This window comes from Aplidium turbinatum, chromosome 12, assembly GCF_918807975.1.
Source record: "Aplidium turbinatum chromosome 12, kaAplTurb1.1, whole genome shotgun sequence".
In the NCBI taxonomy this organism is placed as follows: domain Eukaryota; kingdom Metazoa; phylum Chordata; class Ascidiacea; order Aplousobranchia; family Polyclinidae; genus Aplidium; species Aplidium turbinatum.
The window spans coordinates 12,220,632-12,292,720 of record NC_137483.1 but is presented as its reverse complement, the minus strand read 5'-3'; the positions used below and the strand labels follow the sequence as shown (position 1 = coordinate 12,292,720).

Genomic DNA, 72,089 nt, shown 5'->3' with positions numbered 1-72,089 from the left:
AGCGAATAGTTTGGTATAGCTTGAAGGATTGCTGAGCGAATTTAGGTTACTTTGTTTTGATTACTTTTGGGTAGTCTATTTTGTGACCTAATGGTGTTGTTTTTGCTTGAGACGTGGGCTAGCTAGGCTACACTTACACTGTGTACACCAAAGCCATCGTACTTCAAAGTCATCAAATTAAAACTAAGATATAGGTTTTGCCAACGTTGGATTAAACAAATCTTGACTGAAATAAAATTAGAGTTAGGCTTCACATGTAAATCTACTTGTAGGCCACTAGTAAAGAGCTGTCTCCTTCTATATGACCTGATTATAGCAACGCAGACCAGCTACGTAGCTAAAGAGAAAATTTTAGGGGCAATGCAATTATTGGGGGGGGGGGCAAACGTCATAATCGTATTAACACGTTATAATAGTATTAAAACTTATTTTTGAAGAGCAAGATAAAATGTTGGGCATGATTGCCCCCCAAGCCCTTCTCGTGACTACATCCCTGACACAGACTCAATGGTGGACTGAGGTTAGGCAGACCAGGTTTGGTAGTTTTTGACATTGAAATTGGTAACTAAAGTGAAGGTGGCAGAATATCAAAAGAAGCTAGCAGCAATGTTTCATTTCTCAGTCTTCAGGATACAATAAACATCAATTGCTTTTGCTTTGGAAACTGCAAAGCTAATGTCCGCTGACATTGCAAAGCTAATATCTGCTCTGCTATTCCTCTAAAAGAAAACAATTTTTTGTTATCTATAGAAAGCAAACAAGACTTACGTTCGTAGTCTGCGCAAGCAGGGCCTGGGACTTTTTCATCGTATGGAACAGCTCGTGTGACCATGGTCTTCATAATTTATATAAAAATACGGTAGTTATTCTTGTTGTTTGCTTGATACGGAAAAACGTGTTAACGTTTTATTAACTGTGGTCTGTAGCCTGTGATGCTTGTTAAAAATTTTTTATTCAATAACATATTATTCAACAACGATGACTACGTATTAATATCACTTACCATGAAAAAGTGCTCAATGCCAAGCGAAAAAAGCCAAGTAGAGTGAATTGCATCAAATGTAGCTACTATAGTCTCTCTAAAAACCTTTAAAGGTTGTTTCACCCTCAGCTGGGATCATTCAACGATTTCATTCCAGTAGTATTATTCAAATAAAATTTCTATTTGAATGAAAACCTTCTGATGAATCCATTTTAGGGTGAAACAACTTATAAAAGTTCTTATCAAATAGTTACTACACTTGATGCAATATCATATTCATATACTTTTTTACCACAGTAGCTGATTGATTTGCATTTCCAGAGAACATTCAAATTGATGCAGATGGTTCACTTTAAAATTGTTTGGCTCAAAATTTATTTTTAAACTTTCACACGTTGGCAAACAGTATATTCAAAGTTATGAAAACTGTGTAGTGTGCTTACTCCGCATGGTGGTGCAACGTTGTATGTCCAATCACAATAGCCTTCGTCATTGTTCCAAATAAGGCCTGGTGGGCAAGGCTAAAAAACAAGATTTTTTGCATGATTGTATCATATATCCATGTTAGTTTACCATCGTAAATGTTCAAAATGTTTTTGTTGCTTCATTTTTGCACCAACAAATGTAGCTCATCTTTATTATCTGGCATTTACGTCAAGTCAGCGCAAACCAAGCGAAAATGGTGGAGATTGTTGGACAAGTAAAGTTGAAACTAAGTTACCATCGCGATAATAATTTAACATGCTAAATTGCTTACAACTACTTTGGGGGAAGTCCCTGGAAGAACGTCAGCATTGCAGATGTAGAATGAGTCGCAAGCCTCGGGATTTGAATAGTAGCCATCTTCCTTATCGTCACACATGAAAGCTGCAGAAAGCCAAAAATCGTCAAACTTTCAATATCTAAGCGTCTACCAAATATTCAGTTTTAAACAAAGCATTGCAGAAATATTTCATGTTTCTTTTTATTCTACGGGAAAGCATTGAAGAATAAAATTAGTCTAGAAGAAGTTTCTAAGGGCAACAAACAAACCGTTTGGGTCACTGGTGGGTGGATTTCCTGTGGGTCCGGTACCTGGGGTGGTGGATTGCTTGGTCTAAAAAGAAATGCAATGCTTTATAAGAACGTGATAAACTTCATTAATATGTTTTTACACTGAAACTAATAAACATAAAAAGTACAAGACTTTGAAGGTTATGAGCGATGTTATGCAACAAGTATAGAATTAGTCTTCAAAATTATTTCTAATAAAATGAATAAATAAATCCAACATTAATTTTTGTTTGTGCCTTGCACCAAAGCTTATACACATCCTGATACACATCGCTGTTAAATAATAACACAATCAAAAAATTAACCTTTGGATAGTGTAATTTTTTTATTGAATGAAAAGCAGTAGCCTATAGGCTAGGTCTACCAAGTTTAGCCTACATCATCGTTTTCCTGGTTTTATAAATACCATTGATTACATTAACGTTTTTTCAATGTAGAAATAAACTTATTATTCTACAGTGCAGTAGCCTACACATCAAACTTATATCAGTCATTAATTTTCAGTGGACCTACAAAATAAAGATGACTCACCCCGCATGGTGGATATGTGTCCCATAGGTTGACACACATTTGTAGAGTGTCATCAAACACTTCCTCCTCAGCATTACACGTGTACAGATAGGCTAGCGACGAGACAGATGGAACGCATCTGAATGTAAAAAGTTACAATCTGTTATATGAACACATACAACTTAATAAATAAAGGCAACACTAAATCATGCCGCGATGCTTGAAACCTGCTCAAGTAAGCTGAAAATTTGAAAATGCGTTCTTGATTTGAGGTCCTATTTTTTTTGCATTTGAATGAGCTTTATTTCTTTTTCTTCTCTCATGTTGTCGCTATACATCAGGGCACCCATCCATGGCCGTGTTAACCGCCCTCGTACCCCTTCGGCCGGGGGGCTCACGGATGATTAGGGGCCCACTCATTTTTGTCTAATGTGTTTAAAAAATAAAAAATACTACAGAAGCTCGATAATTTATAGCTAATTAAATCATGCAAGGCAGTTTTTGCTGCTTTCCAAAACCCTAACTGGGAGCCTATCTCTAACCAGGGGCCCACTCATATTTATTTCGTGTAGCGTTTTTCTACTTGCAATTTTTAAGTTTGCAAAAAAAGACTTTCAAAACCAAGTAGGTTATATAAGTTAACATGAAAATACAATGGGTGAAGAATAAGAGTTTGTTAGCATAAATGTGTGATGATGATAATGTTTGTTTTGCTTTGTTTAGAGACAGTTTTAAAAGCCTGTTTTTTTCAAACCTAAGAAACTAATAAAATAAACCAACCTGTAGAATTCGTTGCAGTTGTTAGGGTTTGGGTAGAACTTATCCAAAGTGGGGTCAGCGACAGCGCTACAATCGAACTCTGAAAAAGGGCGATGTCATTATGTTGGTGAAAGCACGGTCTTAAAATTGTCTTACGTCACTTAAGTTCAGAAACAATAATTTTAATTTATTTTTCTTTTGAGAAACATCAACGTAATAACTTGCTTTGGCAGGCTTGATAAGTTCAGTCACTAAAGGCATCAATGATAGGCCTATACATCAAGACATTTCCTAACTCATCTGAACTAAGCAGTTTGAAAATTAAATTAAATTTAATAATATAGTTGTTAAGCGACTGGTTTTACGAACAAAAAAACTGCAAAACCAAGCAGCGCTAGTTCGACTCTCGGAGTGTACGCTTAAGCAACGCATAAATGACTGCAAAAAGAACACTTCAACAACCGAAAATTTTACTCTGTTAAGCTGGGTGATTCGGCCTGCGTCAGTGGTTCAAAGCCTCTACAACATATCTAGTTCTGAGGCGCAGTGATAACCATTTTGTGCAGTGATAAATCAAAATTGGGCAGTGATAAAATAAGTAACAAATCAGTGATAAAATAAGTGTTCTCCAAATCATAAACAATACATGCAAAACAAAAAAGCAGATTTCTTTTATGTTGTCAGCTTTTTTTTCAAACAACCCATCAGTGGAAAATAATTTTCGCTGATTCGTTCAAGGGATTAGGTGACCCAGTCAGGTTTTCACATAGATAAGGCCCTACTGACCTAATGGAACATTCAGCTCTACTACAACTTAATTGGAAATATGTCATTCAATATGGGCTATTCATGGGCTACCCACGCAAATATGAGTCTTTCACAAAGTCTGCAAAAAATTGCATTTCACAAGATTTCGAGCTGTATTTGCTTTGTCGCACATCAACGTAAGAACCTTGGGTGGAGTTGATCAACTGAGGTCACAGACCTGATTTGGCTTGTTTGTGAGCTTAAACCAAGTAGACTATGAAAAACGGTCATTAAAATAGATTATCCTACTGCGATCATATGGCTTACCTGCCTTTATTAAGATAGCAATTAAAACATGAAAGAAATACCTGTTTGTGGGACAGTGGGGTAGCCTGTAAAACAATATAAGTTTTAGAATCATCATAACTTATGCATCATAATGTTTTTTTCGTGTCACAAAATTGTATTTAGTAGGCGATTGTAGTTTTAAAGTCATGCCGTTTGTCTTTTCGTATCAGATAAGGTTGTGATTTTGTGGCCTATGTTACGGTCTGCTTTCTTATAGTTAAATATAGGGAAAATATACAACTACATTTCTTTGTAGCATTTTTGAAACTTATTTACTTGGCATTGGCAATAACCATGAGACTTGATTCGCCAATTTTTATTGCTTTATGCATTTTTTAAATATAAAAATGTAGGCCAATTTTAAAATATTTAAGTGGCTAACTGAACTGAAATACAAAAAGATTTTAAAAAATTGTTAACAAAAATAATGTTATTTTATTAGAAATTTTAAATGAAACTTTATGGGGACAATCGTCTTGTAAAACTTACCGTCAATGTTGACAGCACTGGCGAAAGAAACTCCTAAAATCAAGACTATTAACGACAACATGGTTATGCTGTTTTCACTTTAGAACTAGTATAAAAATGTGGTTCGCAACATTTAGAGCAAGCTTATATCTACTAATTTCTTGTACCCGATGCTTGGGTAAACATGACCACATGGATTTCGGCTATTTGCATAAGATATGTTGCTGTACCTGGACATTTTGCAGCAGGTGGTTGATTTCACATGAAATTCACAGCTATAGGCCATGTCATTTGCGATTCTCTGAACACACGACTTTTGAGTGACCCAGTTTCGAAGTAATTGAAACTACTCATCTGTTTTATTTCTCTGATAAAGATTTCTTGTTGGAAAAGTCTGACGAAGACAACTCGCCGCGATTGCTTTGTTGGATGAACTTTCCCCTTTTGTGAAAGATAAAAAGGAAGATCAAGCAACAATGGTTCAGTTCTCGGTAGCCACTTTAACAAGTCGAAATTCTGCCACTGAAAATGACTAGAATGAAACCGCCAACCAATCATAAGCTACGGTTTAAGTGACGTAAAAAATGGCGAAAAGAAGATGATAGAAAGCAAATTAAGTGATGGATTTTTTGTCAGCTCGTTGGCTTAGGGGTTAGGGCTAGAAAGTAGTCATTTCATTGACGCGGATTCGATTCCCACTACTGCTATTGCTCTTTTTCTTCTGTAATTACCAAATAAAGTTCAAAACCAGCATTAACTCTCTGGATGAGTGCTAGAAGGGTCACAATTGGACGGTAGCCTCTTATAACATGTTCTGATTGGTTGGCGGTTGCATTGTAGTCATTCGCAGTGGCAGAATTTCGACTTGTTAAAGTGGCTACCTCAGTTCTCGGGGTGTCCTCCTGTTAGTTCAGTTGGTTAAGCGCCTGACTTTATAAACGAAGAAACTTCAACATCAAACGGCGCTGGTTTGGCCATTGGGGTGTACGCTTGAGCAAGGCACTTCAAGGACTTCTCTCCATTCAGCGGCACCTAGTACGTTGAATAACCCACAGATAACAAAAACAGATAGGTTGAATAACAAAAACACTTCAACTATCGAAAACTATCTCAAGACGACGATACGCATAGCCAAAAACCTGCAGTGCAATGTATTCAAAGTAGTGTTGGTAGGCGTAGGCTGGGTTACAACTTACAAGGTAGAGCATACAGTAACGTAGGTCTACAACAGGGCTACTCAACTGGCAGATCGCGGTCCGAATCCGGACCTTCTGGATGTTGATGTTTTGAGCTTTTGGAAGAATAACCTCATTACCACGTTTCAGGGCTTCTTTAAACAGATTTCTACTAGGAGTACCCAATTTTTACTGTGATTATCCCAGTTGTTGGGGGGCTTCTACTCCCAGACTCCATAACACTTTCTCAGAAATCGAGTTAATTTTACCTAAAAAAATTGGTTTGGTACAGATAGTTTAACTGCGTGGTTGCGTGTGAAATAACTTATTTATTGGATTGCTAAAAATATTCAACTTGTCAAACTGGACCTTTCTTAAGATTAGTTGAGTAACCCTGGTCTACAGAATGTCAGTTATTTACAATGTCTTACAGTTTAGTGTAAAGCATGGTTGGCAAACATGGCGTGAGAGTGAACATGTGTAGATCGATGAATATCTATCTGTTTTAGCAAATAGTGTTTAGGAAGAATTACTTCGCCGGAAGTATGTAACGCAACTTCACCATGTCAAAAGTTAAAAACACGACAAATATAGACATTTATTTTGTTGACAGATATTTCGTTAGCTGTAAAATTATAACTTTTTTATTATATTATACTGTATAGTTATTACCTTGTAACAAAAAAAAACTGATTTTAGTAGACATATCACATATCGATGAATATCTATCTGTTATAGGAAATAATGCTTAGGAAGAATTACTTCGTCGAAAGTAAGTAACATAACTTTACTATGTCAAAAGTTAGAAACACGACAAATATGGACACTCATCATGTTGACAGATATTTCATAAGCTGTATAATTATATGTAGCCTGATTTTAGTAGACATGTCATATATCGACTTTTTGTTTCTATGATAGAATTAATTTTTGAAAATACTTGCTTATTGTAGTAGCCTAACTAGTAAGGAAAACCTAATAATGATGGTAGGCAAAGGGCCAGAGGCGTGTGAGCACCATCTCACCCCCTCCCCGAAATCCACTAGTGGGCCCCTATGTTTGGTGATCGCTCGATCGTAATGTGGGGGAAAAAATTACATTCATTATTTCAGCAAAGAGTAGCTTAAACAACTCTAAGATTTTCTAGAAAAAAATAGTTAATAGGCGGATCTAGAAAAAAGTTGAGGAAGGACCAGAGTTTTAACAAAGAAAAATTTATAACATAAATGAACAATGCAAAACTTGATGTCTGAAAAAAGTAAAATTGAAAGGGGGTGTGTGAGGCTTACCCCCAAGACAATTTTGAGAAATACAATCTTGTTTTGATAACTTTTTAGGAGCAACGTGTTTTTTTTATCAAGATGTACATTTTATGTGAAGACCAAGTTCATCAAATTCAAACTGGTTTGGCGTAGAAGCTTTGGTTGAAAATTTAAGTTAGCCTATCATTTCAAAACAATTTCATTCATGGCTACAGAAGGATTTTAATACTTTATTTCTTGCAAGTTTGTATAGCCTAGTCTAGTGTAGTTTTTGAGCAGGTTAGAACTTCGAAATTTATCTGAGAATAGCATTTTCACTTTATAACTTATCTCAATTAACATTGAAATTTATCAATTTAAATGTTAACTAACTAAGTTATTTCAGTGAGCAGTATTTAAATTAAAAAAAAAAAGGGGGGGGGGGGGTTTATGCTTCGCCCTCGTTTAATCAAGCTGTGTCCTTTGTATTCATCATAATTTACAGAGTTTGAAGTGAACAGTGTGTTACTTTATGATGGCTAAAGCAAGAAACAAAAACAAGTAAATAATATTGGAAAGACTTGTAAATCTATCAATTCATTAGTTGATCAAACTTGGAAGTATAGTATGGTGGACAAGAAGATGTATCACGTCGTGAGTTCTATGAATTGACTGTTCAAATCCAAATAATTTTAACGTGTGCTAGTTTGCACTAAAGGTCCTTCTTTAACAGAGACCATAAATAATGTCTCCTTCTCTTCAAATTAACACGTAATTTAAAGGGTAGACGTTTAATATCTTAAAATTGATTCAAATATTTTTTTCACAGCAGTATTTACTTTGAAATATTGCATCATTTTGGTAGATTTTTAGGAGATAAAAAATTTTCTTTCCCTTAATTCCCATCTATGCTTGTTGCCCAATATCGCTAAGGTTAAATGTGGTTGAACAATCGAAGCGAGCGAGAAAATTTTATAGAAATGGAAAAAGTCACACATTAAATTTTACCGGTAGGCCTAGGCTACATGCAAAATTGCAAGCCGAAAAATGCTGCACAAACAAAATATGAGTGGGCCCCTAGGCAGAGGTAGCCCTCCAGTCGGGGGTTTGAAAAGCAGTAAATACAGCCTTGAATGATTTAAGCTATTGAATATCGAGCTTTTGTAATATTTTCTTTTCATTTCTTAAACAGTCAAAAAATATTAAACTGACTAAAACGAGTGGGCCCCTAATCAGCCGTGGGCTCCCCCGGCTAAAAGTTACGGGGAGCGGTTAACACGGCCCTGCCAAGGGCAATGGCGGATCCAGAAGAGGACAATTGAGACGATCTTCCCCGAAAGCACACAAAAAAAACTATAATTCACAGTGTATTTGCAAGATCGAATTAATGTAGACCTACACATCATTGTGTGTGTTGAAATCGCACACCTTCTGTAGTGTCTGCGCATGTACATAATTTGTAGGCTACTCCGCTACTGGAAACCCGTAACGCCCTAGTAGGCAGGGTTGCATTCCTGGGGGGGCTCGGGGGGGCTGAGCCCCCCGAAAAACGAAAAGGCTTGCTGTAGGGGGGGCTCAGGGGGGGCTCGTTCAAGCTTCCATTTTTCAGCTTTCTGGCTGAACAACAACTTCTCGACTGAACAAGTAACACTTTAACAGCTTTCTCACAACAGAACTGCAAAAAAACACACGAACATAAGTTGATAGCAATCGCCAATTATCACTTTTGTCAGAAACTCTCCAGACTGGGAATATCAACTTTGTAGTAGCTAATCGTCATGTCAAATGGACTGTTAATTCTCTACTTCAAATAAAAAAAAGCTATTCAAGAAGGAAAGTATTCGTTTGATGAAGTTGTTAACTTGAGTCCCGGAAGTACAAAAAACTACTCCTTTAAAGGCACAACATTGGACCAGTTCAAAGCTCGACGTAGAGACTAGCCTACCCTTCTTTTGATCGTAATCAGTTTATTTAAGCTTTGGTTGAGAACATTGGAAGCAGGATGGCGGACACCAACAATGAAAATTCTGTGAAGAGCTTGGGAATTATTGTACCAGAGTTATGGCCTGCTGCAGTCGAAGTTCCATGGCAAGAAGGGGAGCAGAGATTACGAAAAATAGAGAGATTTCATGTCATCACTCCTATTTCCGATTTTCGATTGTATGTTGACAATCCTTGTCATATACCAGATACGATAAAGTTGCTCAAGAACGTAGTACTAAACATGATTGCTATAAGTTCTGCTGAAGCCGAACGTGGATTTTCACAAATGAACTCGGTCATCACACAGCTACGATCACGGCTGACCATATCACTTGTTTCAGCATTGTTGTTCATCAGCATCAATGGACCACCTCCTCATTTATGGAATGGCACTGCGGCAACTCAGAAGTGGTTGCAGACTCATCGGTCGGCTGTGGATGTTCAAGTTAAGCATTCTAAGCTGCCCACATTGAATGAACTCAGATCTCCGCAAAAACTGTTTGCTGGCTAAAATCAAGGACTGTTGTGGTGCTTTAAACTTAGCCCATAAAACCAAAGACCTGGCAGACAGGCTGTTTGTTTTGTATAATCTCGTTTGCACCAACTTGGAATATACTTTTGCTGTAATTGGAGTTTTTTAAACTGTTCGTTAATAACTAAATGAGATTTTAGTGTAACTGTCACATTGGCAGCTTATTGGTTCTTATATAGCAAATCTGCAACCACAAGCGCTCATTTCAAGAATTGCATTTCCTTACTTTCCTATTGCAGTCAATGTTTTTGCAAGTGTACTTAGAATTGGCTCATGCAAATAAGTTTACAATTGAGTTAAGAGATTGGAATTAGCTCATGCAAATCGAGTTTCAAGTGTAGGCCTACGCAGTAAAAAAAAAGCAAAGGAGATTGCAGTGTAGCAACCAAGCCAAATTTCAAACTTATAATTTTATATCGGATTCAACCACGCTTTCACGTTTTGTTGCTTCTACCTTTTTCTGTACTTCAAGCTATGTTTTAGCATGGGTTGTTTTTCGACATGATGTTCAGAAGTAAAAACATACTGAACAGTGTTTCCTTTTAAAAAAGGTAAACATTGTTGGCTAACCTACACCGATTACTTATACATACTTTGTCTATAACAACACAGCTAAGTGTTAGAGCCCCCCCAAAAAAAATTTTAGGAATGCACCCCTGCTAGTAGGCTATATGGTGACTCGTGTATCGCTGTCAAGTATTCTTTGTTTCGCCACGCAAACATAAGTGCTGTGACAGGCAAGTTTAATCTGAACTATAATGTTGTGTAAAGCTGGCTACTGGCTAGGCAGAGAGAACAATTCTGGTGAAAAGGACAATATTTAGAAAACAATAGATAAGTTATAGCAGTTTTATCCGCATCACAAATCGTACCTTCACATTTTGTACAGGTCGGCTTACAAACCAAGTCGACAAATATTTCTGTACTCGCACGTGCAAGTGAATGTATTTTGCCTTTCCCAGAAATCATCATGAACAAACCAGATCCAAAAATGCCGTGGAGTGTTTTGCCATTGTCACTGCCGAAAAAGAAAAAAAAAGTGCCTTCAGAGCCAATGCTGCAGCGTCTCACTAGCGCCGTACAACGAATACAAAAACTGCCTTGCTGTGATGACGCCAAACGACGTCATTCGACAAATCCTTGCGGCGAAAAAGCAAAACAAAGCTACATCATGATCAAGCCACTCGGCATAGAGAGCCAGACAAACAATGAATGCCTCCTAGGGCTTGCAACGGCACCCATAAAGCAATGAAACTTTTCATGCAGCGGACTCATATATTTATTTGTTTGTAATCAGACACAAAGTCCATAGAATTTAAATTTTTAAATCACACAAAATATCAGACTAACACAACACCAAACAGGCTACATCAAATAACATACAAAATACTGTTGTGATGGTTATGTGCCTGATCTGATACACATGTTGACGATCATGGTCTTCCAAACTTCTCTGTCATTTGCCATTCGTATAAAATCGTTTGTTTTGACTGTTGTGTTTGTGGCCCATTGATTCAAGCTATTTAAATAAGTTAATCTTTGTCGGCCTCTGCTTCTTCTTCCCTGTATCATCCCCAATAACTTAGTGCTAATTTTTCAAAATCTCCATGTCTGTGAATATGACCTACAAATTGCATCTGGCGCCTTTTAACTGTTGTTATTAATCTCCTTTCTGTTTTTGCCAATTTCATAACTTCGTCGTTACTCTTCTTTTCAGTCCAAGATATCCTCAACATCCTTCTGAGAAACCACATCTCAGCAGCCTCTAGTCTTTTCTTCATATCTTTACTTATTGTTCAGCATTCACATCCGTAGTTAAAATTGATTCTACATATGGACATGGTTGCACCTCTTGCACAAATGCAAAATGCACCTTTCTAGCTTTTATTGCGCAAAATCTTCAATAAGAGAAGCATTGTCCATTGTTCAATGTTTTGCCCACGTTGTGCTCAATTGAAACAACAGCTAGTCCAACCAAGCGTTCTTGGCTCATTGTAGAGCGAAAGCAATTTTTTATCAACTTTAGTTTAGAAAATGATGTTTCCTCTGAAGCTACAGTAACTGGCACATTAAGAAATAGTCTTAGTAACAAACACAAGTTAGGGTACACAACATTCAGTTTGTTTTGATACAGATACCAGTGACGTTCGGTGGCTTAAACCATTGGGAAAGCAACTTGGAAATATGTTGCAGCAAGGTAGTAGGCACGAGGGGCGTAACCGTCGGGCGAAGCCCGAAGGCGTGTTGCCGAAGGCAACACTTCCAGCGGGGGGTCTGGGGGGCCTCCCCCAGAAAATTTTGAAAAACACTTCCAATTTGGTGCGCTCTGAGAGCATTTCCAAAACAAAATCTTCGGACTTTCCCAGCCCGAGGATAAAGATTCAATCAATCAATCAAACTGGGACTAGTCTAGAATGTTGGCTGCTTTTTTAGACTGAGCACAAAAACTTATTGTCAATGTCATCTGTAAGCATTTACAACATGCATTGGACTGGTGCACTAGTAAAGAGCAAATAATTAGCCTATAAATTAAGCTAGTCCATTCTTGAAGAACACAAGTATGTTTGCTCTGAACTTGTGATGTCAGTCTATTGACCCAAAGAATTTAAAAAACACTTGTGCTGTTTCAGTACTGGTTGGTTAATGTACCCTTTGGAATTGCATGTCTTATTGTAGAATCTATGTTTTTTTTGGTAAGAGAACCAGCTTTATTTTCAGCGTACTCAGTAGCCTATAGTTACAAGCCCGAAAATCACTCATGCGTAGAGGCTGTATTCCTTTCGCCTGAAACCAAAAACAGCCGCTATGAGATACGCATTGACGTCACTGGGAAAGCAAGTTTAACCATAACACCAGATAACACATCTGATTGGCTAAGCAGCTGGTGTCGTTTTGCAAAACGATTGAGGATTGGATAAAACGAAGGCGTTTTTCAATGTAAGGTAAGCACTTTTGAAAGTTGATTTCCCTGGAGCTTCAGTGATGGTTTCTGACAAAAGCGTTTGCGTTAATTGGCATTTATAGGCAAGAAATGCGGTTTGGTGAGGACTTAGATACTCACAAGAGTTACGAGTAATTCTAGTCACGAACACAGTAATTTTCAAGTTAAAATAGACTTGATAAAAATAATAAGAAGTTAAACCTAGAATTCAGTCATTATATTTTGCATAGTTTTCGCTCAGGTAAGCACTGCTTTCCTTGCTTTCCCTCACCGATCGTCACTGACAGATACTGTAGAACAGAGAGAACGTGGTTTCTTTTGTTTTCAATGGTGAATATGTTCTTGTGAAGCTCTGCACTTCAGTAGAAAGTTCTTCACTGTCAAGGTCTGCAGCAAATTCTGGAGATGCTTCAGAGCATTTTTTTAACTGATTTTCTTCTGTGATGGAGGTCGACAAACAAATATCACACACAATGACACAAAACCAGGCGCGGATTAATGGGGGGGCCCAGGGGGCCCGGGCCCCCCCCCAAAATTTTGTGAAAAATTGTATGTTTCCGCATCAAATGGTTTGATATGCTTCTAAACAGCTGATATTAGTCCCTCGGCATCACAATTGATGAAAATGGTTGTTTTAATGTCAATTTTCTAGCATATCGTATATGTCGTAGTATCATTGTTTATATCTGTTTAGCTTTTTCTTTCTTTTTAATTGATTTTCAAATTTTCTGGCCCCCCCCGAAAAAAACTCTTAGATTCGCGCCTGCACAAAACCATACTTTTTTGGAACTCCATGATTTTTTCAAACCTATCATCCATCTTGGTAATAGCTTCATCTTGGAGAACATTGAAAAACTTATTGTAATGTTTCCTTGCTGCTTCTGTTCATCTGTATCTTCAAACAAGTAGGCTATCTCTTGCTTTTCCATCGACGGGTTTCTGGAAAGGAAGCTAGCACAGGGTCATCAAAACACGTTGCTTTCATTTCAGCAATCTTTATAGGCCTACCATCTTCGAAGCCACTTTCTTTATATTCCAACAGAAAGTTTTTTGTTCCTTGTATTAATGTGATTGCAGAGTCAAGTGACATGTTGGTACTCTACATTAGCTTGTTGACCATATAAATTTGATTGAGAACGGTATACCATATGACCGTATTCACAGTAAACTTGAAGGAATGAAGCTCATTTTTCAAGCTTTGTTCTTCTGAAAATATTTGAAGATTTAGACTGGATGTATCAAGAAGTAGGCTATCTTTTGGATCGCAGAATACACTTGAAGAGAATTTTTCATAAGCACCTTGATACAGAAAATTTTCCTTTCCCATCGTGTGTCTGATGGTCTCTGCACAACAATCGAAGACAGGGCTTCGAAATAGCCCATCGTTTTGTTGATGCTGAAAACATACTGAATATTCTTTGGAGGCAACCAAAATAACTCAAAGCTTGTATTGAAGATTTTGCAGCATTACAAACTGTAACATCACTTTTGTGAATATAAAAGTTGTGTGAGCGAAATCAAAACTTTCCTATCTAGAAATTAGGTTGTCTATTGGATTACAGAAAAACATTTACATTCTCCTTTTGTCTGCAGCGTCCGGAAAAAACAAGTCTATTAACTATCTTAAATTCTGACAGTTTTCAGAATCAAAAGCAGTCTATGCCTTTTTTGGTCATACAGTGGCGCACATATTTCTGAAATTGAGTTAATTTTAACTGATAGCCTACAAAGAAATAATTAGTTAAACTACCATTCAACGTTTTATAGGCAGAGAAAACTTTTTCTCAAACCGTAGAAAATTTCATTGTCAGATCACCGCTTCAATGCGTGATGGAAATCTACAGATAAATCTGCATCAGGCATTGCAGAGTGCAAAAAACAGTGTTGCAGAACGCGTTTTCGAATATTAAATTCTCATCAGTGCAACTACGTTTATGGACGCAATAACAACGGTTAAATTTAAACTCAATACAATACATTACAAACATTATAAGGACATATTCTCAGTGTTCAATTGAATATTAATAAATCCAGAGACATCAGAAAATCACTTCCCGCATGCAATTCCAGACCGACATTACTCGCTTAAGGTTTTTTTTGTTAAAACAAACTTAATGTTCAAAGCAAAAAAGCCATCACAATGAACATCTACCGAAGTATACTAATTTACAGTACTTAGATAAGCACTGAAAATTAATAGACGGTATTGTTATTAATATCAATTCAATATGATTTCAGTGATTATAATACAATGTAATACAGTAGCGTATCCAATTAATTAGCGACGACCTTCTAAAGTACACGTTAATTCGAACAGAAATAAGAATTTATCAAAAATCTCAGTCATTTTAGAAAGATTTCACCACCGGTTACAGGACCATCTTTGCTTGTTTCCTTGACAGAGTCAACTCTGATTGATCATATACGCCTTGGAGAGTAGCTAGTTGAGAAAATTCAGATAACATGAAACCAAGGAACTTTCAGAAATAATTAGTTAAACTACCATTCAACGTTTTATAGGCAGAGAAAACTTTTTCTCAAACCGTAGAAAATTTCATTGTCAGATCACCGCTTCAATGCGTGATGGAAATCTACAGATAAATCTGCATCAGGCATTGCAGAGTGCAAAAAACAGTGTTGCAGAACGCGTTTTCGAATATTAAATTCTCATCAGTGCAACTACGTTTATGGACGCAATAACAACGGTTAAATTTAAACTCAATACAATACATTACAAACATTATAAGGACATATTCTCAGTGTTCAATTGAATATTAATAAATCCAGAGACATCAGAAAATCACTTCCCGCATGCAATTCCAGACCGACATTACTCGCTTAAGGTTTTTTTTGTTAAAACAAACTTAATGTTCAAAGCAAAAAAGCCATCACAATGAACATCTACCGAAGTATACTAGTTGCACTGATGAGAATTTAATATTCGAAAACGCGTTCTGCAACACTGTTTTTTGCACTCTGCAATGCCTGATGCAGATTTATCTGTAGATTTCCATCACGCATTGAAGCGGTGATCTGACAATGAAATTTTCTACGGTTTGAGAAAAAGTTTTCTCTGCCTATAAAACGTTGAATGGTAGTTTAACTAATTATTTCTGAAAGTTCCTTGGTTTCATGTTATACAAAGAAATACGTTTACAAACAAGCGAACCCATTTAGCATAGAATCAACGTCAAACTGTGTAATAGGCTACACAAATGTAATCTCACAATAATTAAATCAACTGGAAAGAATCCGACAACACAGGCTATTTTCAATGCGTTGAAAGTTGAAATTTCTTAAAGATTTGTTGTATTGTGAAATAGCCTGCTCAGCACGTTAACGAACGACCTTTTTATGCAACTGTACCGTTTTTTACATTCAGCATCAGGAATAGCCTTTTTCCTAATTCATGGCTTTAAATAGAAGAACTTCGCATATATTTCTCAAATTCAGCAATAATAGCTCAGCTACGCGAACATTCCTTTGCGTCAGTTTCACACGTATTAATGGATAGAATTGTTTAGCAGTTTAGAAATAGATTACTGCATTTGTTAACTGAGCTATTGAAATAAACTCTTGATCGTAATTTAAGAAAGGTCATGTTAGATTTTCTGGAGTCAGGCCCGTAGCCAGCCGGGGGCCAGGGGGGCCTCGCCCCCCTGAAAAAAATTTTGCACCCCCTGGCAAAATCCCAACATTCTCGAGCAACAGCTACAATTATAAGGATTCAATTTTTTCTGCCCCCCCTAAAAAAAAGTTGGCCCTCTTGCTCTGCGATCAGGCTACGGCCCTGTCTGGAGTATTTGTTAATTATAATTCTATCCTATTTACTTTAGTCGTGATATAATGCTTAGGCGTATCGCCTTGTAAGTGAATTCTGGAAAAAGGGTTGTCAACAACCGGTAAATATGATTTTCATTTTATTCATAGTTTGTCCCATTTGTTAACCAGGTTTTCGTATTAGTAAAGTCACGGTTATTTTTCCCAGAGAAAAACCGCGACCTGACGAGGATAAATTGAGTACCGTACTTCGAAGACAATTGCGCGTTTTTCCAACATTGAACAATCATCCCAGCTTGTTGGTGGTATGCGAACAGACAAATTCGAGTGGAATCATCTCAGTGTAGATGGGGTGTTTTAACATCAGTTAACCCGCACCGCTATACGATCTTACACAAACCATCAAATTTAGAGAGTGGCAGGCACATGGGGCAAAAAATTGCCTTCGGATTCAAATCGAGTATTCGTTTTTGCACACTCACATTCTTCCCTTTTATGTTTGCACCTTTATCATAACCTTGCCCTCTGCAGTATTGTAAAGACTGTTCCCGACAATTATTCACCAAATCAAACGTCATATAAAACCGTTATGGTCTACTTAACCTAGCTGGCATCTTACGTCATGGAAATTGCTAGAAAATGTCCAAATATTGCACCATCGGTCGTAAGACCTGATGAAATATTGCATTAGCCGCTTGAACACCTGTTTGAATGACTTCATAATTGTCTTTCATTATTGCGTCACAGTTACTGTCTACGTGCATTTGAGATATTGCTATCTATTGTGGTCATTCGTAAAATTGTTTGTTGGAAGTCAGTCGCAAATTTAACTGTTTGCTTGGTGCTTGCTAGCTGGACAAATTTTCCGTCTTTTATCTAAGTAATCTGTTCTGTAGTGACAAGTTTTAGTGGTGTACGGCATTGCATCCAATTTCGACAGCTTTGAGGCTATTTTTACAGAAATACAATTTTGAATAGACGTTTCGAAGGAGTGTTTCTTTTTCGGTCATTACATGCAGACGAACGGATTCGGGAATCTTAAGTTACAATTTTCCCACGAAGAGATTATGGTTTACCGCTGTGACCAAAGACAGACCAAGGTTTTGGAGCGTATGCAGCAGGCTGTCAGTCAGAGCATGGTCAGAGCTTTCCCTGTCGATTCCACAATTCAATTCAATTTATTTTTTGCTGCTGGCGCAAACATGTACAAAACGGCAAAGTAAACATACGAATTTGACACCAACAAAAGGGAAAGATGGCGTATTGAGTGGCGTAGATAAACTCCATAAAATAACAACACTGATAAACTCCATAAAATACTCTTTAATGGTTGGGCTGGCAAAAGACACATTTACTGTTTGAATGATCAGGGTCATTTGCTCTTGTTGACTGATGTAAGGAGTGCAATCAAGTATTATGGAATAATACTTTGACAGTTTAATTGTTTCTACCAATGTTCTTCGAGAGTAACTGAATGATTTCATTTTGAATTATTTTTCCAAGGTACGGTACCGTAATTATTTGGCCATATTTTGGATAAGCGCAGGCCCCGGGCGGTCGCACAGTTTGCCTACCCCAAAGGCCACCACTGACCTAGGGCGTTTATACACGGCAGATCTGTTTCGTAAAATTCAAAGAGTGATTTAGTTTTCTCAATTTAGTTTTTCTCAAAGGGTGGTTGAAATCCACAAACCCCCACCCTTGGCTACGCCACTGTATTTAGTCATGTGATGAAATACCAAATTTCGATATGATCATATTTTTGAACGTCAGGTGAGAGATTTATTGATTGAATTTTTCGTTCAATGCAAATTTTGTGAAGGGAGCATGAAAAAATAGTTTTGTTTGCTTTGCTTCAGTGACTACAATCTTTACACGCAATCGAGACTGCCCCCTAATTTGACCAATCAAAGACTGCGAGACTGTTCACTCATCAGTTTATTTTTCTTCATTAACGCGTCCGGCTACCAAAGTACTAACCAGTAAGTAGTAACTGCAATAGTCGATATAGGCCTACCACCACGTTAATGATATAGGCCTACCATTAATGAACTGGAAAAGGTGGCAAAACCTTGAAAGGTTTAAAGCGTGCCTGAATAGTAAATCATGTAGTAGGCTATATGTCTGCACTTAGCATGGCCATTAAACCCAAAAAATAAAGCAAAAACAAAGAGAAGTACACAATAACACATGTATAAATCACAGCCTGATGAAAAGTGTTGTGGATTACATTTGCCAGTTCCAATATTGATGTAGATGAACAGTCATCATAAGAATAATATAATAAAGAAACAAAACTGAACATGAAACCCACCCTCAGGCAAAAGCTTGTTTCAATGTGCCCAGGAGAGCAGAGTGTTGAGCTCTTTCTATGGTCAGACTGCACATCACACAGTAGCCTACGTTTAAGTTGCAGTTTAAGTTATTGTTTCTTTTTCTGGAGGATAGTGGAATGGATGAGCTGGTAGATAAGATGATGATGTCCTGATGGTGTTGATGAATCTCTCATCTCCTTTTGTGACATTGTCGTGTTGGTTATGGAGTGTTGCATTTGCTTTTATTATCTACAAACATAAAAGTACAGTACAAGCAGTCAACATTATTGTTAGGTAGGCCTAATCTTTTATGAATTATTTCAGATTTCAACTGGTCTTTACAAAAATACAAAACAGCCTTTCTACGTGGTCTTTCTATTGCGTATCCATTTTGCTTAAATGTTGTTTTAGTTTGTGAACAAAGAGTGACTTTGTATCAATCTTTCTAATAGAAGAAGGAAATTTGTTCCATGTTTTCGCACCTGTGAATTCTATTGAATGCTGAGTAAGCACTTTTGAGAAGTATGGAATGTTTAGAGAACCATTATCATGGTTTCTTGTAGACAGGCTGTGAACCTCTTTGGTAGCCTATTTAAAAAGGTTGGAGAAGCAATCTGGTAGTAAATTGTTGTAAAATTTAATCATGAAAAGACAAATTTCAGGAGGAATTCAATCAATCATGGTATATTTGAAACACTTCGTTTTTTTTATTTATAAAAAGTAAAATATAAATAACATCCTGACTTTCAAGTGGCATAACAATATATTATGTCAACAAGAAGCGCTTTGATCAGGATCCAAGCATTGTTGCTGTCATTTAATTATTACTGCACCTTGTTGCAGATGGTTTTATTAGGGAGATTGCGCAGAATGTTTGGACGCAGTTTGGTATCAAAACAGCAATCACAAAGTGCACTATTGTAATTTTAATACACACAACAATGCCATCAACTTATTACATGCTTAAGAGTATGAATATAGGTAGAGACTATATTCACTATTATATATATATATTTTGTGAATACCGTATAGCCTCTGAGGTTATATTCCCCTGTTTACTCAAGCAAGACGATGACCTCAATTTTGCGCTCAGGCAGATTGTGACGTAGGTTTCATATCTTTTTTGCACAACCATAGCGCCTAGTGTGAAACGTAAAGTCGTACATGCTTTAATAAACGTATGAAGGTGGCGGCATTAAGAAAATGGCAAAACTAAAGTCATCAAATAATACATATGCAATGAAACTATTTTCTTGAAGTGAGTATTGTCAATTTTTGCAGCCACCAAACTTACTTGTTGACAGTAAAAAATGAGTGTATAAAATCAGTCAGTTTCATAAACTTGGCTAGCAAATAATATGGACAAAAAATGACTCCGTGACCTGGAGAAAATAGTTACAGTGCAATAACATCACATACAAGTTTGTTCAGCAAACATAGTCAACCCCTTTTGACAAACAAAAATTTATATTGTATAATATATACCAAGAGAAATTTTACAACTCCAGCAAAATTAAAAACTTCTAACAACTAAACTTGATTATTCTTACTGATAGCTGGAAGCAACAAAAAAGCAGTATTATCAATAAAGTTCTAAAAAAAACTCTTCTAGGCCGTATCAAGCCGACGCCCTTTGAAATCTGAAACTCTATAAGCCATGGACGTTCACGCTAATTTGTCAAGTTTAGAGGTTATAAACAAAGCTTTTTTGTTGTTGAGAGTAAAGAAGGCAAGAAACAAATATGTCAAGTAGCGTAGCCTTGAACTATTTATTGGCTTGAACTTTTCTTGGTTGCACTGAAGTTTAAACGCCCTTGCTACAAGAGTTTATTGATTTCAAAAGTTTTTCCTATTTTTAATCACCCGGAATAAAGTTTATATTTGAATAAAACCACAGGACTTCACTTAAGGATCGCAGCAGCACATGATTTTTTTTTTCTTTCATTAATATTACTGAACATCAGCCTATCTTGTTTCAACGTAATTTGCCGATGCTTGACATTTGTCACATTAAGAACTGGGAAGCAGCTGACTCGATGACTGATATAGTCTTTCGCTGCTTCCTGTCTGTTGTGGTATTTAGATAGCTATGGTACTATTTTATTCGTATTGTTTATAATTGTACCGTACTATTGTCGCAACAGACGAAATAAAAGGTTTCTCTCTCTCTCTCTCTCTGTCAAGCTTGTGTGATTACTGAGTAGGTGCATATAGCCTATGGTAAGAATAGCCGCTGCGATGAAAATATATTTCTAATAAAAAAAGAGTACCGGTAACTGTAACAAAAAGATTTTCGAAAGTCCTTAAAAAAATGGCTGCAAATTTGTTCGTAGACTATACAGTATCATAAATTAATTCATAATTGATTCTATTTGAATAAGAACTTCTGATGATCCATATAAGTGAAACAGGCTGTTAAGGATTCAGATAGTAATAATTATATTTGATTTAATTAATTAATTCAATATATATTTTTTTACATGTTCATATAGCATACAATACAGACTATTCACATCATTGATTTACTATCCAAGTTGCTTGTTAATTTTTAAAGAAATATATCAACTTGTAAAATCCATTACAATGAGCCAACAAACATGCCCACATGCAGAAAACGTGAGTATTTTTTACATTTAGATTACATTCTTATGAGTTTGTAAAGTAATATGTGAGTAGGCTATGGTTTTTGCATTGATATTTTTTTAAACATTATTGTGAAATTGTCTTTTCGCCCATTTGCGTATCTTGAGTCTGCATTTGAAAGCAGATTAGATTTCTTGTCACTGAGTTTATGAATGAATCATAATATGTTGTCATGAGTAAAGTTGCAGTTTGTTTGCATGCAGTTATCAAAGCAGGGGATTGGGTTTTTTTTTTGTATTTATAAATATTTACCATATTTTATAAATATTTCAAAAGTTTTTGGATGCTAATTTTAAAAGTGATGTGCATTTGTTTTTCCACCTGCTATCAGCACATTAACATTTTACAGGCTCTATTGCTCCATTGTCCTGTCCAAGAGTTAAATATTCTCATTAATTTTAAGTGTTAAAATGTATCAGACTGGTAAAAACAAAATGAGAGCACTTTGGAAATTTGAAAACATATAAAGTTCCCATTCCCAACTTTGCTACACATGATAACTGGGGAGTTTAACACTTCCATGAAAATATCAATGTTTTATGTGGAAAAACAAACAAATGCAATAGTTTTTAAAACTACCATCTGAAAAATGCTGTACCAAAAGTAATTTGCACAGAATGGTGCAAAACAATCCAATGGATTGTACTATTTGGGACTCACTTTCATTGAAAATTTGCAGGAAAATACTGCTGTCTTTAAAGAATGAGCACTAAAATCAGTCTAAAATGGTGAGAAATACCTCCTGATGAACTTGGGTAACAATTTTTCCTTGTAAACAGTGTTTCCAATGAATTCGGCTCTCACATAAATTTATTTTTCAATTGAATCTGTGATTGGAATCATGAATTACTTTCAGCACCACGTTTTTTTAAAAGTATCAATGGCGAATGCTCATCTGTTTTTTATGTAAAATACCACAATTTTTTGAAAAAAAAGTGTTAAATTTTGTAGTTATGATGCGTGCCGATTTGACAATCATTGCTTTTATGATTTTTGAAAAAATTAAGGTATTGTCAGTTTTTACCCCACCCAATATAATACTGGATTCAGAAATAAACTTTGCAAGAGTTAAATTTGTGTGAATATTGCAGAACATGCAAAATAAGTTTGATTGCTTGGTTGGTATGCCGTTTGTTCCAAATACTCAATAATTTTACCACCACACATTTTGTTGACTGTTGTGATATTTGTGTGCTATAAGAATTTTCTATTGCTAGATTTTGATTAGGCAAATATTAGATTTGTTTGATGCTGGAAACTTATTTCATAGGCTAAAACATATACCTGTGTCGGAATGGCCCGTTTCGGCGAGTCTGATTCGGAGAGTTCCCTATTCGGAGACAGCCTTTTTCGGAGAGTTCCCTATTCGGAGATTTTTTGAATTTTTTTTTTGAAAATTATCGGGTGCCGTAGCCTAATTATCATTGCCGTTTTTACATCGTTTTAACGTCGCTAAACGTTGAAATCGTATAGAAAAAAATAGAAAATTATCGGGTATCGTAGCCTATTTATCATTGCCGTTTTTACATCGCTTTAACGTCGCTAAACGTTGAAATCGTGCAGAGAAAATAGAAATAAAATGTTTGAACAATTAAATGAAAATTCGTCATGTCAGTTCAGTTGAGTTGTTTTTATTTGTGACCATCATATCAAAAACAATACACGTCAACATAGCAAAGGTCGAGAAAAAGGTAGAAGCGACAAAACGCGAACGTTAAAACGTGCTTGTGATCGAAGTAAGTGATTGCGTTGAAAGAAATTTGGCACGGCCGCAACACCTTCAGAAAAATTTAAGATATGAAGGGAAAATAAAAAAAAAGAAGATGTTACAAAAGAAAATCATGTTTATGTCTAATAGGTTAGTACTTTTGAATAGTTAAAATGATTACCGGTAGTTTGGATCAACAAATGTGTGGCCTACAGCTTGGATTAAAAGGAAATTATCGGGTACCGTAGCCTAGTTATCCCTACCAGCAAAAATTTGTTCCAAGAACCCAGTTAGCCTAACAGTTCATTTTTACATTGTAGTAACAGATAACCAAATGTGTGGCCAATTCGTTTTAACGTCGCTAAACGTCGAAATACCGTAGCCTAGTTATCCCGACCAGCAGAAATGCCGTTTCTACATCGTTTTAGCGTCGCTAAACGTTGAAATCGTGTAGAAAAGAGTACTTTAGCTCAGTGGCGTAGCCAGGAAAAAAATTTGGGGGGCCAAATATTTGATGAATTGAAGAGAACGACAAAGTGTTTGATTTATGTGCAGTGGCGTATGCACGTATGTGCACCTGATGTGCAGTAGCGTATCCTGGTGGCTTGAGCAAGGGGAAGCAATGAAACTGGTGGGGGTTAAAGCGTGCCGAAGGCACGCGTTTTCTAGGGAGGTCCGGGGGCATGCCCCCCGGAAATTTTTTGCAAAATTACACTTGAATATTGGATTATAGCGCTTTCTGGAAACACTTTTAGGGTAATATTTGTATGAAATTTATTAGCAGATAAACAGCTATTAACTTATTAAAGGTAGCTCTTACACACGAACGGGCAACATCTGAAATTACATTCTGAAATTGCTTCCACAAATTAGTTAAAAGAAACGTAAATCCAGTAAATTTTGCGCGATTTACGATTTGCAAAATTTATTGGTGTCTTTCTGTGTGTCTAAAACAAGTCCTTGGGGTGTTAATAGCCAGATGTCTTGGAAAACGTTATAAATTTCTACAAATTTGATTATATTTTCAACAAAGGGCTCAACTTCGGAATCCAAACTTGGAAAATTTGGGGGGGGCCATGGCCCCTTTCGCCCCCCCTGGCTACGCTTATGCTTTAGCTGACTTGGATACGCATACTAGGATATTCCACAATATCGTTTCTTTTATAGTTGAAATTATCGAAGCTTTAGATGAGTGAGGTTTAGACCTAACCACTGAGATCTTAAATCATATTTATGACACCGGAAAGACCCTAGTGATATGGTACATTCCATATTCATAACTTTACCAAAGAAAACCGGAGCAACAGAATGCTCACTCCACAGAACAATTAGCCTTGTAAATCACTTAACAAACATCTTACCCCGAATCATGATGATGAGATTGAGACCAAAACTACAATCGGAAATTTCAACAGCACAGTTTTTATTTGTTCCAGACAAAGGGACCACAAAAAGGATTTTTTACATTAAAAATGATAACAGAGAGATGTATGTCCGATTCTTCTGTTTATTTAGAGAATTTTGTATTTATTCCACAATATCGTTTCTTTTGCATTCTTGCATTTTATCCAGCGTTTACCTTTGAGTGCCTTCCCAGACGGCAAAATCCGTCATTTTTACATTGATTCAATGTCTGCAGACGTTCGAATTAATTAAAAATGACGAATTTTGTTGTCTGGGTTCGTTCAAAATATGTGTTTTACATCAAAACAACAGTTTTCATGATTAACAATAGGGGTTAATGAGACAAAGTCTCAGCGAAAACGTGTCAACTAAAAAAAGACAAGACAAAGACAGTTGCTTAAGCCAAAAGACAAAGACAGTTGCCTGATAGCGTTTGCCATAAAAGATGAAGTTAAAACCTAAGTGGCAGTTTAGAGTAAACCTATAATTTTTAAATAATTAATTTTTAAAATTAGTAATAACTAGGCTACTAATAATTTTAAAAAAAAAATTCAAAAAATCTCCGAATAGGGAACTCTCCGAAAAAGGCTGTCTCCGAATAGGGAACTCTCCGAATCGGACTCGCCGAATAGTAGCAGACTCTACCTGTGTACATCACAAGTTAAGTTAAGGGTATTGTCAGTTATAAACTTGTTTATAAGGATTTAACTTCCTGAAAAAGTAATATTTCAGAGTTTTCAAGAACAGTAAGCACGAGGCAATATTCGGGTCTTTATCCAGCAAAATCTGGTTCGGGTCAAACTCCGAGCATTAATCCGTTAACGGCACTGAGGAAAAATGTGCATCTGTATAAACTATTGACTTGCTTTGCAAGGTCTTTTCATTTAGCTCAGCTACAGCCGATTTCCCAATGTTAATGAAACTCAAAAAGGTTAAACAGGCTGTGCATTAACAGCAAACCAAGCCTAGTCTTCTGTTGCTTTAGTTTGATCAAATGTTATTTTTAGTTAATAGGCTACAGAAGAATCTTCTTAACATAGCCTATCCCACAAGCATGGATAAAATGATCTGTTTCAGCCTAATGGTGCGGGTTCGTTGTGGTAACAGCAGTTTTTGATAAGCTTTCGGAACACAATCAGTTTAATTTTAAGATCATTGCCAATGAGAGAACGATGTGTACAGTTACCCTTTAAAAGAGACCATCTTTATAACCAAACAATCACCGAAAAATGAAAATCAAAACTGTGCCGAGAAGGAAGAATTAATCAACTGATTGGACAAATTAGGGTGATCAACCGGAATGGCCCGTTTCATAGAATCCGATTCGGAGACAGCCTTTTTCGGTTAAAGGGGCAGTAAACCCCAAACCATACTTTTCGATTTTTTTGTTTGTAAGTGCTCTAGACATGTATAATAAGTAGTTGTCGTTGAAATTTTCCCTTAATTTCATTGCGTTTCCTTTGTAGGGCCGTTTTAGTTAGCCCTTAGTTTCAGAGCGACGCGTGCTCACTGAACCGTGCGATAATCACGTGTGACGTCATAAGAGTACTAGCCGATCTTATGTTCGCGCAAGATGCATTGTAAGCAAGTGTTCGTAGTGTCGTTTCCAACAAATACAATGAACTACATGTATTTATGTCGATTGTAAGCGGCTTAGTAGTTGATAAAATGAACACTGAAAGTAACTACCTTTCGACAAGTACCATATTAGTTTGTAAAGAACTAGATTCTAGTATAGCTTACTGTACTGTCTGTACAAGTACATGTACAAAATTCACTCTCTCTGTGCACACGGAAAAGCTTTTTTCAAAGCAGATTTTGAATTCTGACTTTTTATTTCAAATCAGGATATTTAAATCCAACATATTCGCCGCTATCTTGATTTGAAAATTTCGACCTAATTGCAGAAACGACGCATGACGGCAGAGGCACACGGGATTGAACGTCCAAGGTAACCCCAGATCCAGCGAACAAACTGTCTATAGGCAATGTGCCTATAACGTCTGTAAAAACAACTTTTGGTTACATTTACTCTTATTACGGTAACTCCTTCAAATTCAAAACAACTTTTTAAACAAACAAACTTTTAAAACAACTTTTGTCTGTCTATGGTTTTTAAAAAGTACCTCTCTACCAAAGCTATACTTTTTAAATGGCCGCGAGTGTTGTAGCCTATGTACCGATTTGATGGGAGACGGCCATGGCCGTAAATTTTTCTTGACTTGGCAATGGGAAGCATGTACATTGTACACTGTACAGCCAAATACAACTTGTATTGTTTCAGTGAATTTGTTTCAGTGAAATTGTTTTCAGTAAAATAGCTTAGCATCAATAAATCATCATTACATTGTTGCTTTCTGGGCGAAGTTGGCCTGTTTACGAGCAGTTTTGAGTAAAGTACACATAATAGCAAATCAGTCGCTTTTTTACATTGGTTCAACGTCTGCAGACGTTGAATCAATGTAAAAAGCGACTGATTTGTTATTTGGGTATGTTCACACTGAAACGACCATTTATTAGGTTTAAATGAAGTAAGAGACGAAGTACATCTGCAAAACACAAGCCAACAATATAAAACGAACCAATTAAATCAGTCTCACACGATCAGAACTTAAAGTAACAAAAGTCCCTTTTACTGAACACAGCAAGAAAAGCTCTTATGAAAATGGGCTTGCAGAGAAAACAATCAATGGAAAGCGCGCCGAGCAGAGAAACTATAACGTACAAACATACGTAAAATAAACGTAAATTTGTTATAAGACACACTGGCTTTTCAATGAGTCATGTAAAAGAAGCTGGATTTGCTAGCTAAAGTATAAAATGTACTGGCTGAAGTCCATACCTGAAGAAGTTGCAAATCCACTATTTTATTCAATCTTGTGTCCATGATCGTGTATGTGCCGTGCTTCCCACAATGTCCAGGAGAATCTACCCTTCCATCTCCTGCTAACATGAGGTCAATACCATCACCTTCCAATTGTTGAAGTACAATGTTCTGCTCAATGACATATTAAAAATTCTTATCAATGACACTATTTTAAAGAAAAGATTGAGCACTTCCGTTTACAGTATGTGTGCGTTTCCATACATCAGGAAGCATTCATAAAATATCTATAACAGATATATCATTGTTTACAAACTTCTATTTGAATAAGTTTATACTGATGAAGCCACACTTGTGTGGCGAAAGCTCTGTATTTAAATAAACCGATTCTTCTGATTTGGTGTGATATTGTTTACTTTATTTAAAATGTTTTGTCACACCGTGCATCCCAGTGGATCATCACTTAAATTATAGGAAAATTTGATGAAAAGTTTAGGAACGAAGTTTTATTTTGGAATTTTACAAACTTACCCCTGCTTTTCACTACGTTCATTGGTAGACACCTCCGAAAATGTATTTATTGAGAAATTTGGATAGTGCATTTCATTATCTTCAAAAGATATGTCTTGCAAAGCCATTCCTGCTTTTTTGGAAGTGGAAGTAAGGTAATCTGGTGGAATTCATTTTCTTTCTTGCAAGTTGCAGGTCACATCTACAGATTGTGTTAATATACCAGGGCATTAGCCTGAGTTGCTGCACTGCTGCAATAAACATATTCCAAATCAAGCAAAGCAACTTTTACAGTATTATTTGGCATCACTTCTCTTTCCAAAGCTATTAAAATGTACACTACTGTTATTTCATAATATGTTATATTATAGAGTCAAAGTTTCTTACCTTTCGCCGCACTCATTGGCTTCAAGGCAGCTTGGCATCCTTTTGATGAACAAGCACGAAAATCTAATACGTCATATTGTGTTACAGCATCACAAGTAACCATTTCTGTTTGGCATGACTTCGGCTTTTTTTTTTAAATTTCTCTCGATCTTTTCAGTGTACGAATTGGGGGTAGGAATTGTTCAGGGTACGAATTTGGGTGCATTTCTAGCCAGTAACTGAAAAAGAAAACAACAATGTATATATGAAGGAACATTTTTTGTTAATGAACTTGGTGAATTATACATGGGACGTTCTAAAAGTGCATGTAGCTGGGAATCACTATACCAGCAGGCAGCATACATATTGTAAACTTATGGAAAACAATTTCTCAAGAATGCTACTTCGCTACTTATGTGCGGTACTTTATAACAAACATGTAGTAATATAATTGTTAGCTTAAAATTACCTCAAGAACTTGCCGCTTCCTAGCAGCCGGTCGCATGGATAAAGTGGAATTTTGTTGTGGAGTTGTCTCTCTACTGGACTTTGAATCCAACGGTTGCAAAGTTGTTGAAATGTTTTTGTTTGGAAAAATTGAAGGGCATGCATTAAAGTTTCAATTGAGACGTGTGGCATGACCCATGTCAAATTGAAAAAGATTTTAAAAATCTGTTTCCTTGAAATGGAGTCGCCATATTGTGCTGGACTCTGTTGATCCTGGCCACACTCTTGTGGTGTTTACAGACTTGTTCCATTTCTTTTTTATGGTACGATTTTATGGAAAATGGAACAAAGAAATTTTATCAGTAGCCTAGAACTGTCAGATAAACAGTTATATACGGTACAACACACCGATTTGGCATGATGAGTACCAAATTGTAACAGGTTTAGCTTGGTTTACTCACACAGCACTGGGGAAGAATGCATATTGAGACACCAGTATAGGCCTACATGTCTAGCCAATACACAATCACAAATTGAAATACATGAGTAAATACTAAGACTGGTAGGTAGGTAGGCCCATCGTGCATACAGCACAGGATGCAGCACTGACTAATCATGAAGTAAAAAATAAATGCAAATCTCTGCAACCTTTGACTGTCTGAACCTCTTGCTGTTAAATACCATCAAAACTATGCAAACACTGCAAGGTCTAGCCCAAAATGTTTAGGTTAAACGTCCAATAAAAAGTTTAGTGTAGTCTGTAAAATGATGTAAGCTAGCACCAAGGCTACAATAAACTAAATCTGAACTTCAATTGTAACTTGGAATAATCTTATCGACTGCTGCAAACGCATGCCACACCTCAAACAAGCAAAATATTTGTCCAGCAGTACTCTTATGACGTCACCCGAGAAAATTTTTTATTTCGACAACAGTTCGTGCAGTGTGTGTTCGAATTACAAAACCAAAACTTTGTTTTAAGATTGCGTGAGAACAAATGAGTATTTTTTCATAAAAACAAGTGCAACGTGTTTTTGAATATCCCCTTTATGTATTTCAACTCTCAATTTGCATTTGAAAATGGGGTTGTCTGCCCCTTTAAAGCCCTTTTCAGAGATTTTTTGAAAATCCAACGACGCCTTCTGTTTAGAGAATTTGAATATATTCTAAGTTTGCGTACAGACGGCGACGCAGGATACATGTCAATTTTATGTAAACAAACATTTTAATTAAATAGTTCAAAAATAAATTTATTCGCTTTTTATTTTTCGCTAAATTTCAATTCATTTTTTTTTTTTCTTGTCGGAATGCAAAAGAAACGATATTGTGGAATAAGCGTAACTGTACGCATCGTTCTCTCAACTAAAAATAACATTTGATCAAACTAAAGCAACAGAAGACTAGGCTTGGCTTGCTGTTCATGCACAGCCTGTTTAACCTTTTTGAGTTTCCTGCGGTGATATTTAAAAACATTAAATTGACTGTATTACGCGGGTCGTTGGTGGATTTTATTTGTGGATTTATTGAGTGGATTCTGCTGTACTAATCATAACTGCCAGTCCACCATTCAAGGTCTGATTGCTGATATCAGTATGTAACTTTGATCACCACCCAATATTGTACCATTTTCATGCTAATGTGAAGCAAAAATGTTGATATTTTATCGACTTTTAAATTGTTTTTGCAGGGTAAAGGGGATGCATCGTCTTGGATCCGCCCTGATATCCCACCAAAGTGCACCTGGGACTTGAAAAACTTTGAATCTCAAAAAAACCCACACACCGTTTACAGACCGTAAGCAGTGATCGTTTGTAACTTGATCGGAACTTCTACTAAAGGTTCTAAGAAAGTAATTGCTTTGTTGGTACACGACATATGGGCGAGACCAATTGGGCGAACCCCACTTGGGCGAGACCAAGTGGGCGACGAACCATGTGGGCGAAGGTAGCAAAAGTTTAGTCGTTCGGAACGGTGGTGACATATATTTTATCTAGTTGCTTTGCGGCGTCACGGTTTATCGTGAAGCTTAAAATGTTATCAACATTTGCATTAAAGGACGTTGTCTTAATTCTTAGGATGTTTGCTAAGTGTTTGTCGGTCAAGCTACTTCTTTCTGCAGTTTTTTATGTTTTTCATGGGTGAAAATAACTGCTCGCAACAATATATTCTGCTTATTGCTGCCCTACATGCACAATAATTTTCTGGACAAACTAACTAATTTATTAAATTCATTACATGAATGTAATTCTTTATAAAATAAAGGAAGAGTGTGTTCTCTGTGGAAAGTTTTCAAACTTTCTCGACTTAACAGTTCAATCAGTTCAAGTTGGAATTCGGGTGGAGCTTTATCACATTGAAATGAAACTGGGTCACTGAATAATTTTAATTCAATTTCAATGTTTTGGAAGTCAGAAAATCTTACTGTAAATTCTTCAAGCAAATTTTCAATTCTGCAAGCAAAACAGTAATTCACATATATTTTAACATACTTTTCATAGTTTACAGAACAGTCTTTGAGCTCTTTCAGATAGACTACGAAAATATACAATTGCGCCAGCTTTCAGTTGTGCTATGAAAATTTTTAATTTCCTGGTAAAGCTACTTATTCGCTCGAACATTGAACTACGTACACAACTGACCTTTCCCTTGCAAATGCGAATTGAGCTCAGCTAGCGTTTCTGTGATGTCAACTAAGAAAGACAAATCCTTCAAACATTCTTCCTTTTTTATCAAGTTCACATTTTGTTTCTTTTTTTCCATGAACTGGTTTATAAATTTCGGGTAACAATTATTGAAATGTTTTTAAGGTGGCTGCTCTACTGAGTACTGAGCCATTGAACTTTAGATATAATCGGACTTATATATAACCATGTTGCTTCCATACTATACTATTACTACGCCCCTAAAACTGACCGGAACATTTTAATTAGGCTAAGATTCAAAGTTCAAAATACTCCTTGGAGTGAAAATGATTAGCGGGCCGCACAAAAATCTCAGGCGGGCCACTGGTTGGACATCCCTGGATTAGACATTTGAATTTTTGTAGTGATTTTCAAGCGAAACAGAATTTTTTTATTAGTTGTTCGAGTGTGTTATTGTTCAAAATACATGTAAAAAGTTACATACGAATCATTAACTACGGAGATTAGCCTAAATTTATTTGATAATATCTAAAAATAAAGTCATATTTTTCAACTTTTAAGTCATAAAAAAATGGCCCTAGTAATGACTGTCAGTCACAATGTGTTCTGTAATCTGCTGATGCGCCTACGCAGCGTCTAGACTAGAGCATTCGGATTAAAAAGTATCACCCAACTTGAAATTATGACTTATGCCTCTTGAGTAGTCCCACATAGTCTGTGGTGGATCCTGTCCATTAAAGTTTAATTGTTACTTTCACATACAACCTTGTAAGCGTAAGTTAATAGCAAGTCTCTGTGAGACATTGGATTTTCCGCGCACATACGATTTATATGGTCTAGACCAGTGATTCCCAACCGGGGTGCCGCGGCACCCTGGGGTGCCAATTGCAATGCTCAAGGGTGCCGCAAGATATTGAGATATCGCAATACTGCGGTCCATTCTTTATATTAACTTTAACCCGTTAAGTGCGGAATTTATTTATTTCTAGTCAAGTTTCAGTGCGTATTAAGTTTCGCGTCTCGCAGTTATTCCCTGCTCCTTTCTGGAGAATTGCTCAGTGGGGAAGTCGCTGGCGGTAAGTAGATAATCCGCGGCAAGCGTTTGTTTTCTTACCCAGGAAAAACAGCGTGAAAGAGATTTTGACTCGTTGCTGTTCTAAGTAAGATGGTTGTCGCATGGAAAAGCATTGTCACGAGTATGTGTGTGAGTTGAAGGATGAAATGCTCTTATTTTTCAGCCTTGAAAAGCTAGAGGAATTTTGTGAATTGCTTTGCAATTACAATTGGGTCTCCAAATTAGCGTATTTAGTAGATATCGTCGACCATTTAAGTAACGTGAATGCGAAATTGCAGGGCAAAAATGAAACTCTCTTAACTTCAACCGATAAAATGAAAGCACTGCAAGAAAAATTGCAAATGTGGTCCTTAAAAGTGGAGAACAGAAACTTTGACATGCTTCCACATTTCTCTGAAATGAAAAACAAAGAAGTTGTCTCATAAATAACTCAGCACCTAAAATCATTGGAAGAAAAAATTGAGAAGTATTTTCCCAGTTTGTCCACGGAAAATTACGCATGGGTACGAAATACATTTTTACTGGACTCTCATATTGTTTTGAATCTTAAAGAAAAAGAATAATTAATTGAAATTTGTGACGATGGAAATTTTAAGCTTATGTACAAGCAGATGCCTTTTGACGAGTTCTGGATAAAAATTCAAAATGAATATCCTTGCGTTGGAAAGAAAGCTATTGTGCTTTTGCTGCAGTTTTTCACGTCCTACTTATGTGAGAGTGGATTTTCCGTATTAACGAACATAAAAACTAATAAACTAGAACCACTGCTTATATCGAGGAAGAAATGCGGGTGGCTTTATCGAATGTGCCCCCAGATATTAAGGGACTTTGTGCAAGAAGTCAAGCCCAAATTTCACACTAACTTTTGAATAAATACATTTATTTACGCACGCTATAGGCTACTGTACAACTCATTCTGTGTTATTTCATACAGTTATTTGAAATACAGAAACCTCATAAAATTGATCCAGTTTTGCCAGGGTGCCGCGAACTATTTATCTCTTTGATAGGGTGCCGCAAGATCAAAAAGGTTGGGAACCACTGGTCTAGACTCTAGAACACTAATTGCGCGTGCTAACTGCTATGTTGGTGGCTGTAGCGTTTTCATCAGCATCGATGGTGAACGAAAGTTTTTACAACATACTCCGTCCATAATGATGTTTGAAATTCTTGATGATACCTTGGTCTAAAGGCTGGACAGAAGAAGTTGTGTTTGCTGGAAATAAAACACAACTTTTACTTGCTTAAGGCGAGTTTTGTCGATATTGTTCAAGAGCTTTTCCCTTGCCTTCTATGTCCGGGAAATTTACGCCTGTGACACATCAAATTTTGCTGCACAACTCTCTGCGGCGTTTTCCTCTCTAACTCTTTGATTACAATCACTCTTTCAGCTAAAGCCAGATCTTTTCGTTTTACAGACTTGTTTGACATGTTGACTTAACAAAGCAGATCACCAAAAGATTTTTCAAGAGTTGTTTAGATTTATCATTGCAATACGAACTGCGTTTTTTCTATCCAAAATGTTGGTGCTTCAATGTTTGTTTCACACTTTATTGGGAAGTGTGATTATTCCTTTTGTCTGCTCTTCTGTTTTAACCCAAACAACAAATCTATAGTTTTTTACATGGACGTCTGCAGACGTTGAATTAATGTAAAAAACAACTGATTTGCTGTCTGGGTAACGAAGCCCAGTTGTGCAAAAATTGGTTGTTTGCAGTACAATGTTTACCACATAAGATTATGGCTTGGAATTGCAGACACTTGTCTTTGTTTTGATCGCATGCATCTGTCACACTTTGCTTCATTTCACCCATTGCGGACAATCATTCGATTGGTGACCTATGTATCTGTAGGTCACGACGACGACATTCTGAAGAAGCGTGCTCACAAATTGAAATGACCTGAATACTTGGTATAAAACATGCAAGGCAAGTCGTAGTTGTCGACTATACTCGTAGTCGAGTATACTCGTAGTATACTCGTATACTCGTAGTCGACTATACTCGTAGTCGTAGTACTCGTAGTTGTCGACTATACTCAACTACTTTAACAAACAAGTCGGAAAAAACTTCGGTACGAAATATGGCAGAAAGTTCTGAGTCACTATTGAGTCAGAGAAAACACGAACAGGTTTTAGATGTATTTTGAACAGTAACACACTCGAACAACTAACAAAAAACTTCTGTTTCGCTTGAAAATCACTACAAAAATCCAAATGTCTAATGTACAGTACCTACCAAACCAGCTACTTAGTAGTTAAGATCTCAGCACTGGCTGACCTAGTGACCTACCGCAAGTGTTTATAATATTCAGAGACTGGATTGTGTGTTGCAAAAGAATGTCAACATGATGTCACAAAGCAAATTAACATCAAACAGCAAGCGCTATAAACCAGGCTACAAAAAATAATGAAAATGTTGCTTCCAATGCTTCGTGAAACTCAGCGTGAGAACTCTCATTGCCTCTCTTCCACAAATTATCAAATTTCAATGTATACAGGAGCTGTTTAAATTGCATTCACGAAGTTACTAGGGTTCAATCTTTGTATTTTAAAGTAAAAATGAAAAGTCATATTTTATGATTTTAAACAGGAAATATGACTTTATAACTTCTTAAATTGACCCCGTTGTAACGTCGTTGTTTCACTGTTATTGGTTTGACAACTTTCTGCACCACCAAAAAAATATGACTTTTAATGACTTTTACTGGCCCTAGTCATTACATTTTAAGGCTTGAAGTCACATGGAATCAGAACTTCGCAGTGGTTGCTGGATGATTCTGCTGCCTGTCGCTTATACCGAAAATGTTTCATGCATCATCAGCATCAGCATGGGTATTGCGACTGGCAAGTTTCGATAACGGTTAAGGAGTTTTAAGCTTCACGATAAACCGTGACGCCGCAAAGCAACTAAATAAATTATATCAAATATAGTTATTACTATCTGAAGCCTTTACAAATTGTTTCACCTAACGGATCATCAGAAGGTCTTATTCAAATAGATTCTATTTGAATAAGACCTTCTGATGATCCGTTAGGTGAAACAATTTGTAAAGGCTTCAGATAGTAATAACTATATTTGATTTAATTTGCTCTGCTTTGCTTTTTTGCTTAGCATTGAGCACTTTTTTGTAGTATTGATAGTTTTCATTGTTTTAAATAAATTATATATGTCACCACCGTTCCGAACGGCTTAGCTTTTGCTACCGTCACTCACTTGGCTCGTCGCCCACTTGACTCGTCGCCCACTTAGCTCGTCACCAAGTTGGTCTCGCCCAAGATGTCGTGTACCGTGACTTTGTAATGGAATGCCGTGTCATTTCATCAAATTGGAAATATTTTCTTGTCGCATAGTACTATCATTACAATCATGTAGCCTATTGTATCTTCGATAGAGTGATTGTGGAGTGGCAACTGGATAAGTTTTATTCTGAACTTTTTCGAAATAACCCTCTTCCCAAAAAAACAGCTTTTCGCGATGCATATCCTTTCTTTCGTTTCGTTCGTGCAATGAGCGCGTGAAAGAGAACTATTTTTTTGTAGACTTTGCTAGTTCCAGATGTTTCTGGAAGCGTATGTTCAAAATCCAGATGCAAACACAGTACCGGATTATGGTTTATACAATTTTGTTACTTGAAAGATTTTTTTGTGTCGTAGATTGCAGTATCAAAGGACAATCTGAAATTTGAAGACTTAGTTTATTTACTTATACAGTAGTTTCCTTTGCCCCAAAGGTTACTACAAAATAGTTGTCCTCACCATTACAAAAAAAAAAAAATGAACTCATTTTATCTTTAATACTAAGCTTGATGATTTAGTTTTTAGATAGTGCGCTGCGGACGCAGAATAGGTTTTGATGATTTTCAAACTACAGTAAAACCTGTTCTATTTTCACTGAGCGACATGTAATACATGTTGATTGATTTAACCCGTAAGATGTATTGTATGGTTTGATCAAATGGCCATGTATTAACAGGGAACGAAATCGCAAGGGAACTTTTTCTTCAATTCTTGAAGCGATTGGTGACACTCCTTTGGTGCGGCTCAGCAGACTGGAGAAAGAATATGGATTGAAATGTCAACTTCGTAAGCTGCTATGGAGCCCTAGGCCCAGACAGCAGAATCTTTCATTTTTATATCGATTCAACGTCTGCAGATGTTAAATCAATCTAAAAATGATGGATTTTGCTGTCTGGGCGATGTCCGTGCCCGCAAGATTCTGCTATTTTACCGTTACGTTGATTCAACGTCTGCAAACAATGTAAAAGTGCGGATTTCGCTAGCTAAGAGATTTTTATGCAGAGGTTTGATCTATGTTTGTTGCCCGCTTACTGGTAGTCTGAAATCAATCAACCATGCCCAAGCCCACACATCAATCTTATTGCAGATTGATTCAACGTGTGCAGGCGTTGCATCAATGCAAAAAGGACTGATCAATCAAAAAAGTGCGATTTTCTGACCTAGATCAGCCGTGTTTGCAGTTTTAGACAATTTAAATTCAAAGCTTTGTAATCGAAATACTTCATAACTTCACGTTGTTTGATGCATTGATTGTAGTTGTTTCAACGTTTTCATGTTGCAGTGGCAAAATGTGAGTTTTTCAACGCTGGTGGATCTGTGAAAGACAGAATCGGACTGCGGATGATGGAAGATGCAGAGAAAGAGGGAAGAATCAAGCCTGGGTACACCATCATTGAACCTACTTCGGGAAACACAGGTTTGGCAGAATGTGAATGTTCACAAGTTACAGCAAATCGTTTCTCCTCTGCTTTAATTAGTTTAAGACTTCCATAAGAAATCAAAGTAATGAAAAAAATAACGTTTAATTTAAAGAAATGTAAGGATGACTCTGAGGACTATACATTATACAATTTATGTTTCTTGTAATCAAGGTATCAGCTTTGCTCATTTTTTGTTTAATTTCAAACCACCATTTACAGTAGAAAGTAATTTATTATTTAGGTATGTTCTGTAGAGGAATTACCGTTCACTCCCACAAACAAAGTGGTATGGACGCAATGGCCATTCTTTTTTATGAGGTTTGATTTCATACGAGAGCGCTCATATCTAGACGACTTTCAAATCATCCCACGAGGCTTTGAGTCGTTTGAAAATCATCCTATACTGGCTATCGGTTGGTGGGATCTATTTGACGCATTCTCTCTATTCAAACAATGTACGTGTGGTTGCTATGGTTACAGCAATCACAGCAACCACACCTGCATTGTTTGTGCAGAGAGAATGCGTCAATTACATCCAGACAACAATTCAACCATTTTTACATCGATTCAACATCTGCAGACGTTGTAAAAAATAATATAATTAATATAAAAATGGTTGATTTGCTGTCTGGGAACAAGGGTGATTTCCAAACGATAGAAAGCCTCGTGGATGCTTTGAAAGTCGCCTAGATGTGGGCGCACTCGCATGAAATCAAACGTCATAGAAAAGAATGGCCGTTTCAGAGAATCCGATTCGGAGAAGTCTCAATTCGGAAACAGCCTTTTTCGGAGAAAACGGATTCGGTGATTTTTTGAAAATCCAGCGACGGTTTCTGTTTATTTAGAGAATTTATAAGGATCATTTTGATACCGGTAGGCGGTTTTTGTGTTCATCTTTCCATACCCAATACCCATGCAAACGAGACAGTTACTATTTCAGTGAGATAGATGTAAATTAGTTGATATCTTGCGGGTATAGGCTATAGGGATATTCAGAAACGATGATGTCACAGTGGTGGATCATGCTAGTAACGTTGTGAGGGGAGACGGGCAATTTCATACATCTGTAAAGAAAAGTAGTTGGCCTACACAGGTTAATAAAGTTAATTTATTACGTTTTAAGGAAGCGATGGCCAGATTTGCCCCTAATGTGTGACCGTGGTAATGATTCATGCGTAACGATGTTAAATGGGCAATTTAGAACAGGATGTGTGCATGCAGGTCTTAAACCATTACGGTTTTGCCATCTTTTCCTTCTGTTGGTTTTGGTACTGTATTTTATTTCGACAATATCGTTTCTTCTGCATTCCGACAAAGAAGAATAAATTGAAATTTAACGAAAATAAAAAGCGAATTAAAATTTATTTTTGAACTATTAAATTGGATCGTCGGACCACTCGGCATGCACAACTCAGCAAGTACATACCCAGGGCCGGATTTAGCTGATGGGGGGCCCGGGGCACTTTTAGATCGGGGGGCCCCGTGCAAAAAGTTTTTTCAAGCCTACGGCGCGTAAAAACCATCTCTACGTCTACAGTAGCTCAAAAGGAATAAAATAACACAAAATCACATTTTTTTCCACATAGGGGGGCCCTTCAAAAGTCGGGGGGCCCTTCAAAAGTTGGGGGGCCCGGGGCAACTGCCCCCTATTCCCCCCCCCAGCCTAAATCCGGGCCTGTACATACCAGTTGCTCAAATGTTGCTAGCTCAGTTGTCACATGTTCAGTTGTCGCTTGCTCAGTTCACAACTGCTCACATGTAGGAGCCTAATTATAATGCTTGCTCACATAAAATTGACACGTGTCCTGCGTCGCAGTCTTTATCCAAACGTTTCAAATTTGTAAGTTTAAACATTGTATTGCAAAACAATTGTGTTTTAATGGGGAGGCTTAGTTTGTTTTCGTAAACAATACATTGACTTTGTTTTGCGTTTGCTTTATTTCCTTTGGCGGAAATATATCGGATTCGATGTAGGCCGCACTACTCTCGAATAGATTTGAATTCGAAACTATTCCAATATGCCCACCCCTAGACGAAGAAGTTAATACAAAAACATCAGATTTTTTGTAGATTTTAATTCAAAGAAAAAACGAAAATGTGTCAGTAGATGTAAAATAACGAAAGGAACCAAAAAACAACAGTTTATTCATCCATCTGGAAATTGTGACTGACATCATACAGGAAGTCCCATATTGATTGGGGTGGAGCATTGTCACTCCCGTCGAAACTAACGACCAGTTTCCTTATGCGGTCATCAGCTTCTCTGTATTTTTTAAACTTTTGCGGTGGACTGAGTCCGGCCATCATACGGGCATGCTCCTTGTCCCTAGATTTTTGGATCGCTTTCAGCCCGTCTATAAACTTCCAGAATGTTGAGTACTCCACGCCCAAATCGCATTTGAGGCGGTGATGCTCCCCCTCTGCATAGCTCTCGGCCTTGTCCTGGAAGGAATGATAGATTACATTCAACCTGATTACACGTTTGATGATTAGACTGTGCTACATAAAAGCGAACAATCAAAACTTACGCAATCCAACCGAGTTGGAGACAAAATCTTGTCCGGTGTAGCCTATAGGTCAACCCTTGCTTTTTAAATTGAAAATCTTGACCTCGAGCATATATCATATTCAAAAAGTCGTATAAAAATCCCAACAACGTTTACCAACGTCACCTACTTGGTCATGGATCACCCGGTCATGGACATTCCACGTTGGAACCGGAAAGATGGCCGGTCGACGCTCACCGTTCCATAGACGAGACGGACGACCTGCGAACATAAGCGGCATTTGAATGTCAACTTCAGCAACAACTAAGATATAAAATCAGAAGAGAGTGAATTTATATTTGCCTTTCAATATTGCAAGTCAAACCAAATTTTATTGGCAAGAAGCAGCAATAAACCTTTCGGGTCCATGTGTTTCTTACTTCGAAGGTGTTTTTAAATGTTGGACAGTTTCACTTAGGGAACGTTCAAATATTACGTAACGCCTTCGAGGGGGGGGGGGTTTATGCAAAGCGTTACGTTAGCGTCACATCGGGGGGTTCAGGCAAAACGTTACGGAACGCTTTCGAGTACGGAATGGTAGTTTTTGTGCTGAATTCGTAGTGAAAAAGCGTTTCATGGGGGAGGGGGGATTGAAAAAAGCGTTACGTTGGCGTTACATGGGGGAGGGGGGGTCAAAAATTCGGAAAAAAAGGCGTTACGTAATATTTGAACGTTCCCTTAGACAATAGGAGAAAACTTGCCGCCTTTGAATGAGAAGGTTATGTGAATTGTGATAACGTTAAAACTGCCAAACCATCTCCATAGCCATCAAAATTAAGCGCACCGTAGGCTACTAAAGCATCAGTGGTTACGGCATTACACAAGTTTACACTCACCAGTAGTCTACTGAGATGAGCAAGTGTTTACTGTAATTGTTTCATATCACTCTGATAATATTGGAAATGCTTTAAACTGATATATTTTGCATCATAGCAAAAAAGGAAGTACAAATTTGTTTGCTAAAGTCATCTCACCATATACCTACTCCAAAAAATGAAATTCCGCCGCGCTAAACTAAACGCAATAAAATATGAAAAAAGGGCAGTTCTTACCAACGTAAGTATCTTCCAACCAGTCAACCAAAAACATTACGTCCTCCGGCAGATTGCATTCAAGGCAAATCAAAGCTTCGTAAACTTTATCTTGTGGAAGGAACGCCACCGCCGCCACTGTCTTACAGTGCAGCGCAAAAGTGGCGTCGCTCCTGTAACGTTGCATTGCCCCTGGGACGAGTTGTAGATGCTGCTTCATATTTTTCGTAAAGTGGAAGAAGCATCCAAAAATTTGTGCTGACGGAAATTCTGTTTGGGCGGCTTGGTGCGCTGCCAATTCGAAATCCATAGATATTGCTCTTGGCTGCAAAGCATGTCGCACGTTTTTTTACTAAATCCCACGTTTGGCTTATTTTATTGGTTATTAGCTTTATTATTAATAACAAACTTACATTTAGAGAAGGCATGAGTTGCTTCATCACCCTAAACAATGTAGTGTACGTGCTTTGTGTTTTGTTGGGTAGTAAAGCATATAGAAGTGGAAAAACCCAATCTTGTTTTTTCATCAGAACCACGCATAACTACAAAAAAAAAGAAAACTGATTAATAGGCCTACTAGTGAATTAATTGAACATATAGCCCAGTGATTCCCAACCCTTTTAGGCCTAGGCTACCCCAAAAGAAAAATCCATCATTTTAACGTCTGTAGTCGTTGAACAAACATAAACATGACGGATTTCGCTGTTTGGGATGGCACCCTTCAGAAGTTAAAAATATTTTGTGGCACCCCGTGGCAGACCAATCATCTTTTTCTTCGAATGCAGCAGGTTGTTGTAATAAACCTTGATCGTTTCATATCAAAGACTTAAGTTTAAAAAGTGGTATTCATAGCCTCTCCGCTTGACTTTCAGCTTTAATGCAATGTGTAGAAAAGTAAACAAGTTCGCTTGTTGTGCCCTTGGGAATGGCAATTAACAATAACACCTTCAGAAACCTTCAAATTTAACTAGAAATGAAATGCCACTTAGAGACGCCGTTTTGATAAATAATAAAAATAAAGCTTTCTTTTCGAAGTCAGTGTAAAATTTAATACTGTATATTCCCTTTCTCTTATTAGCAGTTCACGTTAGCTGCAGAAATTCTGTATCTATGCAAAATAACATTTACCTGGCCATCTTTATAAATTGATGGAGTCGTGGAGAATGTTCCATCCACAAAAAGATGGGAGAGATCACTAGGATTTCTTGCCCATTGCAAGTTTGTCTCGTTACCAAAGACAATAATACGTTCTTTACTCGGTCCAGTGTCATGCAGTAAGAACTTTTCATCTGTAGGATAAGACTGTTGCCTAAATCATGTGCCTTGCTGTGGCAAGTCAAATTGCAACACAATTGAGAAAAGACGAAAAAAGCACAAAGCATAAATCAGTGCGATTTAATAGCAGCTATAAACAAAATTGCTGGTAAAATCACACTGCTAAAGTGTCAGACTAGACTTAGAGCAGTAATAAAGTAAATGACTTACCATGACCAGTAGAGGAAGGAATGGTAGTATACCTTTGCGGTATCATCAATTCTGTCAACGTTAATGGATTTGGTGGAGTGGCTTCAACACTTGTCCTTAATCTGTGAACTATCCTTCTCAGATTATTGCGTTGTACACCACGCAAAGCCGAGTCACTTAGGTTTTCAATCTCAGCATTGATCAGCTTCGCCGGCTGCTCCATCGTACGAACAGCCCGCCTTTTAACGCCGGTTACTGCTTTCGCGACTTCCACCGACATCGTACAAACATCATGATTGTGCTGGTGTTTGCCAAATTTCACTACCTGTGTAATAAGCAACAGCACAATGTCACTATCTAAAGCAGGGTTGCCAGACTGAAATTTGCAAAAAAAGGCCAAATAGGTAAAAAAGGCTAAAAATAATGCAAGCCTAACTCAAACAAGATAGAATAAGCATGGTAAGTCGTGACTAAATGTGGCAGAATCCGAGCTTGGATTTGTTCTTGTTGAATACCAGCATTCAGCAACAGAGTTGCCAGATTATGAAAAGATTTTAAAGCCAAAATAGTACAAAAAAAGGCCAAACAAGGAAAATATTAGATAGTTGGTTTTGGATCTTTATCCTCGGACTAACAAAGCCTTGATTGGTTATTCCTGGTAGTTTCGCATGCTTGTTGTAGAGGCTCTTGACACAGGGCCGGTCACCGAGATTGGCAGAGTGAAGTTTTTCAGTTGTTGAAGTGTTGTTGCCAGGGAATTATTTCATTCACTAGGTCCCACTGAATGGAGAGCAGTTTTGAAATGCACTGTTCAAGCAAATACCCCGAGAGTCGAACCAGCGCAGCGTGATCTTGAGCTGGGCACGTAACCACTAAGCTGATGGGGCGGGCAGATACAAAATGCCAAATGAATATTTACCTGTTTCTATCAAAGTAATATTCATATTTATTGATATTTTATGACTTATAGCAGGTTTTAATAAATTGTAGTAGCAAAAATATTTCTGAAAGAGCCCGAAAAATAGCAAGTATAGAAGAATTGTAGCGGATGAGTTTTAATCCGCTACAGTGGTGACATCAGGCACCACTGGATGGCTTAGAGTGTGAGCGCAGTCTGACTCGGTGTCATATTACAAGTATTAAACAATTATAGAACATGCATTGAACAATGGTAAATATGGTTTTCATCTAGTTCGGTTACAACATATGAGAAATATTGATTATTATGCATTTTGAAGAATAAACTTAAAAAAGGCCAAATGTACAAGTTCTAAGGCAAAGAAGACTCTAAAAAAGCCAAATTCGAGAAATTTGGCCTTGAAAAGGCCAATCTGGCAACCCTGATCTAAAGTTAAACAGTTGCTATTCCCAGGATAGGCTAGTCCGTTGTACATTTCCAGGTTCAGCGTCAATGCAGGTAACAATGGTTGCGATTAATATGTAAACTGTAAAGCCATACCTGACATTTCTCGGCACAAAATTTTCCCAAACGATCACGATATAGTCACCATAAAACACACATTATTACCTGATTTGTTGCCACACAAGTGTGGATGCGAGCCTTGCATTTATCATTGCGCCGAGAACAACGCCAGTACTTCTTCAGACCGTCTAAACTAGATTTCTCTAGCTGAAACATATAGCCTTCATGCAGAAAAACCTCGCCTCTGCGTTGTGTAGTAATCGATTCCTCTGCCATTACACTGTATCATGAACTGAAAGTCCAGCGAAGCAACTACTGGAAGGAATTCCACGTCACGTATGCTAACGCCAAAACGCTGTTCTAAACTGCAACTAGATTTTAACTTGGTTAAATATGATCATCAAACACTGTTCGGCAACTGCTGTTTTTCACTGAGACTTCATGCGATCAACCTCTACGCCAGCTAATTCCTTTGAATAAACAGACGCTGCTGTGAGATTTTAGAAATCTCCGAAAAAGGCTTTCTCCGAAAAAGGCTGTCTCTAAATTGAGATTTATCCGAACACGTGACAGCAGACCGAGCGTGACAGCATAACAGCAATTGTCACGTGTTTGCTTAGGCGTTGGTCTCGCACTCGCTTGCGCTGTCAAAGGCTATCGCTGCATCATTGTAATGCCGGAAAAGATGAGCATGGAAAAGGTTAGTGCCTTTGTGTTGTGTACATTTTAACACAAAATATGTTCGCATGAAGAAGACACAATTTTACATTTAGGCTACGTTTTCATGATAGGCGAAATGAAAATGACCGAAATGAAATCTCAAAGCGGCGTGAAAAAGGTTTTGTTCACATGCCATCTCATTGCAGCTGCTTTTGGTTTCGCGCGAAAGGAATACAGCCTCTACGCATGAGTGATTTTCGCGCCTGTAACTATGCTACTGAGTACGCTGAAAATAAAGCTGGTTGACATACGTTGTAGCCTACAATAAAACGTGCATTCCAAAGTGCAACCACTACTGAAATAGCAATATGTACATTCAAAATTCCTTTGGGTCAATAACATCATAAGTTCAGAGTAAATTAACTTGTGTTTTTCAAGAATAGGCCAGCTTAATTTGTGGACTGATGATATTGTTCTTTATTAGTAGGCTACCGTACTAGGTTACATCAGTGCATGTCTTTTGCATCTGTCATACTTTGTCGTATCCAGGCTTACACCTGGTGGTTGAAGATTTATATTAAGTGGACGGGAAGGCAAGGAAGCCAATCTTCGTGTCCACCTTCAGGCATGCCTTTAAGTGTCCTGCCAAAGACACAGCCGCATGCTCTTGAGCGGTATCGAACCGGCGACCTTTCGATCACAACTCGGCTATGCAGCCGAGACCTCCAGATTCCTTGCACTGATGTCTCTTACCAACTTTAGCCATCTCTGTTTTGGTCTAGCTTACCAATTTTAATCCCCTGGACAGAAGTCTTTGCCATTGCTGGAGCCTAGGCCTGACGTCAGTCATGCGTTCTAATGTGCATGCACAAATTGTTTTGCATGCGAATTAAGCTGTTTTTAGTAAACCTCGTCAGTCATTTGTATTCACCAGAGCGTGACATATCAAACCAGCCATTGCCAAAATGCCAAGGCTAATGCTCATTCTCGTAGTAGTGTGACGTCACTGCTGGTCGTGCACTGTTTAAATTAAAACTAGTCACAGCCAGTCATGACCTGTTTTAAACTTGTTGCTTAAGGTGAACGTGCTCAAGGCTCTTGGTGCTGAGATTGTGCGAACCCCCACCAGTGCAAGGTTCGACGTGCCGGAGTCTCACATCAGGGTAGCACAGAAACTAGAAAAGGAAATAACCAACGCTGTGATTTTGGATCAGGTATGGTAATTACAGGATTGTGCAAAAATAGCTCGCAACTTTTTATGACGGACAGAGAGACGGAAACGAAGGTTTCTGCCGATAAAACTCTTTCAGTAATGACCAAGTTTATCTCAAAATAAGAGGGAAATAGCGTTCGTTTCCTCATTTTCACTGTTGTTAATTATCTGAATTTATCTTAGATGGGAGTTACTTGCTTACAGTACCTCTGTAGTTTGAAGAAGTTGTGTGTTTACATTGCTTTGTTCCCATACGGCAAAATCCGTCATTTTTACATGATTCAACGTCTGCAGACGTTGAATCAATGTAAAAATGACGGGTTTTGCTGTCCTGCCCTTTTGGGGAAAACCAATTCGGCGATTTCTTGAAAATTCAGCGACAGCCTTTGTTTATATAGAGAATTTGTGAGAATCATTTTGGTAGCCATTTTTTCTGTTTACCTTCCCATACCCATGCAAACGAGACAGTTATTATTTCAGTGAGATAGGCGTAAATTAGCTGATATCTTGCGGGTATATGCTATAGCGATATCTAGCAACAATTGTTTTATAAGTTAGGTAATTAACCTAACGTATAGGCGCTGATGTCACAGTGGTGGATCATGCTAGTAACGTTGAGGAGAAGGACGATTTCATACATCTGACAAAGAAAAGTAGTTGGCCTAAAGGTTAAGAAAGTTAATTTATTACGTTTTAATGAAGCGACTGCCAGATTTGCCACTGATGTGTCGACCGTGGTAATGATTCATGCTGGATATGAAACGCTGTTTGAAATCTGTTTTTTCGTTGATTAACCTCTGTTGTTAATCATGAAAAGCCCTTTGACAATTTTTTTTTCTTGCTGAGACTTTTTACTGAGACTTTATTTGATTAACCTCTATTATAAACTAATTCCTTTGAATAAACAGATGCCGCCGCAGGATTTTAGATATCTCCGAAAAGGCTTTCTCCGAATAGTAACAGACCGTAACGTTTATGTTACGGTGAAAATGCGTCTGTGTACAAAGTTTTTAGTGATTTCGTGGTTTACTTTTCCTGCTTTATCACAAGCCTGCCAGAGCTTTGCGTAAGCAACATTTATTGATTGTTGTTGCTGCTTGCTGCTGAAATTGTTTGTACCGGTTAACGGTCTGTTTGTACGAGGGTAAGTCATAAAAGAAAGACTCCCTATCTTTTCCAGCTGCAGTTGCGAAAGTAAAAACGCAGTGTATTATATTCACAAAAACAAACCCAAGAAAGTGGCGATTTCCACACTACCTTTCAATGCAATCTTTTTTCAATATCGATTGTTTATAGACGAATAAGACTACACATGCCAGCCTCGTAAAATCCTCTGTCGTTTCAAACCAGGTTTTTATAGCTTGTATGACTTGGTTGTGCACTTAATTGCACTATAATGCACTTTGTTTATCCACATTTTACAACATTTTGAAGATGCCTAATAGTGGTTCTCCTTCCAGGCTAAAAAGTACAATGACCGTCCTCTGCTTCTGATGACCATCTAGCAACACGGTTATTTTTTTAAATGATGCACAGGAAATGGACAGGTTTCAACATTTAAAAAAATAAACTCCAAAATAACTTTTTTAACACCACAAGTTGTCATTACTTTTGCAAAAAATTAATCATCTATATGCAAATTAAATGAAACCGCACTCACTATTATAATTATGGCTTGGAGCCTCGTACAAAACAAGCAAAACATTTAAATGTATTTCCATGCGGCAAAATTCATCATTTTTAAATTGATTCAACGTCTGCAAATGTATTTTATTTCGACATTGTTTGATGCGGTGTGTTATCAAATTGCATAACCGACACTCTGTTTCAAGATTGCGTGTAGACAAATGATTTTTTTTCATAGAAAACTAGTAAAACGTGTGCTTGAATATCCAGTTTGTGCATTTCAAATCTCCGTTTGCGTTTGAAAATGAACTTGCATGGATTGTGATAATTTCAGTACCGCAACCCAGGCAATCCAGTTGCTCACTACGACACAACAGCTGAAGAGATCTTGGAGCAATGTGGTGGTGAGTTGGTTTAGTTTTTTTTTTCTTTTTTCTGTAAAGATACAGCTTCGGTAGAGAGTTTGTCTTGTTGAACCATAGGCATACGAAGCCGAGCAACGTTATCAAGTTTAACATATTTAAAGATTATTATATTTACAAAAAAACACAAAACTACGCAACAATTAAATATCGAACGTTTTCGACATCACAAGATGTCCTCTTCAGGAATAATATACATACAACTTAACTACATCTGAATAAAATACAATGGTTAACTAAATCTATAAACAGGAAAAAACAAAAACTGCACAGTACTTCTGACTAGCTCAAACTCAACGATAGGCTCCACGAGAATCAAAGTTAACTGCATCAAAAGGTGTTAAACAGATCACATGATATGGTAGAAAGGCAAGGTGCGAAAAAACTAATTTTAAAATACAGAGAGCAGGAAAGACGAGCCGCAAGCATACAATTGTCTGTTCAAAAGTGGATTGCTCTCTGTATTTTAAAATTAGTTTTTTCGCACCTTGCCTTTCTACCATATCATGTGATCTGTTTAACACCTTTTGATGCAGTTAACTTTGATTCTCGTGGAGCCTATCGTTGAGTTTGAGCTAGTCAGAAGTACTGTGCAGTTTTTGTTTTTTCCTGTTTATAGATTTAGTTAACCGTTGTATTTTATTCAGATGTAGTTAAGTTGTATGTATATTATTCCTGAAGAGGACATCTTGTGATGTCGAAAACGTTCGATATTTAATTGTTGCGTAGTTTTGTGTTTTTTTTGTAAATATAATAATCTTTAAATATGTTAAACTTGATAACGTTGCTCGGCTTCTGTAAAGATGCTCCATAGACGACCAGATATTACTCCAAGGTTGCCTAACAAACCCGACCCGGTCATTGTTAAATAATTACTTTAAAAGAGCATTTCGACCACATCTGAGAGTATCGCTGGGCATTCGTTGTGGAAAGAAAATTCGCTTGCGTGAAAAAAGTGAGCTTGAAAAATCAAGTGGTTAATGAAATTCAATTGTTCAACGTCTCATTAAAGATATAAAAGCAAAAACCCTGTTTTCACTGGGCTGGGTACGGTGACGAAAAACACAAAGGATTCATCGAAAGATCAAGACAACTCTTCACCGCAATTTAGCCGAGTGGTGAGAGCTCTGGAACGGCAATCGAAAGGGCGCCGGTTCGACACCGCTCAAGAGCATGCGGCTGTGTCTTTGGCAGGACACTTAAAGGCATGCCTGAAGGTGGACACGAAGATTGGCTTCCTTACCTTCCCGTCCACTTAATCTAAATCTTCAACCACCTGGTGTAAGCCTGGATACGACAACAACTGCAAATTAGAAAATCCAAATCAAGTGGTTTCGCATAAACTCAAATCTTTTGTACGGGTTGAAGTGGCTGTCACGCTGTTGATTTAAAGTCATATGATTTAAAGCGTAAATTTGAAACCATGACTGATCAAACTTTGTGCTGGTGTTTCTAGGTCAAGTAGACATGCTTGTGGCTGGCGCAGGAACTGGAGGCACAGTGACTGGAATTGGGAGAAAATTTAAAGAAAAATGTCCTAACTGCAAAGTAAGTTGTTGTAATGAGTTGCAGACCTTTTACACCAAGGGATGTGGCCAAAAGAAGATTTATGCCATCTTCCCGGAACAATTTCTTGTTACACACGAATACAATTTTACAAGTCCAGACGACTAATGAAGGAATAATGTAAATTATAATTTACTGGATATCAAGCAAAATGTGAACGATAAAACGCAGCGGTCAAGACCTCATTGGCATGAATTAGTGGTGCGACACTGATGAGCCCAGCCTTATGGTTTAAACACGTGGGTATCGTTGTTAATTCTTGCTACACTCGACTGCTGAGAAGCGATTGCGAACGCATCAGTAGCTTCTGGGGCCGAGGCTTTATTCTCTTGACGCTCTATTTGGCGATACTACACGGAGTACACCGAAAAGCTGCCAGTATTTTGTTTCTTCATCCTAGATACACAGCCCTTGCTCTTCATTTGGTGGATGGAAGATGCCGAATCGTTGATGGTACGGTCTGCGGTCACTGAGAGTTTTTCTATTTCTCTTGCTCTTCCAGGTGATCGCTGTTGATCCTGAGGGATCAGACCTCGCCCTGCCGGTTGAGCTGAACAAAACAGACACAACCTACTACGAGGTGGAAGGGATTGGTTATGACTTCATTCCTACCGTTCTAGATAGGTGGGTTGCATAGATATTGTCTTGAGTATGAAATCGAGGTTCAATTCCTCGCTATCACGTTGTTTTCTTTGCAAATTATCTGTTGCAGACATTATGGTCGCTTTTTTAATAAACCTACCCAGAGTGCAATAAATTGAGTGGGCGTAGTTGCTGAAGGAAAGGCGGCCGGTAAACCATCAAAAAATAAAGCTTCTATGTGTTTATATTGGCTAAAACCGTTTTAGGCCAATTCCCAATACTGTATAACACGTGGGTGGATGATATTGCGTTGCAAATGCCGTTTTAGCATTGTAGTGATAACGATTTAATTTTTTTGATTTTTGTTGTTGCTATTGCTGTTAGAATTTGATTCCATTTATAAATTTGTACCCGACGCTTATGGTTTGAATTTATCGAGTTTACCACAAACTGCGATCAATAAATGACGTTTTGCGTTAGATCTGTCATTGACCAGTGGTACAAGTCAAAAGACAGAGAGTCACTTGTGATGGCCAGGAAGCTGATCAGAACGGAAGGCCTGCTATGTGGTTTGTATGAGTTTTTTGCTTCAGGCTTGTATCCGAATTACTTGTGATTGCCTGTGGCGGTACTCACCTAACCAGTAGTAATTTATTACGTTAACGCAACGTAAGTATAACTGTTTTTAGGTGGATTCTTGCAAAAAAATCAAGGCTGCTTTAAGCTTAGGTTTTACGTCATTTTTAGTTTTTGCGTTTGATTGTGTTAGTTATTCCGCTGTGTTGTTGACGTAACCGTTGCTTTATGACGTCGTGCTCTTCTTACACGATTTTTTTTTTTCTTATTACTTCACTTCATTGACTGGCAGCAAATTAAAAATAGCAACTTAAACTAGTTGATATTGTTTCGTTTGCTTTCAATTTTTTCTCTGCCTAACATTTTTCTTTTTATTACATTTTGCTGACTTTGCTTTGTATAACTTTAACAACCTTACTAATGACATGAGCCACGTGGTTAATGACATTTATCTTACAGGTGGAAGCAGTGGCACAGCCGCGTACATCGCAGTAGAGGTGGCAAAGGAACTCAAAGAAGGACAGAAATGTGTCGTCATTTTGCCCGATTCCATACGAAACTACATGTAACTTCACGTTGTTTTGTAACTACAGTGATATTTTGTTGCTGCACAGGTATATTTGCCTGTTCTAGGTCCTTCATTAAGTCAAAGAAAAAAAGCCACACAAAAAATAGAAAGACGCCATGCTACCCGCTGACGCACGCTGGCTAACCCTGGCCTATAAATAATAGGTCTGCTACTATTCGGCTAGTCCGATTCCGCTAGTAGGTCTGCTACTATTCGGCTAGTCCGATTCCGCTAGTTCCCTATTCGGCTAGTCCGATTCGAGCTTTGACTCTTCCTACTACAGTAAGTAGCTGGTTTGGTAGGTAGGCCTACATGCAATAGACATTTGAATTTTTTAGGGGTGATTTTCAAGCGAAACAGAAGTGTTTTGTTAGTTGTTCGAGTGTGTTATTATTCAAAATACATGTAAAAACTTCCATACGAGTTATTAATTACGGAGATTAGCATAAATTTGATCCTCTAAAACAAAGTCATGTATTATCATATATTTCAAAAAATAAAGTCATATTTTTCATTTTTTTTAGGTAAAAAAATGGCCCTAGTAATAAGTAATAGCATAACGCCACTATCAAAGCAGTTGTAATTACTAGGGTAGGCCAGTCCGTGGTGCATTCCCAGGTCTAGCGTCAATGCAGGTAAACAATGGTTGCGATTATTACAATTCAAGTACTTGACATTTCTTGGCGCAACATTTTCTCAAATAATCAAAATATAGTCATCATAACACACATTATTACCTGATTTGTTGCCACACAAGTGTGGATGCGAGCCTTGCATTTCTCGTCACGTCGAAAACAACGCCAGTATTTCTTAAGCCTGTCTGCACTATATTGAGCTAGTTGAAACATGTAGCCATCACGTAGCAAAACCCCACCTTTGCGTTGCGTACTAATCGATTCTTCTGCCATGATAAAGTAAAATCAACTGAGAGTCTAACGAAGGAAGTAACCAAAGAAATTCCAGGTCATGCAACGCCGAAACCCAGGTTTATTCTAAACTGCCACTTAGGTTTTAACTTCATCTTTTATGCCAAACACTATTTGGCAACTGTCTTTTTTTCGTTGACACGTTTTCGCTGAGACTTTATCTCATTAACCTCTATTGTCAATCATGAAAAATGTTGTTTTGATGTAAAACACTTATTTTGAACGAAGCCAGACAACCAAATTCGTCATTTTTACAACGTCTGCAGATGTTGAATCAATGTAAAAATGACGAATTTTGCTGTGACTGGCAGACGGTGAGATATAGGATACATGTCTATTTTATGTGAGCAAACATTTCAATGTAATAGTTCAAATATTTTGCGCTAAATTTCATTTCAATTTAGTTTTCTTTGTCGGAATGCAAAAGAAACGATATTGTGGATTGTGGAATAAAATACAAAATACAATTCAAAACTGTAGCCGAATAGGGAACTAGCCGAATCGGACTAGCCGAGTCGGACCGTAGCCGAATAGGGAACTAGCCGGATCGGGCCATTCCGGCCTATAATAGCCCACAGTCATCATACGAAATTTAATTATTGTATTTAACACGCGATTTCAGTTTGTACTGGTCAAACATAAATTAACACTTATAATATTGGGATCCCTTAAGCTTAAGCCTTTAAGAGACCCCTTGACTAACTGCTTCATCTATCTTCATCCAGGACCAAGCACTTGAAGGAAGAGTGGATGATTGAAAGGGGCATGCTTCCCGCAAAGGAGTCGGAGAAACAGTGGTAAGTTTTGAACCAACCCCCAAGCAAATTAAAGCAGTTTCCTTGTGTCAGCTGACTAGTTAGTGTTCATGCCACTGCACTGGTAGGCCTGGCTTCGATTCTACGTCTGACCAAGCCAAAACCTTAAAGGGGTATTAAAGGAAAAACCTGACTTGGCGATTTTCCACGTTCTTTGTGTTTAACATGCTACCATAAAACGATTTTCAATAAAATTTTGCCCCATTGCGGTCTGACCACCATTGTGCGCGTGCTTTTGTCAGAGCTTTCAAAACGAGATTGGCCTGAGCAACGAAGCGTGCGACTGTAAAGAACGTCATAAAGTCTACGTCATAAAGTCTAGCAATCAACCGATCACGCAATAATTGTTACTGCGGGCGATTTGACTGTAGGCTATGTATGTATTTACATCAAAACAGCACATTTTAACATCAAAACAGCAGACAGTTTGCTCAAAACATCAGATTGGTAACGTGGCTTTTGTTATTGCTGGACTTTATGACGTATTCTTGAGCTGTGTTTGCACGTTTTGGTCATTTTGAAAAAAATGAAAATAAATGAAACACTGGACTTTGGGCCTTGCCAGCGCCATTGAAAACAAATTTTTTTGGGTAATTGTTTTTGAAATGTATTCTTGAATGTTCAGTTTACGCATTTTAATGCTTAATTCCGGTTTGAAATTTTCCTTTAGTATGCCTTTAATACTACGTGCCGTATTTCTCTTACGTAAGGAAGTGCAAGTAAGTCGGAGTGATGACGTGGCTACGTCGTGAATATACGAAAGAAATGACAAGCAAACAGTCAGTGAACCGCCTCGGGTTTCGTAAAACGACAGTGCATATTGCATAAACAACTCTTGCTGGGACTTCCGATCCACATGTGCCCAGCATCTCCGTAGCTTGCAACTATAAATATCAAAGTGTAAGATTTTTATGTTCGAAAAGTGTGCTCCCATTAACAAAGAATATTTTTTAACATTGCAACATTGGGCTATAAAGTGTCATTTGAAAATTGTTTTTGTCTTATTTTTTTTACAAAGATTCATTCTACCCCTCAAGGTCGACGTACTCCCCAAACATTTATGTTGTTTACATGCAACAATAGGCATGACTATTAAAAGTTGTCTGTCGTTTCAATCCCACGGTAGCTTTGAAACCATGCAAAAATGACATTTGCCAGCTGGGTAAAGAAAAATAGTATTACATTACATTATATAAAGAAGAAAGAATAAACTTTCACGCCGTTTTGCTCATTTCAAAACATGCATCTTTGCATTTATCGTCGTGTTCGTCTGCCCAGGTGGTCTGACAAATTAGTGAAGGACATGGACCTTCCCAACCCCATGTCCGTCCTACCATCCACCACCTGCAAGGATGCTCGAGACTTCATGAGCTCTCAAAGCATTGACCAGATGCCTGTGGTCACCGAGGATGGGTGAGTTCATGCTGGAAGGATGTAGTGCAATAATAGGGTGAAAGAAGATACGAAATCTGTTGTGGTTTTCAAGATCTGACGCTGATAACAGAAAATACTGATGGTCATGAGGTATAAAGAATATCAGTGTGTTATGTCTGTAAAGATTAACACTTCAATACCGGTAGTACAAATTTAATGCTTGTTTATACACAACACACTGATATCTTTGATACCTCATCCCATCATTATTTTCTGTTATCGGCGTCAGGGTTCGAAAACCAGAACAGAATTTGTATCTTCAGTCAAAATACCGAATTTAATTCTTGTTTATTAGATTGGAATGAAACCTCTTACTGTAAGGATAGGCAATTTTTCAAACACAAGGAACATAATTATATTGTTGGCTGGAAGCGCAGTGCGCACTGCAAATAAACAATGATTTGTATTTTTTTTTAATTGTTGTACATGTAGACATGAAATATCATTGCAAGTAAATAACCAGATGAATGTTCAAATAAAAATTCATAACAAGGTTAATTGCATTTAAACAGAAAATTGAAAGAGCAAAAATTCTAACATAATAAATCTCACATAACCTTATTAAAAATACCTGAAAGAGGAAGGACCGCACAAAAAAAGTATAAAAGACCCGCACGTTGGCAACCCCTCTACAACAGCATTATGATTCTTCCATTAAAAAAAAATCTATCAGTACTTTCGTCTGCTGTTGCACTAAACATTGATTGAGCAATGTTGATTTTTCCATTGTTTTATTTTTCAGGAAAATCAAGGGTATGGTCACAATGGGAAGTCTGATGTCAAATTTCAGTGCTGGCAAAATCAAGATGGCTGACCCTGTTTCGATGTGTCTGTACGACAAGTTCAAAAAGGTGACGTAAAATAACCCCGTTGACCGTTGTCTACTGGTGCTACTGTTAACATTGCCACGTAAAAACAATAGATGGATTTATAAAGCGTTGATAACTGTATTAACTTCACATACGTCCTCAGATCAAGACCACCGATAAGGTCTCATTGCTTTCCCGCTACTTGGAAACGGATCACTTCGTGATTGTGACTGGACCAAAGCTTCAGTGTAAGTCTAAACACCTTATGTATATCTTTGGTGGCAATTAAACAAATTGTTGTTTATTGCTCGAACGAAATATTACTCACCAAGTCTACTTTAAAGGTCTAGGTTTGCTTTCCATTGTTGAATGTATTTTTCAATTAAAAAGTAACTTAACACTTTTGCACCGTAAATTTTAAACGTTTTGGGTTGTTGTTGTTTGTCGAACTTTTTTTGACTGTTTGAGTGGTTATGTCTTGAATATCTTCTTTCAGAGAACTGTAACTAAGTTGTTCAAATGTGATGTTAAAAGTTCGTTTTTTCAATGTCATTCATGGAAACGTACGTCAAGCTTGAGAAGTTGCTGTGGAGTTTTTGTAAACCCTCCCCTCGGTAAACTGACTCATGTTTCTTCTTCGACCTCTCTTTGACCAATCTATGGCATCCTGCACTGGTCGTTCGCAAGTTTTCTTTTTCTCAGCATGACACTCAAGTGACGCTTAAAATACTGTCCAATCATAAACGCGTATTTTAATCAGATGACCTCGTGAAGTGTGAAGGTTCACTTCCGAAGGAAGTGCAAAAATTGGAGATCAGAAGCGGTGAGTGTGTATAGCATGTGGTTATTTGTGGAAGTTTACCTTTAAACTGAAGAACCTCGAAAAGCCTAATCCTCACACTAGTAAAAGCTTTGAGCCACTGACGCAAGCCGGGTTACCGAGATTGACAGAGTGAGGACTCCGTTTGTGGTAGAACCCGTATATTTTCTCTGTCGTAAATTTGATTCCGATAAATGGACAGCTGCCATCTAACCTAAACTGGTTGAACATATTTTCACGTTCAGTGATCACTTAGTGTAAAATCTCACCACAGAGAAGAACCTTGCTCTCCATTGCTTCCGACCCTCGACGAGAAGAAGGAACTTATTAATGATGATGATGATCACTAGGTGTAACTCTTTCCAAACCTGAATGTTTTTGTCATGCAGTATTTTGACATGTCCAGTTGTGAAAGATGAGTGGGCGAAATAGCAAGGAAGTCAATCTTCCTGTCCACTTTCAAGCAGTCATTAAGATAACCGTTGATTAGTTAATCCAAATTCAGTTTACCCTGAGGCTCATCGTTGATTTTAATCAGCGGATTAAGGCTGGTGCATATAGATAAAATTTGAGTTTGCCTATAAATCTGTCGATTTTCTTAATTGGTGAATAATGCATTGTTGATGCATCCAATCCTAAGTGTCTTGTCCAAAACGCAGTCTCGTGCTTTGGAAGGGTATCGAACCCATGTCCTTTCGGTCAACGCGCATATTCTCTCGCTACTAAGCCACGCACCAGGCTATGTTGCATGTGCATTGCGCATACGCAGACAGTAAATCCGTCAGTTTTACATTAATCGTAATAATGACGGATTTTGCTGTCTGGGAGCATTGAAGAAATAGCGATCTGACTTTAAATAGTAATTTTTAACAATGTTATCAGGATCGTTAGTTTGCCATGTGATTATAACATTTGCTTTACACTTGCACTTTCAGACGCGGAAGGTTCGGATAACATATCAGCCATTGTGGCGCCCGTGGACTTCCTTCAGTTCATCTCAAGCCAATAGCTTGCTCCTGGGGATTTCTTTATCACTGCCTAAGTTTAACTGTTTCTGTGTGCCTAGCTTTGTATATTTTCCGCATTTTGTATTTAGCATTGAAAGAAGTGCCAAAACGCTGTACAATTGAAATAAAGTATTCTGTTCGAATGAAATCAAGACATTTGTTATCTCTGAGAAAACTTGCAAAACTTGCTCTTTTAGGGTTGAGAAAACGTTGTTGAACGAATATCTGCATCTGGACAAAACAACTCAGTTTGCATCCAACGCGTAATCGTCGGAAACCTGTAAATTGTAAACTAGAAAATAATGGCTAATGTCATAATCATTGCAATTTAGCAACTACAACACATGAACGTTTAACGTATTTGAGACCTGGTGATGCCGAAGTAACTGTGGTGCGTTATGTAACAGATTTTGGTATCTTTCCTTTGAAAGCAACAAAAAGGTGTTATGTAATATTTGAATTTAACTGCGTTGTGCGATCAGGCAGTTGTAGCTTTTACTTTTGCTGTTTGGACCGGCTGCCCACTTTTAAGTTCGTGTTTAAAAACCTACTCAAAACTCATGCTTTAATTACTCTTAAAATATCAATTTTGAAATTGTTTTCTTGCTATTAAAATGCTTTTGTGTCTGAAGGATAGTTCTTTGCAAGTATCTTGTGTTACCACATGTTTACCTTCAACGGAAGAAACTGCCATCGTGGGTGACTTAATGGTAAAAATGTAGGTTTGTCGTTGTGCATAGGGTAGTCTACTGCTGAAGAGTTGATCAATATTAAAGGTCACAATTTTCAGCCACCAAAATCGGTCATTTTCACGTCTGCAGACGTTGAATCAATGTGAAAATGACAGATTTTTCTGTCTGGGTTACATGTAACGTACTGCGTTTTTTTTTTGCTGTTAAGTGATACCAGCAAACTGCCTTTGTACATAAGTGAACCAGTTGCCAATTTTTACGTTGTCATTTGAGCCACTGGTGCTGAAGGTTTCTCTTTTTACCTCCAAAAATATCCAAGTTTTGCTTAACTCCAATATTTGGTTTCATCAGCAAAGACACGGGGGCTTGCTCCGTTTAGTAACCCGAGAATGGAGCACCCGGGCCAAACTCTGCAATTCTAAATTAATGGTAATTGGTACTAGTAGCGTAGGCAAAAGGGGTTATGAATTCTAACCCCTTCTTGGGACGCGTGTGACGTCACGACATTTGAATCAATAATAATAGAAACATTATTAATTACTAACACTGATTTAATTAATTATTGTAAGTTTACACTCCCCTTCAAAAGGATATTTAATAATCCTGGGGCTCTTTCAATTTGTGAGAACTTGTTAAAATCTAATCTCCACAAATCAGCTGTTGACAAGCGTGTGTCACTGCATCTATATCGGATGAACCATACGCGCTCAAGGGGTAGGGAAGAATTTATATTCCCTTTGGTTACGCTACTGAACGATAAACCTCATTATATGATGCGTGAAAAATTTTAACTGTTGTACACATCTTATAGAGTGCTATAAACTACACTCTATTGCAGACTGTTTTTCGGTGTTTTTGTGTTATCTGTGGTTTTGTATGAATTTTGGTGAGTTTTTGCGTTGAGTTGCATCTTTGCTTTGCGGCAACATTTTTGTACAGCTTCGAGACTTGATTAAGTTTGCTACACGTTCATGAATTCAACACTATGCAACGTTGAATAAATGTTGTAGGCCTAAATGGCTAGAATTTCCAGCTGGGTGTCTTAATCGCTTTGTCAAGCGGAATAAAGCAGTATAACCAACCATGTATTTCTCGACTGCATTCTATATATTTCTTGTTACCGGACAGCTTTCCTTGATGAGCTATCTGTCTATTCCTAGTCGTAACAACGACACGTTTAATGGATCCGAGACGATCTTTTGCTTGGTAGCTGACTGGTAGGCCTACAGCAGAACTGAATGGACTTTCAATAAAGTGTCGAAAATGTCAGTGGCTTATAGCCGAATTCTACCAGTAGGCCTAGTTTAAAAACGGGACTTCGTTACAAATGCCACTATAGCGAAATGTTACTACAGCCGAACTCTGTTGCATTTCAATAAAAATGTTGCATGAGGTGATGGTGACATAAAGTGATGACGCATTTGTGATTTGCTTTAATACTAAAGATCTAGGGGAGACCGGGGAGGTTTGTTACCGTCTTTTTAATTGGTTCATATCAACCGCTGGAATCAAGTATGTTTTTTTCAAGTTTTTGGTTTCCATGTGCAAACGAAGCTTCATCCATTTTGAAAGCTGTAGTAGAAAACTATTAGTGAAAAATAGTTTTAGGGTATGAAAAGTAAATTTTTGTCTTAAAGAAAATGTTATTGCTACAAAACTATGACTGATATTTAACTGGCTTCAGTTTGTTTTTATTTCTGACTATCACAACAAAAGCAATATATGCCAAACATAGCAGAGATCTAGAAAAAGGTAGAAGCGACAAAATGCGGATGTCATAACTTACATGATACCAAAGCAGGAGCATCAGTTCAGTTGTTTGGCACATGTTGATCGTATTTAGCCAACTACTATTGAGGTGAATTGTTACACAGCGTAATGCTATCTCAGCTGGAAAACAAGCTTAATTTGCTACTCAGATAACAAATTTTGTATTATTTAGATTAGTTGATTACATTGTTAAGCTGGATTAGTATCTGTTGTTGCTGTAGGTCAATCTGAGCCAAAACATGCCAAACATTGATAAAGGTATTTGGCCGTATTGAGGCCAATTACCATGAGTGGTTGGATGGAGATCATGTGTGGTGGCAATGCATTGTTATACTGTATATGTTTCCGAAAAATGCCGAAAAAAACATGATCTTATCCTTTTGCTATGCCACCGGACAGCACCATTTTACAGAAATATTCATATCCACAATTTTGTTGAAAATGCTCTCAGAATGCTCCAAACTGAAAGTAGTTTTTCAAAATTTTCTGGGCGAGGCCCCCCAGACCCCCGCCGCTAAGTGTCGCCTTCGGCGAACACGCCATAAATAAAAATAAAATGCATTCTTATTGATGGACAATGGTGTTATTTGTTTGTTTATAATTTTTTCTATTAAATTTGGATGTACAATACATTCAAGAACTCTGTGTCAAAGTATTCCCTTTGTGTTAGGTATTTTAATAAGAAAAATTATTTATTAAAACCACGGATGATTAAAACAGCCTAATTGAAATTGTAACATTTCACTGTAGGCTACTGCGTCACAAGCCACCCGATACTGGCGTGACTTGTTACTACTGAGTACTGACTCATTGATATATGCATGCAAATATTTTCCTTTAAGCATCACTTTGTTAAATTTTGAAGTTGTAATTATGACAACTGGTCATGTGGTAAGATTACATAAAATTTTCAGCAACTTTGTGCAAATATTGAAAGAGAAATCTTAGATTGACTGAAAATTGTAACAACCTTCCCCGATCTCCCTTAATTTGCCGCTTAGTGGTGGACTCAGACTCTGAGCCTCGTGGGATGGAAAGATAAGGCTTTCATTGTAGACCATTCGCACGCTAGAGCCACTGCTTTACTCTCGGCCGCTCTTTTCAACTAGCCAACATCTACCCAATTTATTATATCCAGAGTAGAAGTAGGCTAAGGGATGTTTTTCAACAACTAGCATGCCGGGTATCGGAGCAGAATTGTACGCTTGGAAAGCCAGCGCCACCTTACAAAAACGTTCTGGTAGGTTCTCATAGCATCTCGTCGCGTTTTACTTTCGATATTGAATTTAAAGTATTTGCAACTTATACTCACTGGAAAGGCCAGCAGAGCTGCAATAGATCCACTGGTCACATGTTGAGACAAAAGACTCTCGAGTTCGGTTTGACAATTTATCATCAAACAAGGAAGGTTATGCAACAGCTGTAGTCCGGTGCAGCAGTTTGATTTACATGTAACAAATTGAAATTAAGTTTGAATTAAAATTGAAGTTCAAAACCAGAATTTTCGCATCTCGTTGCATTAGACTAAGTCTTGATTCAATTCCTGATCGGGTTAGCCCGCGTAGTTGGCTAGGGTTAGGCTACAAATAATTGAAAATTGGCAGAACCGCTTGGGTTCTTTACTGACTTCTTCAGTATTGTAGAAAAGATGTTTTTCTTTGCCCTGAAAATGTTTTTTGCAGCAGTATTTTAATCGAAATATATTTATTTTTAAAAACCAAAATTTTCTTGAAGAAAAGGTTAGCTGCTGTTAATAAAATTAAATATTGAAACAATGCGTCAACGTTCGTTCTGAAAAGAGGAACTTTGGGAAAAGTCGAATGAACATAAGCCAATAAGCCATACTGAGTGCGAAGCATAACAACAGCTAGCCTCTATCTTTCATTGAACTGTGCAGCACAAAGTCCACAAATAAAATAGTAGCTTTCCTGATATTATACTTTAGGTTTAGAGCTTCATCAGTCGCGGAAAGACAAGTTACTAAACTAAAAGTATTTGGTTCCTGAAATATAGCATATTAGGCTGTTCGCTCGTACATCTAAATTCTAAAATAATCGAGATAGGCCTATATTTGTCTTTGTATTGTTTCGATTTGATCTAAGGCAGAGGTCACCAACCTTTTTTACATGCGGGCCACTTTGGCACTAAGGAGAGCTGTGGCGGGCCGCACTAATAGAATTTTAGGTAGGTTGACTCTTATGCTAAAAAAGAACGCATTTCCTACCCAGTATCCAGCGTTACATGTTGTTCATATTTATGTTAGAATACCGCAGCAACAAAATTAATCGAACAACGCTACTGCTAGGCCAAGCTTCTTTTACAACACTTTTGACTTTTTTAACAATGCCTGATAAACGAGGTCACTTGTTTTGCGCATTTATAGCGAGGCCAGCGGTTTCATCAGAATATTCATAGCCCAGCAAGAGTGGTGTTGTCACTTCGCTTCACTAAAGATATCTTGCCATCAACAGTTTCAGTAAACAAGAAAATGCTTGACACATCACAATACAGGCAACAATAGTGACCTGCTAATATATCAGCGAAAAATAGGCTCCAATAACAGGGAAAAAGAAACTAGGCACCATGAAACAAACGCTTGTGGAAATCACCGAAAATCGCAATTCATGAACAGTCTTCTTTCTAAAAAAGCAATGAGTTGGTTGTTCATCCTTTTTGTGAGAGTCTATAAAACCGTCTTTCTTTTATTATAGACAACTGTCACTTGCGATGCTCATCAGCGTGGCAAGAATTTGTTGATTAACAACATTTTGCAGTACTTGCTTCGGCAGTAAGGTAAAGGTAAAGGTGGTCCCATACTTGATTCAAGTGTCGGGTATGAGAAGATAAAGGTTCTCATTGTACTAAGCCTTCGGCACTAAGGAGAGTAGGGTGGCCAGTTCCTTTCTCTTGGCCGCCTTTACTTCAGCAACTACGCCCACCCAATTTATTACAACCTGGGTAGAGGTGAGCGGTGTTTTTCAACAACCAGCATAAGCAGGTAGTCGAACCAGGATTGCATGATTGGAAAGCCAACGCCTTATCCGTTACGCCATCCCACCGCTTCGGCAGTACATATACTAAAATTGGAACGATACAGAGAAGATTAGCATGGTCTCTGCGCAAGGATGACACGTAAAATCGTTCCATATTTCTTAAAAAAAAAACAGTTTGCAGTAGGCTACTAAGCTAGATATTTTCATAATACAATCAAAAAAAGTCTTTAAATGTATATATAATATTTTGCCAATTTATTACAAATTGAGTTGGCACACCTACCTATTTTGCCAACAAAAACTTGCATAAAGAGAGCACTGCTCGTGAATCACAATAACAGTGAAACGCACACTAGTGCTTACTTGACATTTGCCAACTTAAAATAAGCAACCCTATGCTCACAGACATTTTCGAAATTCGAAAACAGACGTTTTAATCAACCACTGGGACAGTGTGGCTGGACATCACATTGGAATAACTTTAAGCAACCCCCACCTAGAACTACAATCTGATTGGTCGGTCGGTGGAATGGCATGCAAAGCGAAAATATACTTCCCGGAAAGTATTTTTGCCTTCGTGCTCTTTAACTCCTCAAGAAAACTATGTTTGGTTATACTTGTACGCTGATACCTTCCGCGGGCCGCCAGTTGGTGACCCCTGATCTAAGGGAAAAGTATGCATGGTTGTGGCCAGTGCTGTATTCGTAAAAAAAAGCACAGGGTATACTGTCAGACTTGCCAAAGTGATCCATAACACACAACTTGCAAAATACATATCTTTATTCTACCATAACATGAATTATCAACATCAAAATTGGACGAGAGGTACAAAATTATTTATTTTTGGAAAACCAGAGGGCATACTATAGTTGCTCGAAAAGCAGAAAGTATACTGCGTATACCGCCGTATACCCTCGAATACAGCACTGGTTGTGGCCTGCTGTAATTATCGTTTTGGTGACGACAGAATAACATTAATCATTTTATGACTAAGTTATCTGTCGCCTTTACGAGCCTCTAATGGAACACCTTCACCTCTTGTATTTATTCCCATAAGGGTAGGTTAATTCAATTGTTAAGATAATGTAGTTGAGCACTTAACCGAGTGCCCCCTGGATCCAGCACTTAACGCAATTATTGCAATTTTTTCTCTGTTTTACTTGTAACTTCTGATTGGTTGAAACGCTATACCTGTAAATCTCTGATTGGTTCAACGTTTCACTGCTTTTGCAGAACATTTTTGGGTTGAAGTGCCTCCCACATCTGTTGCCTGGTTATGCAAGATACAAGTACATGAGGATGTGTAACAGTGCCGCATTCGTCATATGCAGTCACGCATAGCCTACTGCAGAACAGGTAGGGTGCGGCTTATGTTAAGCCACCGTTTGGTGCACAATGTCTTACTGTCATAATGATATCAAGTTGTATTCAACCACTTTTCCCTTCACCTTCCGTTTCATGATGAAACTGAAGTTGGGTGTTGGGCCGTTGGCGATCGCAAGGCATTCGGACGACGTGAGGAATACGGAACTTCCTTGAAAATATTTGAAGTTTAAACAAAAAAGAAATCTAGTTTCTGTCTTCAAAACACGTTTTCCAAATTTCGATGCCTTTAAAGGGTGACGTCATTTTATGTTTAGATAAAGAATTTAAAAAATGCGATTTATCTCATAAACTCGTCATGCTTGATTGAGTAGGAAGAAGGTTAAAATCATAAAATTCTGAGAGGTGTTCGAATTCCATTACGGTGAAAAGAAAGGAGGCGTAGAAATAAAAAACATTACGTAGGCTACTTGTAAATTGTAACGTTAGCTGACGTTAAAGCAGCAAAACGTAAAGGAAATATGCAACTTGGGAGTTTACACCACTGATGATTTCAGAAATGATTTTGTCAAATTTTGTTGACATTCCAAGCAAGATGTTGCGAAATATTGAACTTCGCCATTCGTTTGCTATGACAAATTGTTTCTTCCTAGCCACCGAAACAATTCCATTTTTACATTGATCTGACGCATGAAATCAATATGAAAAAATACAGAACTGCCGAAGCCATAAAAATATTGAAACCTTTTCGTTTTGAAATGAGTATGGATAGAAAGCTTTTAATCTATCACGGGTCAGTTACGCTTACAATCCTGCTTGCCAAGATGGACGACCCAAAGTCAACTTTGGGTTTGCTTTTGTAAATCAAAATCTTATGATGGAAAGCTTTGGGGATTAAAATTGAAAAAAAATAAAAAGTTTATTTTTGCTGTTCCATTTAGTAAGTTACTTATTAAAAACTAGAATCAATTCTTTTGTTTTATCATCACAATTCAATAAGTTTTGTCATAGTTACATATATGATTTGACATTGGTACAGCCTTTCTACTCAAACATGTTTCTTTGCTAACTAGTTTTTTAGTATTAGCAGTGCATGCGGCAAAAAGCTTGAAAACAAATCCTCCATAATTACGCTGTGATAACTTATTCAAGCTTTCAATTCATTAACGGTCACCTTCACTAGCTTAGATTTAAAGAATGATTTTTATATTTTCCATCAACCATCGCAAGCTAAAATCCTTGCAAAACTGCTGACTCACCAAAAAAGCTACAATAAATTAATGCGACTTCTGGAAGACGTTAAAATACGTTCAAAGTTTGGTTTAATTTAACGTATAACATTCGTTTTCACTTTAATCACTGCATCTGTCATCTCCCACGGTCTGGATGTTTTATTTAGTTAATCAAATAAGATACACGTCACATGTTTCGGGACAATATTCATCATCTGTGTGTTTTTGCAGTGAAACATTATGTGGTACAAGGGGAAGTTCTGCGAAATCGATAAATAACCAACAGAATTGAAAATCAGTCTTTAGGCTTACTCTGCGTAAAATTCAAACTAGCACGTGGAAATCGAAACTCGTCTTCTTCCTGTCAGTCGTGTAGTGTTTTTGTTGAGGTTTAGGCTCGTGGCTGTACTTTCATAGCCTTGTGAGGTAAAGTAGATTATGTGTAGTCAGAAGCCTAGTTGGAAAGTTTAAAATGGTGTGAAATTTGGCCTCTTTTTATTTATTTTTTACATGATATTTTTTTAGAATAAATAGAATGTGCTATCAGCAATTTTAAAGTTTAGTGTGAAGGTCTAGCTTCATTCAGACACAGTCAAAAAAAATTCACCTTGTTTGTTTCTGCTTGATTGTAGGCTTGTGTTAAAAATAATAGCCTACTAATAAAAGCCCTATACACTACAATATGTTTAACCGGTAGAGGAAGCAAGGAAAGTTTAAATTAAATAGTATAAAAGAACAGTATTATGTTTGTTTAAATAATTTAACTAATAATTTTATTGTGATCAGAATGCGATGCCAAGTTTTGAATTGGAAACTTTTTCTAGGACTGCTGTGCAAAATGTTGTGTACATTCGTACACGTCCAGCAACCTTGAAACAGTGTAAACAAGGCAACTGTACTGACTGGGTAGGCCTATGCCATTTCTAAAAACGCGCATCAGCGGTGTCTTTCAGTTTTCAGAAAACAAGAAGTTTTTGATGCATAAAAACACCAGTTTCCTCCTCTCTACGAATTTCTGGGCTATCTCAATGCTATTAGTTGTGCCGATTTCGTCTTGCAAAAAATTAGCAAATCTGAATTTATAGCTAAATGCAATTCACAAAATGCACGTATTTTCTTACAACTTGTAACATTAAACTGATGCAGAAACAAAAATGTTCAAATATTTATGTCGTAAATTATACATGATCAGAGAAATGAACTCATTGATTGACCGGTGATGAAGCATCCAGTTATTTACAGTAGAAGGCAAGTGTATTTTAAATGCACAGCACAGAAAAGCTATTGCAAGATCAGTTATGTATAGCCTAAATAAAATCGTTTGACAATGCCTGTACATCGCCGCTATAAATACCACTTCCAATGCCTATCAAGCGCCTAGAAAATTTGTTAGGGAGTTGTAAGGAAGAAAAAAAAACTGTAAAACAACTCTTGACATCGTAGAATTGATCACTATCTATTGATTCAACGTCAAAAATTGATTGAACGCTTTCGGGTTTCATGGAGTTTCGCTAAGAATGTGAATATACAATAAAAGTAATAGTTTGAAAGTTGTGTAACTTCAATGTAAAAATTTGCAAACACTCTTGAAAGTTGTACGTTTCCCAAATATATTCTCATAACAACGTGCAGCAGTAAAATTTATATGTATGCTTCAGTCCAGATTGTGAGATTCTACTGCTGGATGCCATTGAAAGTTAAACAACCACTTTAATGAAATCACGCACAATCACGATTGACAATTTGGCAAAAGATTTCATCAAACTTTTCAGGATTGTATTTCTGTTTGTTAGAGTAGTTAGATCATAGATAACTTACAAGTAATGAAGTAACTTAAGCCCCGAAAGTGGCGGGAAAAAGGTTTGTTCATTACGTCAATCCTTGTAATGACTTCAATGAAGTCAATAAAAAATGAACCTCTGCGGTTTTTGAATGACAGTTTTTATATACGTTTTGCCATAAAATATGTTCTCCTTTTTTTAGATGCTTTTGATATTTTGGCATAAAAAAACGTTATTTTACACAAAAATATTTACAGTGTTCAAAAATCGCTTTTTTTTGTAAAATTGTTAAATAAAATACAGGTATACTGAAAAAGACACTCAAACCGTCTCATTTTTTATCTGTGTTACTACGTCTACAAAGGAATGCCTCCTTTGTATCAAATTTCATTCATTTGAGAGATGTGTTTTTGTTAAAATTGGCGCTCAAATCGAAAGACCAATTAAGATTTTGAAATAAAAAATCTTTTGTAATTATGTCACGTGTCTAAATTGATCATGCATGACTGTTTTTTCAAAAAAGGGATGCGGTGGCTAACTAAGGAAAATCACCTCACGTCATCCAGCAGTCAAAAAGCACTACGTAATTAAGGAGTTTAGTTAATAATGTAATGTGCAGATACTGTCTGTATTTCTATTTCATCAAGGTGTTTATACGACGTTTTTTTTTCAGAAGTTAGGCTACAGCTTTTGTAAGAAACTGAGTGTAGGAATTACTTGCTTTAAAACGATAACAGAATGCAGCATTTGCTTTTGATGTGTTGTTGATGCTTTTTATTGTATTTGATGAGAAAAACAGTCAGAGAATTGTTTCGCTATCTCTGCAACACTCACCGATCAGCAGCCATGAATTGACTGTAGTCGCCCCAAGGCAAAGGTGTCGGTTGCTTCTTTTGCTAAAATATTTTCGATTGCTCATTTGCCCGAAAGGCAAAAACTGTTAAATGGCGGTAAGTGTTAACTTGTGCAGTTAAATGTCGCTGAGTTAGCGAAAAGGTGATGAAATAAAATCAGCTTGTCACATTGACATGGACTGCACTTGTAGAGGCGCTGGAGCGTGGGTTGGGGCGTGTTCAGCAGCGTGGGTTGTACCTAATTTCTACATGGTGAAAAAAAATAGTTATTTCGTTATTTGTGGTTTTACTGCCTTCGAGCTTCAGGTTTATTTAAAAGTTTTGAACTAATTCAACTTCTGCCATTGTGATAGTAATGAGGTGCTCAGGCAATTTGAAAAGACCATTCCATCAAATTAAAAACAGCGATGAGAAGGCGAATGCTGCAGTTCGACTGCATTAGCCTACAGCAGCTTACTGTCAGCCTAGTAATGTTCTTCAGTGGCAGAAAATTGAGTTCTAGTCATTGTTGTACAATGTAAGTCTTCGGAATTTATCAATAAATTAAACAAAATCTGTAAGAGCTGAGGTTTTAAAGTTGATTAATAGGTTCAATCAAGAGCGCGAAAAGTAGGGGTGCTCAAGGGGCTTCAGCCTCCCCTAGAGCTAATTCAGCCTCCCCTGGAATTTTGGATAATTGCTTCAGCCCCCCCTAGAAAATTCTGATAATTTAAGGTACATAACATATTTTCAGAAAATTATTCGAGCGATAAGTGCTACGATGAATCGATCGAGTTCCTATTACGTGTGATCGCGCTCATCATTCGAAACAAAGAGTCGTCAATCACAGGGAACTAAACCTCGCAGTAGCGGTTCCAGCCACCCTCCCTACTAACACGGCGTTCCATCGTTTATTGGACATCATTCTGCAATATTCACTTTACACTTACATCATAGAACAGCAAGAGATCTGGTTGTTATAACGGAGTGCGGGCCAAACTTAAAGCATTATGCCTTGGATCGTTATACATTCACTGCAGTAATCATGCTCTCGATTTGATTTTGCAAGACGTTGTAAAGGAGGTGAGGCTTATTGCCGATGCCTTAAACTTCGTTCAAGGCAGTTGTAATTCGTGAATCGTCTAAACGTAAATCTTTATTCATGTCGTTTTTTGGTTCCGGTGAAGTTGCCTGCTATTTTCTGAGTTTGTGTCCTACACGTTGGTGCGTTCGTGCTTCTGCCCTCGTTCGTGTTGTTAAGTGCTATCCTACCCTGTTGCAATGTCTGACCGACATGCCAGAAGATAGTGCAATGGAAGGAGACGCACGTGCAAAGATAGCCTATTCAGCTTGGTAAAATAAGCACACACGATGCGGCTTTATTTTGCAATTACCTGCAGAGGTGAAGTTTTTCAGCCTGCAGAAGCCGTCGCTAGACAGCTCCAAAACAAGAAGATCTCCGCTTCTTCAGCTTTGGATCCATCACCAGTTTCCGCGAACGGATCAAAAATCTCAGAAAAGATGAATCCGTTTCCAAGCTTGTGGAAGCAGCGAACGTCCCAGCGTCTGCCAATAACCTAAAGACGCCAAAGGATCTCCGAGTGAGCAACACTCCAGCAACATTTTGAAACACAGAGGAATCGGATGCTTTGTCGTCTGCGGGAGAAGGAGCGTGGAAACGGCAATACATCAAAGCCCTTGAGTTGTTCAAGCTGAGCTTAATCGAAGATTCGACCAGGTGGATCTGCTTAAAGCAGCCACCAGAGAAAAGGCCCTTCTGAGCTGTGCAAACGGTGAGGAAGGATCTGATACTGAGATCAGCTTACAGGATGCCATCATAAAAGATCGCCTAAAACGGAACTTACCTTGCTCAGCGATGCTGTATAAGTGGAAATACCACAAACTCCGTTCAAAAGGTTGCTGAGATACTATCGCAACTAAACCCTCCAACACAGATCTTTTCAAAGAAACGTGAAAATTCGTGAAGCTCTGCCTTTGCCTCCCGGTTTCAGCTGCATCATCAGAAAGTTCTTTTTCTGCTCTAAGACGCCTGAAAACGTGGTTGAGAAGCTCAATGACACAATACAGACTTGCTCATCTTGCGTTGATGTATGTCCACCAAAACATTTTGAACACTGTCGATGTCAAAAATCTCATGACACAGTTCATATAGAGAAAAACCTGAGCAAAAAGCAATCTTCGGAAGAGTGTGAGAACTTATTTCCACAAACTGTCGTTTTCACATCACTTTCTAATTTGTTCGTTTTCTTTTTAATTTCCTGAACAGCTGCTTTGTTGTTGCCGTTCTTCGTTTCTTACAACTTACAATGTGTGTGTTTTGGCGTCGTCTTACACACAGGAGGGACCTATAAAAGTTGCTACCAGTTTTAAGCGTTCTCCTACATAAGGGAGGTCTGGGGGGCGAAGCCCCCCAGAAGCTCACAACACTAATGGCAGCTTCAGCCCCCCCCCCTAGAGAAAAATAGTTCCCGCGCCACTGGGTTCAATACTTGATGTGGCCAGCATCACCACTCGAAGACTAAACAAACACAATAAGCTTTTGGATTTAAGCCTGCGACAGATTAAACGTTTTTTATGTATTAATTTGACAATGTAAATGTTTGAGGTCATTTATCGTACACTTGAAGCACGTAGGGTAGCCTATGCTTTTTTGGAGGTTAAATTTTTTAAAGTATTAACACACAATTTTTGCTTCATTTAACTAAATAAAGTAATAACATAATGGAGCAACATAACAACAAAGCTTAAAGTTTTGTTCATTCTAAAAATCTTGCTTTGGAATTTTGTTAAAATGATTTGACTTAAACGCCACTTCAGTGTCATTAAGTATTAAAGTTTCGGAGAACAAGCAAAATTGCTTAAACTGTAAAAACTTTTAAAAAAAAATTTCAGAAGTGTTTGTGTTTTAAACAGCCTAAATTCTGAACAACAGTTTCTTCAATTTCAGCGTTGATAAACGATTAGGTCGCATTCAAAATACATTTTACCTATGGTAGTTTCAGTGAAAATTTCAGCTATCGTGCACAAACTGAAATTCTATATTCAAATTTTATCAAGTATGACGAGAGTCTCTGAAGTAAGCTTAGCAGGTAAAGGGGATGCCGGCAAAGAACTCACTGAGCTTGTGAGCTAAAAAGTTGTAAAAAGCTTAAATTTTTACATCAACATGTAAAAAGAGTGAATGTGACTTATAAAAGAGAAAAAGCAACCAAAAGAACGTACGCATCGCTGAAGCACAGCGCTCTGTCTCTCTTGTCGTTCCACTCCATTTCATCAAGTGGTTTAGTTAGACTTTAGAGACGAGAAAGACGTCCATCGTCTATACTAGATAGTGATAATGTCAGCCCCACCCAATTTGCTATGTCTGCTTAGAGGTGTACTGCGGTATGAGCGTCAATAGCTTTCGAAGAGACTGCAAGGATACAGTCTGAGTAATGCTGAACATACGATATCACAGACGGCAGAAAATTGCTATTTACAAACGCTTGTCACATCTTGTTATTGTATGCTAGAAAATCTATTCTGAGTAAATTTAGATGAGATTAAGAGTTTTCAACCTTTACACTCTAGATTGGTAGGCCTACCCCTTGCTCACTTTTTGAAGATGAATTTACCCTCACCAGCTATTTCCGGCACAAAGTTTAGGCAAGTTACTACATATACTATATTCCTTGCTTTAGTAAATTTGCGCAGGTTGAAAGCTCCCGAAGGAAGATAATGCATTTTTGTTGTTGACCAAATGAGTGCTCATTACTTCATTGAGCTGACTGTTCAACATCAGAAATTGGGAAGGGTTTCATTGACCTTTGCTTTTGTTTACAACTTAACAAGCACAGCAGAATGCCGAACGTTCCCTTAGAAAGTCCTTTCCAGCTAGCAAAAGTTGCGTTTGTGCAAATGTTTTTTTTAACGTTGATATGATGTAAGAAAGGCAAGTTTTTTTTCGATGTGATTGATAAATTATTATCTTTTGTTCTTGCCGCCTTTGAAAAATGTAGACTATACTATAAGCAGTTATGAAAGTAATGCAAGACTCAACGAATAAAGGAAAACTAATGGTTATTGTGCAAAATAATACATCAAAGCGCAATAGAATAGAGTACGATAAATATTGGGATTGTAGACCGCATTTGTGGTGTTTTGTGTAAAATTTCATTCAGGGTTACTGAAATGTTGGTCCGTATTTTGCATTTCAGAAACCTTGACTTTGGTCAATTCATTCAAAAATCATGGCTTAGTTCGAGTTTGTACTCCTGATTTAATTCCTGGTCAAGTCATAGACTTACCAAAAGATTTTAAAATAGTGCTTGCAAAGCAATGAAGGCAATAACAAACCATCTTGTGTGGGGCCACACCAAACTTAATAGCCTAACAACAAAAAACTAAAATAAACACCAGCTGAAAACCGCAGGTGCTGTGAAAAAACAATGCTCTCAATAACGCCTAATGTTGTTTACGTTAGTTACAATATGACGTCCTCACAACTAGAATATGTAGATTTTTATTCTCGATTCAGACATGCCATCAACCAAAATACTTCAGATCCATTGTCATTGTTGTGTAAGGCCCTGTGGTGGAGGATCCATCTCTATACTACCTTAGGACTTCGCCGGACTGTGTTGAATGCTTAGCCATAAGCCAAGAGATGAATGCTTCGAAAGGGTGCCCGTTCAACCTGCCCCGAACGCCCGAATATGCCTCAGCAACAACCAACAGTTTATGACGTGCTTAAGACATACAAGAAGACTGGGCTAGTGGGCTTCCTTGCCTTCTCTTCCACTTAG

The 72,089-nt window shown here is 37.6% G+C and overlaps 3 protein-coding genes, 1 long non-coding RNA gene and 1 pseudogene across 4 annotated transcripts in view; 2 read left to right on the top strand and 3 right to left on the bottom strand.

Moving 5' to 3' along the window:
• LOC145781423 (uncharacterized) overlaps positions 1-5,024 on the bottom strand; it is a 10,025-nt gene extending 5,001 nt beyond the window's left edge. The window contains exons 1-8 of the mRNA XM_082593208.1: positions 4,889-5,024; positions 4,420-4,443; positions 3,326-3,404; positions 2,567-2,684; positions 2,015-2,078; positions 1,740-1,849; positions 1,426-1,503; positions 769-835 (exon numbers count right to left, since the gene is read on the bottom strand). Coding sequence (XP_082449334.1) covers positions 769-835; positions 1,426-1,503; positions 1,740-1,849; positions 2,015-2,078; positions 2,567-2,684; positions 3,326-3,404; positions 4,420-4,443; positions 4,889-4,949 — 601 coding nt within the window. The 5' untranslated portion in view covers positions 4,950-5,024. The remainder of the gene's footprint in view (positions 1-768; positions 836-1,425; positions 1,504-1,739; positions 1,850-2,014; positions 2,079-2,566; positions 2,685-3,325; positions 3,405-4,419; positions 4,444-4,888) is intronic.
• A 16,306-nt stretch (positions 5,025-21,330) lies between these two features.
• LOC145780859 (cystathionine beta-synthase-like) lies at positions 21,331-58,440 on the top strand. The gene is made up of 17 exons (XM_082592508.1): positions 21,331-21,450; positions 30,424-30,530; positions 36,428-36,537; positions 37,034-37,168; positions 44,257-44,336; positions 45,376-45,510; positions 47,470-47,539; positions 49,014-49,105; positions 49,626-49,747; positions 50,186-50,274; positions 50,741-50,846; positions 52,501-52,572; positions 53,869-54,003; positions 54,767-54,875; positions 54,997-55,081; positions 55,594-55,656; positions 56,589-58,440. The coding sequence occupies exons 1-17, from the start codon at positions 21,418-21,420 to the stop codon at positions 56,660-56,662; spliced, it is 1,617 nt and encodes a 538-aa protein (XP_082448634.1). The 5' UTR covers positions 21,331-21,417; the 3' UTR covers positions 56,663-58,440.
• Positions 28,068-29,026, bottom strand: LOC145780725 (uncharacterized). The gene is made up of 3 exons (XR_014290668.1): positions 28,759-29,026; positions 28,311-28,528; positions 28,068-28,125 (listed from the first exon to the last, which is right to left on the bottom strand). It is a non-coding gene; the product is annotated as an uncharacterized LOC145780725 (long non-coding RNA).
• On the bottom strand, positions 39,237-44,094 carry LOC145781361 (uncharacterized). The gene is made up of 7 exons (XM_082593144.1): positions 43,742-44,094; positions 42,235-42,538; positions 41,878-42,038; positions 41,163-41,291; positions 40,771-41,074; positions 39,849-39,940; positions 39,237-39,614 (listed from the first exon to the last, which is right to left on the bottom strand). Exons 1-7 carry the CDS (start codon positions 43,910-43,912, stop codon positions 39,315-39,317), a joined length of 1,461 nt encoding a protein of 486 aa, XP_082449270.1. The 5' UTR covers positions 43,913-44,094; the 3' UTR covers positions 39,237-39,314.
• A 3,737-nt stretch (positions 58,441-62,177) lies between the features above and the next one.
• LOC145781481 (U6 spliceosomal RNA) lies at positions 62,178-62,275 on the top strand (annotated as a pseudogene).
• The last annotated feature ends 9,814 nt before the right edge of the window (positions 62,276-72,089 follow it).

What these genes read in the sequence shown, in the direction of transcription:
- LOC145780859 (XM_082592508.1), top strand. Translation starts at nt 21,418, where the DNA reads ATGAGCCAACAAACATGCCCACATGCAGAAAAC. An exon ending in ACCTACTTCGGGAAACACAG is followed by an intron (nt 37,169 to 44,256) that starts GTTTGGCAGAAT and finishes GTGTTTGCTTAG; the next exon opens with GCGTTGGTCTCGCACTCGCT. An exon ending in GACTGGACCAAAGCTTCAGT is followed by an intron (nt 55,082 to 55,593) that starts GTAAGTCTAAAC and finishes TATTTTAATCAG; the next exon opens with ATGACCTCGTGAAGTGTGAA.
- LOC145781361 (XM_082593144.1), bottom strand. Translation starts at nt 43,912, where the DNA reads ATGGCAGAGGAATCGATTACTACACAACGCAGAGGCGAGGTTTTTCTG. An exon ending in AACTCATGCCTTCTCTAAAT is followed by an intron (nt 41,075 to 41,162) that starts GTAAGTTTGTTA and finishes CATGCTTTGCAG; the next exon opens with CCAAGAGCAATATCTATGGA. An exon ending in ACCGGGTGATCCATGACCAA is followed by an intron (nt 39,615 to 39,848) that starts GTAGGTGACGTT and finishes CATTCCTTCCAG; the next exon opens with GACAAGGCCGAGAGCTATGC.